Genomic DNA, 72,089 nt, shown 5'->3' on the forward strand with positions numbered 1-72,089 from the left:
TTAATAATAATAAAAAAATGCATTGCTTCTTGTTTACGAATGGTATAAGAGTTTATGATTTTCTAATGGATATGATTCAAATATAGCTAAGTTGGTGAATTTAGGGAAATACAATTTATATAGAATGAAGAGTCATCATTGTCATGTGTTTATATAAACACTCATTCCAATTACTTATAGAGATTTATTGCCAAAAGGGATATGAGATGCATTCATGGAGATTTGTTACATTTTTAGATGTACTTTTCAAACAAATTTATACCTAACACATGAAGCAACTTGAAAGAAACATCATTGAGACAATTTGAAAACTTGAAATGACTTTCTCTCCCTTTTTCTTCAACTCAATAGAGCATCTCCCCATTCATTTAGTGTATGAGACAAAAGCTAAAGGTCTTGTACAACATAGATTGATGTATATATTCAAGAGGTTAGGGATTATATGCATCCTTAGTAATTGTCCATTGCCTTTTTTAAAACATTTAGTTATTTATCTGCAATTACTTGCATGTAAATACTTGTTTAACCTTAAAAAAAGATTAAAAACAAAGCATATGTTAAGGCTTGTATTGTTGAAGAAATTTCAACATTTACCTTATATTATTTTGAGTTTCACTTGAGAACAATAATCAACTGCATTCCAGGAAATGATGGTGGTGGTGAACTTCCTTCTAGTGAGAATTTATCAATATTTTGTTATCCTAGACAACCATTATTGAAAAATGTTGTGAGGAGTAGATATTTGACAGACATTAAATTTAAATAAGCATATAATTATGTGTTATTTAACTATGATGAATTGATACTTTTTGTTTAGTACGTAAATTATAAAATTATATATTTTGTAAATAATTCTCTTATATTATCGTACAAAATAAATTCAATTAACTTCTTTATAATTAATATTATCAATTATTGTTATCTCAAAATCTAAATGACAGTGAATCTCAAATCTACCAATTAGAAGATGATCAATTTACCATATGGTTTAAAACACTTGTAAGTATTAAATCATTATGAATTATTTAATTCATAACTACCAAGTTTAAATTTAGTTATGTTTTTTCTTTGACCATTAATGGTTGTTAACTTTAACCAGATGTTTAACATGGGAGCCCGTGCTAGTAGATTTAAATTCCTATCTTTGGCTCCTGAAAGAAAGGTCAAGTGTTATAATTAGTATTTCATCAATGAATATATTTGTCATACTAAATAGTATGGTGAGGGTAGAAAGACCTTTAATAGCAAGGTTTGTGTAAAGGGTCTAACGTTCAATGAGTTTGAAGTTGATTATTATGACAAGTTATAAGAGTTATTGAATTGTGATAGCACAGGTCGAGAGATACAATATTTTTATTCAAATCGATTGGTATGATACTGATAGAGAAATTAGAGTAGATCATCACCATAGTTTGGTCAAAATAAATAAAAGATGTAGACTTTGCAATATCAATGATGTTTTTATTTTTTTATTTAAAACAATGTTAGCAAGTGTATTATACGTACACTTGTTTCTTTAGAAATGATCATAATAGAGTTGCTTGATTATCCATTGTAAAAATCAAACCTAAGAGTCATATCCAAGTTGTTGAAAATGATAATTATGAAGTTTGCTTCATCTACCAAATTAGAAAGTCGTAATTTTTATATCATTAAGAATACTTATGTTAATGTTGGTGCTAATGAGTTAAATGTAATATTGAGTCTCTATATATATAAAGAAATAGATGACGATGATGAGAGCGACCTTGAATTCAATAAAGAAGATGATGTTGGACATGACAATGAAGAAAATAAAAAAACGGTTCTAATTGAAATGTGTTGAATTGATTTAAATTAAAATTGAAATGGAAATTTGTTGGTACTTTATAATGCATTATATTTACATTTGTTGTATGATTTTGGAGATGTGTTCATTGTTTCAATAATTACATAAGTTTTTTTTTGTGGTTATGGATTTAATGTGAGCAATTATTGGATTGAATATGCTTGATGTGTTGTTGTTGTATGTTTAGGTTGGCTAGGGAATTGTAATAATTGATCAAAAAAATAGTGAAATAGTTGATGAATTCAGTAATGGAATATCCGTTGATAATTGGAATCTTAATTTCTGATAAAATCAACGATGAACCACATATTTTCATTAGAGAGGGATTCCAACAGACTCTACATCGAAATAGTCCATCGGCAATAAAAATCTTAATTTTTGATGGAGTTGGCGACAAAATAAAAAATATTAAAAAAAACACCAAGTCTAACAAAGGAGAAAAAGTTTTCAAGTCCAACAAGCGTATTGTTGCTTCTTCAAGTAGTAGTGTCGACGATCGTGATCTTGTTAATTTAGATGTCGATTATGAAAATGCACCCACTTAACACATTATTGACCAATGCTAATCCAATGTGAGTAGTAGAGCTAGGATCCTTTCTTCTAGAGACTTCATGTCAGGAAAATTTATTGTAAAATAGAAGGTCGACCACACTATATAAGTCATGTTGTTTTCTCACTATTAAAGTTATTTATTTGTATTAGGTTATTTTAAGTTTTACATTAAATAAAAATGATTTCTATGAATTGATTTTTAGGTTTAACAATATTCAAGTTGCCCGTTTGATCAAATATATGATGTTATCATTGTTTGAAGAGACATTGTTTCAGTAAAGTCAACTTCAAGATCATCCTGAATGGATGAATATGGTAGATTTTTTATGGGGAAAGCTTAAGGTTAAATAAATAATATATACTTTGAGTTAATATAAAGTTTTTAGAATTTTGAAAACTGATTAATATATGAATTGACTATATGAAAAAATTGGTTAGGATTGGGAAAATGAAGGGATGGTCAGACAAGTGTGGAAAAACCACAGTGTAATTAGGTAGGTATCAAGCAAAACAAAGTTATTATTATAAAATTATAATCTTATATTTCCTTAACTTATTTCTATTTAACAAATTTCATGTACTGGGTTGCATGATTTTAGAATGATGCCTATAAATATGCAATGAATAGAGCCAACTCTAATGATGTAGCATTGTGGAAAACTTTTAGACCGAGGCATGTTACATAGGGTACTTGGGCTAAGTTTTAAGAATTTATGGTATTAGATAGTTTTAGAATGTGTTTACGATTAGGGTCTCAAACATAGAAACAAAGAAACTCATAGTTTAATGAGTAAGCATACTAGGAGAGTGCTTTCCTTTGTTATCCATGCAGGGCTCCAGGTAAAATCTTATTGTTACATATTTAATTATTTTTCTTTAATTTTTTATTTAGTTCTTATTTGTGAGACTTTTTTTACATACTATTTATTTTGCAAGAAAAAATAGCTTGGGCACGAACCAACTCCAATAGAGTTATATAAGGAAGCTCATATAAGAAAGGGGAATAGAATGGGAGGGGTGAAAATATTTGTTGATAGTAGAGCAAAAACATTCATTGTAAGTTTTTTTATGGTTATAATTGTCTTACTAATGTTTATTTGTATCATTAATAAGAATCTTGGGTTATGACTTTTTTGTTTTGTTTTGTTTTGTATGATGCATATAACATCGTTATGGTTATGAAATATAGAGAAGACAATTTCACTCATCCTCCTCATGATTCTCAATTATGGCTGGAGCAACTGATAAACCCAATAAAAATCAGGTTTATGGTATGCCTATGTCATCACGATATATAAGAGTAGGCTATGGTGTTTTAATATTAGGCACATAACGTTTCGACCCAGGCTAGACATCACCAGTTGTTGAGGAGATGATTTGGGATAGAGTTCGAGAACAACTCGTTGTTGAGTTGCCCAATATAAGAAAAGAAATGAGGGCAGAATGAAGAGCAAAAATCAAACAAGAAAGTAATAGACAATGGGAGCAAGTACATACATATTTGGCGTTATGTTTTCCTCCCCTTTTAGGAGCTTCTAGTTCAAGATTGTTTCCTCCCCTCCATTTTTTAGGAATTTTAACTTGTTTAAAAAATTTATTTATAGAATCCAGTTTAGTATAATTATTGTTTATGTATGGAATTCAGTTTATAATGCTTTAATTGTTTTTTATTGTTGTTGTTCTAAGTTTAAGGTTAATAAAAAAAATGCATTTGGGATTATAACAACTTAAAAACACACAAAAGAAAATTTGAAACATCGATGAAGCCATTGAAGAAATCAAATGTCCATCGACATTGTTCGCTCACATTCATCATAAAGTTATAGAAGGTTTGGGCATTTATGATAAAATCAGCAACAAAATAGTTCATTAGGAATTAAGGTACTTTTCCGTCGGCGATTCCTTTAAAATGTTCACTCACACCTCATTAGAAAGTTACAAAAGGTTTTAGCATTTTCAATGAAATCAGCTATGGGATAGTTCATATGAAGTTAATATTGCCGATGGACTTCTTGACCGAATATGGATAGTAAAATCTGGTTTTTTTAGCCTAAATATTCCATCGGCCATTCTATCAAAAAAATAAATTATTGAAGGAAAGAAAATCCCTGACGAGAAACTTGCCGATGACATGGTTCAGTCGACAATTTTGTTGGTATATTGATTATTGATGAAAGTTTTTCCTAAACACCGGCAAAATATTCTTTTGGCATTCTCTAATTTTCTAGTGGTAAACCACATCTATCTCTTAACTTTTCAATTTAGTTTTTGTTTAAATATCATTTATTTTTCTATTTGGTTTTCACATAAAATTATAACATTTTTTTTTTAATATGTGCAACTTTGCATAATATTTTTTTTCTTTGATTTTATTCGATCACTTTCATGTGTGTGTCTGTTTCTATTATCATTTGATTAAATAAAAAAAACTATTCTAAAAAACAAAGTTATTAAACACAATTATATATATGACCCGTGTTGCAAGATCAAATATCTTGATCTATATCTATCTTTTTTTTTTTCAATTTAATCTTTATTTATTTTAATGAATTTTTTATGTTTTATTAGAACAAATAATTGTTTGATTAAATAAAAATTTTATTCTAAGAAACAAAGTTATTGAACATAACTTGGTACATGGTCCGTGTTGCAAGATGATATATTTTGATCTACATTTATTCTCGATTTTTCTAGTGGAATATTTAGTTATTGTTAATGCTTGTTTATATATATATAATTCTTGATTTATTTAATTACATACATGTATAAGCTCGATTTATAATTTTGAATTTTATCTTTAAAAACAGATTGGAAAAACCTGCATATTTATTTTTTTAGCTGAAACAAATTATTTGACTCATGGCAAAGCTTGGGTAGCTAATAGCTAGTCAATACTAGAAATGATTACTTTAATTCTAGTATTTTTTTTTTGTTTTTTGTTTTTTCATTAACTCTACTAAAATATTATTTTCCACGTCATTGTTTAACCAAAGATAGATCATTATGGATTGGCACAATAATTTATTTTGTTGTTAGTCCCTTTTTTTTCCGTAGCTGGACCTTTCTAGGCCCAAATTAAAAGCCAATTAAAGCACATTTATTAATGGATGGAAAGATTCAAAGATAGGAGACCAAACTGGAAAAGGCAGCAAAAAGAAGTGTTTTTTTTTAACTTGGGGATAAACGTTCATTTTGGTCTTCCAACTTTTCAAATTATAAACTTTTAGTCCCTATAAATTTGAGCAATTCAATTTTGGTCTCATACTTTATTTTTCTTGTTTTCTAGTCCCTAGTTTGACAGAGTAGAGAGAAAGTGGCAAAATTCTAGTGGTAAAATGAAGAAGTCTTGGTTGAGACTCATTCCAACCACAAAAAAGGGTGATTTCGATGTCAATAGGTTCCTTTTTATGGGGAGAGTTTGTCCTAGGTGTTATTTTTCACTAAACTTGCTTGAAATAGTAGATCTGAGCTAAAAAAGAATTTTGGTTTTGGATTGAGTATGGGTGTTCAGGTCTTTTTTGGGTTGTTCGAGACCATGAATATGTTTTATAAGGTATTTAGAGTTTTTTTTTTTTTTTTTGTGTTTTTGGGTTGAAATATGGTTGAAATGAGTTTTTCATGGTCTGAAATAGCGCAACTTGATTTTTCGACAACTAGAGGCCACTAGAATTTGGGTAGGGCAAACGACATGTCGTCTACTATTTTTTTTCCAAAAAATTGAGTAGATAACAAGTCATCTGCCCCATTAAAAAAAATTAAACAAAATGAGTCCCATGCATGTGGGCTGCTCCAGGCCCGCACGCCTAGGCCTTTTTCTTTTTTTTTTTCTTGTTTTTCCCTCCATTTTTATCCATTATAATTGGATTTTTTTTTCTCTTGTTTTTTTTTTCAATTTCATCGTTTAATATTTATTTGATTATTATTTGGGCAATGTAATTTTTTTATTTGATTTTTTTCCAATCGCCATAATATTTGGTTGGTTCTCAATTTTATATGTGTCTATTTTAGATAAAAAAAGAATTATAAGAAAACTTTATTGAACCCAATTGAGTCCATGACCCGGGTCATGAGTTTGACTGATTAACTTCGGTTGCATAAAGACTGGACTTCATAATATTTTTTTGTTGCATAAATAATTCTTGATTTATTTAATTAAATGTATATATATATGAGCTTTTTTTATTTTTACTTGGAATTTTTTTATGAACAAAAATATGTTAGAAAAACTTGTATATATAATTCCTTTTTAAAAAAATAATAATCCAACTCATGACAAAAACACATGTAAACTACCTAGTATGTCCTATGCTGTGTATCCTGTATTTATTATTAGTATTTGACCAGTAAAATCAAATTATCATCTTTGCTCATACAATCCCTTAAAAAATCAATATAAATCACATCGATCATATTATATAAATTGTCAAATGGATAAGTACAAAGCTTGGGAACGGAATCGTAGAAGTGATAAGCAACCTATGATTAATCTAAAAAAAGGTTTCTCTTTTTAACAAGCAGCATACTATATAATTCGGAACATAACATATTATATATATAGATTTCAATAGAATTGTGTATACAAATTAGAAGTTTCTACATAATATATATATATATATATATATATATGAATTTTTGTAAGTTTTTAAACAAATTTGATTAGAAATCACTAGGTTTGGAGTAGCCAGACTATTTTTTTGTTGCATGAAAAATTATGTTTAGGTGTTGAAAATACATATAGAAAAAGAAAGAAAAATATGTGATTATAGATCTAACTAAATCAAATAAGTTAATTTTATTTATTAAATTTGATAATAAAAAAAAAAGATAACGACGGACTATTATCTTTGCGTCATTTGTAATATTTTTTTACCCTAAAAAAAATGTTTTTTTTGATATCTTTACGTCATTTGCAATATTGTTTTCTACAAGTTCAATTGTTAATACGTTTTTTAAGTCAATATTAAAATTGCTTTTTTACAAAATAAAATACAAAAAAATCAAAATTTATAAAGAAACCAAATATAAAAAAAAAAAAAAAACCAAATTATTTTTAGATTACTTGGTCACCAAGTAAGTTTACCTGGAGACCAAATTAACAGTTAAAAATAATAAACTCTTTTACCTGTATATTTATAAAGGAGAAAGGAGAAAGGAGAAGGGAAATTAGTTAGAGAAGCTAACAAAAAAAAAATCACAAAAGAAAGAATAGAAAAGCCAAAACTGTCTCCCACATTCTCTCTTTAAAAAATAAAAAATAAAAACCAAACCCGTGAGAGTGAAGAGGGAAACATAACTCTTCTCTCCCACACTCTTCCTCCCCATAGCATCGTGACCTCCACCAGCACTTCATCTTCTCTTTTCCAACACCGTGAGCAACAAACACCAACATCCTACACACAATAAATCAATCCCCAAGAAGAAGAAAACTAGAGAGAAACCCGGGACCCTCATTCTTGAAATAAAAAAACGTTATCTCTCCTTAATTTTCTCCATGAAAAAGATTGTTCGACCTTCTCCCCTTTAGCAACCAGCAGCTAAAAATAAGCTTCATAGCCACCAATACAATAGCATCATCAGCAGTCTCGAGCTCCTCCATTAAAGATCAGTGTTGGTTCTTCAGCAAGGGTGGCAGCTCCTCATCAGCACTATAGGCACCAGCGACGACCACACCTGCACTTCCAGCAGCAACTTCTTCTTCTCCAGCACCACAATCTCTCCTGCATTCAGATCCAGCACTTCATCCTCCTGCACCAGCTCCAGCAACCGTGAGCAAGCTCCAGCCAGCAGCAGCAGCATAGGGGTTTCCTCCATCTCAGCCATAGGTCACACCTCTTTTCCTCCTCATCGAGAGCACCAACTGCCTGCACCAGCTACACCCTTGCACTTCCAGCAGCAACCTTCTCTTCTCAACAGTGGCAACACTGATTTCAGCAACTTGAGCAGCAACCACCGTGACCAACAGCAACAACACCAGCAGGGATCCCCTTCTCAGCCACGCCAACCTCCACCTCAAGCCACCAAGAACACCACTAGTAGCGTCACTCCCCTGGCCAGGCAAGTCCTCTTCTCCTTCCTTCCTGCTTTATTTTTTTTCACATGCAAGACGTGAATTCTTGCTACCGTGGAGTAAAGTGGGCTGTATCCTCAGCCCAGCTCATCCTAAAAAAAATTGTTGAACTCCACCAAACCACGCAAGTCTTGGTCTCGAGCCCAATCAGCCCACACCTCTTTAGACCAAGATTATGTTTGATAAACATATTCTTATGCCTTAGTTTTTTACTTATTTTTATTTTAATATCTAGCCAAACATGTCATGTCTTGTAAAAATATAAAAATGTGTTTTTTATTATATACGTGTATATAGTCAAGTTTCTAAAAATAATAGATTATATCTGCATATATATTTCCTTATATTAAAAAATCACAAAAAATAGTTTTTTTTTTAATTTTCATGTATATTTTGGATTTAATAACTAGTTTATTAAAGTCATGAGAATTTGGTCAATATTTAAAAAAAAAATTATTTTGTTTCTTTTTAATTTGTGAAATTACGAACTTATACGTAAGACATATTCTCGATATTAATTAAAACGATAGTTTTTTTTGTTTTTGTTTTTGTTTTTGTTTTTGTTTTGACATTAAAATAGTTAGATTGTTAACCTGATAAGATAAGTATCTCTTTACTGAAGAGGATTTTTCTTCAACCTTAGACAGACCAATGATTAGAAATCACAACAATACCATAGTTTATATAAGACAAATAAATAATGTAGTTTACCGTAGGTAAAGTGTATTAGGGGTGCTAATACATTTCATTTACGCAATCAGTCCTCGTATCTAGACTCGAAGACAAGTTAAGGTTCGTAATGACTAAAATACTAGGTGGCGAATCTTATTCTTTTTTTACTGATAAAAGGATAAGAATTCCTTGTCTTTTTCACTTATATCATTCCCGACAATCCTGATCTGGAAGGACAATCACCGTGATTTTTCACACGTGCGACAGAATGACGACTCCATTAGGGAGTTCCCATGGACTAAGCTTTGTTCTTTTTGTCTGATTATTGTGTTTTATTGTTTGGTATGTGTGTTTATTTTAACATGCATTTTTTTTTATTTGCTTATATGCTTTAATTTTTTTACATATTGTTCATGCATTGTATAATATTGCCTTATGCATCACATGTCTTAATTTTTCAAGCACACACAAAGTTCTAGGTTAGGTGGGGGATTAGCGATCTTCTCTATGACTATCGGTTAAGGTTCAGATGCGTGAAACACCCAACTCATATCTGAGTGTCTGCTTGGTAATGGTGGGCATACATGCTTTAACCATTCCTCACAATGTCTCCATATTGTTTTTATGAGGATTATCACTAGGCAGATCTGAGACCCTTTTGAGACTAAGTATAAAACCTACCCATGCTCACTTAATGAATAGAACATGTTCTTAGATTGTATGTGCTACCTTTATTTTGCATCAAGGCAAGCCCTTCTTGAAGCATCTTGAGCTTAGAACTTACGGGTGATATAATGGCCATCACTCAAAAAAATTTCATTGTAGAGTTTAGGCAAGAATCAAAATTCTTGTTCATTATATAAGAGTTACGACCATGTGTCACTCGTTGAAGGGCAAGTTCATTGTATAAAAACATACTCATACATTTAACATGCATGCTCATAGGTTGAAACATAGGTGGAATCTCTCCCTTGTTTCTTCTTCGATCCTAGGCCATATATCCTCTCTTGGAATATTACATAAATGAAGAAGGTGAAAAGAAATGGAATCAAATGCAACTGAAGAGTTGAATTACTTTGAACATTACATCTAGAAAACTTTCTTTGTAGTCGTAGTAATAAAGAAAACGATGTCCAATGTTTGTGGTGGTTTCAAATTCTTTTTTATAGAGATGTTGAATTATTTGTCAACTGACTAACATACTAATTGGTGGATGCAAATGGTGGTGATAGAGCATGAGTCCCCAATAATTTTACAACATGGGCGGTAAAATATTGGTTTTTCAAGTTGATATTAAAGATGAGCATTTGAAAGAGGGGTCAGAATAATATCCAAAATATTCCAACAAAATAAAGATATAAAGAAGAGTGATCTTAGCCATGGACTTAAAGAGTTAGAGAAGAAGTTGAGAAGAGTATATGAGATAGAATTTACGAGTATAATAGGAGGCTCAATTAATGAGTAAGCAATCATCCTTTTATATTTATATATCTAGGGTTGTCTATAATAACTAACATGCAATGCACTACACAAAACGACACCTGACTAAGAGAAAAGATGAAAAACGAAGAAAGGGCTTAGATATAGACTTATTAAAAGCATTAAAGGTGAAATAGCTAGACTCATAATTCTGCTCGAACAAGCGTTGAGTTTCAAGAATGGAAAGGGATTGTCTGTGCAATAGCCTTTCATAGAAGCACCATCAACCCACGTCCTTCACACATCTCAGAAATTTAGGGCAGACTCAGTAATTGAGCGAGATTTTGTCCTCTTCCCCCCCCCATCCAGCCAATTCAAGCTCAAGTCATCACGAAAAGACCTTCTGACAATAGATGTACCGGTCTTATGAACCATGACAAGTTGTTTGCTCTAGAAAATAAATTGAGAGTGGTTGAGGAAAATGATTGGTATAACCCCATACGAGCACCTGAGATATATTTGGTGCCAAAGGACTTTAAAGTGACCGACTTCGTCAAGTACACCGGGTTATATCCAACCTAGTGTAAAAAAACGAGTGGGCTAGGTCTGGGCCTTAGGCTCATCGGCCCAAATTGTGTTTGTTAAGGGTGTGTTTGGAAAAACACACCCTTATGTCTTTTCCACGTATTTTATTCCCCTTCTATTTTGATATCTGGTCAAATAAGCCCCTTTTCCATATCAGAAAATTCCATAAATATTTAGGGATCTTTGTTGATTTATTTATGGCCTTTTGCGCCTTGTTTTTGTTTTTTCCTTTGCGTTTTGTTTTTTTCTACTTTATGTTCAATCTGTGGATCATTACTGTTAAATGCAAATTTGTTGTGCATGCTTTTTTTTCATTCTTGTCTAAAAATAGTAATAATAAAAAGGGTAAACAAAAAGGAAAAAGCATAGAAAAATTATTTCTTCTTCATTAAAAATTCAAAATTTTGCAAACTTATTAACTGGTGCTAGAATCAGGAATATCACATTTTTTTGGGTTTGTGCAATATTTACCAACGCCAAGGTTGGAAATATTCGTAGGTATTGTTCACTAACGTCAAAGTCAAGAACATGATAGGAAAAAAAAGAAGAACAAATTCTTAGCAATTTTAGGCAAAACCAGTAATGCAGCCCGCCTCAGGTTAGATGCTTAAAGGGTGATAACATCTTTCCTTTCACATAATTAGTCTCATACCATAGAATCTTTGTTGACTAGTTAGAGTTCCTAGTGATCATAATACTAGATGGAGACTCCTTGAACTAGACATTTTCCCCAAAGAACAAGATGTCAGATATCTATTTTTTTCCCATGAAAATTTTTAATTGGTCGTCGTGATGTCTGAGTGTAACAATTATGATGGAGTTTCCTGTCTAGTTTTGAAAAATAAGATTTATTGATGAAATATATGGCATTGTTATATGTTATTTCTCCTATAAAAAACAGTAAGAGAAAGAGAGTTAATGAATAGTTGATATTGATCATAGGTCTTTGAAACCCTCAAACAACTTTTGAGCCTGTGAATTTCCCTTTCTTTCATAGTCATGAATCATAGCCTGTATTACGTGCTTTTAAAAGCCCTTTTTAATCAAGTATGCGATTTGAACCGATAAATGGATCTCAAAACTTGAAGAGCTTTTCCATAAGGGTCGTGGCTTCATAAACTAAAGCTATTGGTTATTATACATATTAATAAAGTAAGTGCTGAAAATGAGATAAATTTTTAATGGATCCTAGAGTCTTTGCTCAAATCTCCTGTTGTTGAAATCCACAGAAGATCACCCCATCATATACTATCAAATAACATGCCCAAAATAAAAAATTAAAATTAACACAAAGAACTATAAAAGAGTCAAACAAACTATTTTAATCTTACAACAAGTTAATTTCTATTTTCAAAATACAAAATAAGCAAAGGATTACATGTATTGAATGGTGTGTGTTGGGTCTTTGACCAAAGAAACTTAATTTTCAAAAATACTTTGAAAAAACTAACATATCTCTAATTTTATTTCAACAATTACACTTGAATAGACATGATCTTTGAAATGTGCAAGTTAATTCCAAAACAAGAAAATTCTCAAACAAAAGACCATGGACCGAGTTTGCAAAATCTTTAACAAAAATGACATTGAAACTTTTTAATCATCCTTTAAAAGTTGAACAGTCGGGGGCAATACAGTGGACCTTAGGAAGGAACAATATTCAGATTAGTTGGAAAACATAATCAAATGATGATTTAGTGAAATCCATCAAAGTTATGGCAATGACAAATGCCTCTTGATGATAAACAGAAGAACAAGCACATTCAGATAAACTGAGAGCAATGTTGTTCAAAGACATCCTATGATTTAATGAACTCCATCAGTAGTTGAGAGTAATTATGCACTTGAGGGGCATCTTCATGTCTGAAATCTCGGTTTACCCTATGAAATATGGTTGTCTCACATGGACACGCGACGTCGGGGGATTTGAAAGAGTCATCACCTAGTTGTTTGGTTTAGAGTCGCTAGGAAACCTAGGTCAACTGGTTTTATCTGAGATTCGAGGGTAAAGGACTAGTTGTGGCTAGGGAAGGTATTAGCACCCCTAGCGCACCGTACATGAGGTAAGTTGCTTTATGTGGTTTTGAATGTGGTTTAAAGGTTTTGATAGGTTTCTAATCGGTAGTTTGTCTATGGCTTAGGATTGAGATTTATTTGTGTTAATAAATCTGGTGTTAAGAATCACCAAGTTCAAACCCCACTATCAAGAAGTATTAGGTCAACCCTACAATTAGGAAGCACTATGTTCAAGTCTTGCAATCGAGAAATATCAATTAAACCCTACAATCAGGAAAAAAGTGAGAAGAACCCTATTATTAGGAAATTCTCAAAAAAAGAAAAAGATCAACTCTGTCATCAGGAAGAATCTTTAGGTTAACCTTGCAATAAAAAAGCATCAAGTTTTCAAACCCCGCAATCGAGAAATTTCAAATCAATCCTGCAATTAGGAAGCACCAAATTCAAACCCCACAATCAGGAAGTATCAAGTCAACCCTGCAATCAGAAAGCACCAAGTTCAAACCCCGTTATCAGAAAGTATCAGGTTAATCCCGCAATCAAGAAGCACCAAGTTCAAACCCCGCTACTGGAAGTCTCAAGTCAACCCTGCAATTAGAAAGCACTAAGTTCAAGTCCTCCAATCAAGAAAAATCAATTAAACCCTGCAATTAAGAAGAAAAGTGAGAAGAACCCTATTATTATGAAATTCTCCAAAAAAGAAGAAGATCAACCATGTTATCATAAAGAATCTTTAGGTCAACCCTGCAATCAAGAAGCACCAAGTTTTCAAACCCCGCGATTGAAAAATTTCAGATCAACCCTGCAAATCAGGAAACACTAAGAAATTCAACCCTGCAATCAAAAAGAAAAGTGAGAAGAACTCTAATATTAGGAAATTCTCAAGAAAAGAAAAAAATCAACCTTGTCACCAGGAAGAATCTTCAGGAAGCACCAAATTTTCAAAACCTCGTGATCGGGAAGTAACAAACATTTTGTCTAATTTAAAATCACTTTGTAAAATTATGTATTTCATGTCTAATTTACTTAATATCAATATCTTTTATTTCTATTATTTGTAGATTGATGTATTGTATTATGTGTTTTTAGAAGTTTACATAAGGGATCTTGTTATAATTAAAGGTTTCAAAATGATGAATCTGCAGGTGAAGTGATTTCTAAAGCATATGAACTAGAATATGGAACTGTTTGTCTAAAAATACATGTTGGTGTTGTTCGGCCCCAAAAGCCCAAAAAAATAAAAACAGGTTTTGTCGGTTTGATAAAAAAAATCGAACCAAACGAAACCAAAATTGATTTGTATGGACTGGTTTCCGGTTCATTTTGCTTTTAAATCTTGAAATAAAATCTCAGTTTGGTTGTTATTAAATGATCACCCTTATTTTCAACGATAGGCGTAAAGAATGTTTTGGCTATCCAAAAGCGCCACACGCACTACCTAAATATTAAAGGTGCCAGCCACATTTTATTTTTTTATTTCTTATATTTATTGAAATGATAAATTGCTCAAAAAGCATTATGAAAAATACAAAAACAAAAAAAAAAAAAACCCTTAGGCGCAAGTTTTAAGTTTTTTGCTTCCAATGGTATTTTGGTCTTTTCATTGTAGTTTTTGTTTCTTTTATTATTTTTTATATTTACTCAAATATCAATTTTTTTTCTTAGATGACTTGATAAAAAAAATCATGGTGAAAATATAAAATATCTCTTGGACGCTAGTTTTAAATTTTTTTACTTTCAAGGGCATTTTAGTCGTTGCACTATGCTTTTGAAATGTTAAAAAATTTATTTGTTCCCGATCAATTTAATAATGACTAATATGCCTTAAGAAAGATTTTAGCACCCTAATAGTCTGTTCAATATCTTTTAGTGTGAAATGCGAAGATATCATTACACTATTATAGTAAACAGTGCGCTTGTGTCTACAGTGTTTTTTTCCATGACTAATTAACTTTAGCTAATGTTTATAAATTATAAGTTGAGCATATTTCTATATGCTAATTATTGGAGTGCTTGTATTATTGCTAGGCTGCTCACATGTAAGTCTGCAGCAAAAGCACTGTGTTTGAACATCTTGGTTTGGTTTTTTCTTTTCTTTTTTGCACTGTTCTGTAATTGCCCCAATTTGAGTCGAGATACATAAATAGCTTTAGACCCAGTCTTTGTCCTCGATCCAATGAAACAAAACATGAAAGAGAAGAAAAGATAAAGGGCATAAAAAGCCTAAGTAGAGGACCTCTTTTGATTTTTACTTTGATGGCAATGGAGGCCATATGTTTTTGTTCCTTCCTTCTTTTACTTGTATGCTCTTTAGTGTCTTGATTGCCACGAGACTAGAAGAATCTCATGCAGTTTAACAAGTTCGAATAGACCAAAGACCAAAACAGTACATCAACCCCACCAAAAGAATCCATAGAAAAGGACCAACACAAGATGCGAGAGCAGTGCCTTTCACTTTATTTATTTATATATTGTCATGGACTGAATAGCTTTAATTGATGGATTCACTTTAGTGCTTCTTTTACTTGTATTTTTGCTAGTAGTTTTGGCAATTCATGCCGCCTTTTGTTATAATTATAAAAAGAACTCAAGAACATAATTAGAACATGAATATATATTAACAAAAAAGTTGGAATAAATAAGAGCCCAAGGTGGATTGATTGATAGAGATCGGTGCATGTCCTCTCTCCATGCATGGCTGCTCGAAAAGATATGTTTGGTTTTGGAATTATGTTCCATGTTCCATATGCTTTCTTCTTTGCTCTAGCAAGCTAGCAAATCATGATTGATATACATCCCTGTCTTCTCTCTCACACTTTAATTAGACATTTTTTTTTAACAAAAACATGTAAAATTAACACTTGAGTATAGTTTTTGTAGAGGCTGCCTAATCTATGTTTCCCTAGATTCTTTCGAGCATAGTTTGTGTGACAAGCTTCTTTTCCTTTAACCCCCAAAACGTCTCTCCCATAAACAATTTGTGGAAGTAAAAAAAATAAATAAAAAGACTTGATGCTGGGATTGTCAAACAAATTCATCACGACCAGGAGCATTTTATAGTCCCATTTATAAAGAATACATACAAGACGCACAGCAGACATCTTGTCTCATCGTTTTGCTTGCAGAAGCTTCTCAAACTAAGATGCCTAAGCTCGTCCGGGTGGTCGTTTGGAGTTCCCAGCTCTCCTGAAAAAAAGAATATAATGATAAAAAAAACAGAACAGAACAGAAGCAAGTAATAATGGTCATAATCATCATGATCACATGGCTAATTGTTTTAAAATGTCCATTAATTAATTCTGTCGTATATATCTAGTTAACAAAATGGAAGTGCTAATTACTAACGAGCTTGCTTTTAGTGCAAACAATTCCGGAACAAGATTGCTTACTCTGAAGACAGCAGAAGAATTTCCATTTCTATAATGTTATAAAATGATGCCCTGGTAGTGTAGTTTAGGCTAGCACAATGTGTTTTTAGTATTTTGATAGTTTTTGAAGTTGCAGTTTAAAAAAAAAAACTATAAATTATAATTTTTTTAATTACTGTTTCAAAATAGAGTTTTTAGTAGAATTTATATAAAATTATAATGTTTATTGATTAATTAAACGCGTGCAGATCTATAATTGGGGTGTTTAAAACACAAACCTCACCTCACCTCTGCCTAATTTAAAGCAATTTTCCATGCATGCTTTTCAAGTAACCATTATTTGTTTGTAATTATAATCCTTTGATGCATGTAATTGGACAAAGTTTAATGAAAAGGGAAGCATAAAAAGAGTTAAAGAAAAGAGACCATGAAAAGGTTAATTTAAAGGCCTCGTAAATGTGGAGAACAAAGTAAAATGTCTCTTAGCTTTGAATAAACAAGTCTGTGGGTGACGGATGGAATAAAGTGAAGACACAAACTTTATTTGCCTTTAATTTGTAATTCAAACTTGTATAATATATGCTTCTATTATCCTTTCTAATCGCTGGAGATCAATGTAACAGTTTCTTTTTATATATATATATATATATAGTGAGAGATATGACATCAACTTAGACTTATGTCCTGTTTCTTTCTCCATGCGGCTTGTACGTTTTTGCCTCTTGCAGGAGCACATAGTGATATAATATCTCATGGAGCATCAATAATTATGAAAATATATAAATAAAATGGACTCTCTCCCTAAACCTAATTTAGGGTTCGCTTGTTCACGTTGTGCACTGTATTAAAAGTATGAATTTCATGTTTTTAACATGGTACATATTATTTTTCTCTAATTTTATAAAATATTTTATATAAAGTAACGAATAAGAAGGCAAATAATGAAATAATTTTCACACAATATAATAAATTCTGGTTATCAACAAATTATAGCTTAATTGATATATCAGTGTCTCCTCTATTTAAAAAAATTCAAATTCAAACTCCTCTATTATATATATAGTATACAAGCTAGATTTGAAAAGTGAAAAATAAATGAACAAACACATAGATAAATGAAAAACGTAGAATATCCATGCACATATAGATGAGGCTATAAACAGGTTTCCTTCAGCGAAAGAGTTACGTTGTTGCTGTATATGGTGGACGTACGTACCTGTTGTGAATAGGATCTGGACCGTTAGGAACTCTTCTCTTGCTCATCATGTAGTTGAGATCCAACTCCGAATTGTAAACAAGCTTCTCTCTTCCTATCACATCCTTTTCATGATCATCTTTCAGGTCATTTTGAGTAGCCTGAACACTATTTAGCCTGCTGGTTGTCATTTTGGACGTTGCTCCACTTTCCAAGGCTCCAACCAACAAAAGCATTACAAACACCACCGTTGCAATCCCCCCGAGCAACACCTTGAAAGACAAAGAGCAACTGCTACCGCTGCAACCCATATATATCTTCTCTTAATTTGTCCCTGTATAATCTCTTCTTCCTACCTAGCTTGTAGGTACTTATTGGGGTACAGGTGAAGGACAAATCACACGAAGATTACTAATTTTGCTTGATTTCTTTGATGCGTATACATGGGACTAGCGAGAAGAGAAGAGAGGGTGAGAGGCAAGAGAGCACTGGGCTAAGGCAAGAATTCTCCTTCTTCTTCTTCTTCTTCTTCTTCTTCTTCTTTAGAGGGGTTCTTACTTTGAGGATTAGGGTGGGTTGGTGTTCTTTATAGGTTGGAGCGATTCTGTTGCACTTTCTCGAACCTTGGGAGGCAGAGCGAGAGAGAGAGAGCGCTAGGTATCTAGTTGGGTTTCGAACATTACAAGGAGGGAGCGTACGCCTTCACTTTATAGTTTACACTGATATATACTGACGATAAGGTCCCAATACTCTTTAATTTCCTTTTGCTTTGACATTGTGTATTTTCATGCAGCTATATATATATATATATATACCTTACCGTACCCAATAATTTAGTGGTGATAATGATATTAACAAGTAGCTAGCTAGCTAGCTTATAACCCTTCCTTTGCTAGCATCCCTTACGTACGATTGGAAGAAAGGAGAAATGAGTTTGAAGCATATGCGAGTGTTCATGAGAATCCTTACATGCCATTATTGATCCTAGACAACGGATCGACACATGCTGCATGGTGGCAGGAATCACCCTTCATTACGTAAGGGACCAATTAATTAGTAGAGGTTTAATTTTGCATTAAAAAATAAATTATAGCTTAATTATTCACCAATATTCTTAGGCAAGCAAAATATATACCACCTAATTACAACATGTTATGCTCTAGCATGTATAATTATTAGTTAGACTATTCGACCTCGGAGGAGACACCACCGCCCGCTGCTTGGCCTGTAGGATTGAAGAGTAATTAGCTTTGGTAATATAAATATATTTGGGCGATTCCATGCAAGCATGGTGTCCACATCTCCTATTTACTTTACAAATCGGCCCGGCATGGTCCCCGTATATATGCCTTGGTCACTTGAACCACTCTTAGTTGGAACTGCTATGAATTTAATACATCCCATTATTATGATGTTAGGGAATAAATAAATAAATAAGATTTTATCAATATGTGTATTTTTTTATTTCACGGGATTCATTTATACATTATAAGATAATCTTAATAATAAATGACGGCCTTAAAGATTGAAGTCAAAACCATCACATGCACCAAAAAGAGTAATTGTTTTTATAAATAGTAAGAAATCTTTGCATAATCGAATCTGGGCTGGGAACATTGTTATTCATACTTGAACTTTCCTTCCTCCTTACAATCTCTTCTTACATCTCAGAGGTTATGGGGGAATATATTGCAAGCTAAAGCATATAGCACATCTTGTCTTATCCATTCCATTTGAATCTCACAGTAGAGACCTAAAAGTTGTGTGTTTCGAAGAATCCAATGCTTCACTGTAGGCTGTAGCATATAGCTTCTTATTGAAGGTACGGACTCTATCTATTTAAGAATTCAGTCTTTATGGGCTAAGATACGGATGCTGCTCGAACCGCAGATGCTACTATTGTTCCATTATATACAAGTTACTGTTGTTCTTGACATCCCATGGAAAGCTAGCTGTGAGGAGGAATTATGGAACTACGCCGCCTTTCGCCATTTTTCTTTTCCAAGGACAATACCCTTTGCAATATTTCATTACCATTACAAGTAAATTGTCTCCTATGCCGTCATGATATAGATAATTCAACTAGTTAGATTCTAAATTTATTCTGTAAAGATTATAAGTTCATATTTTACAGACCTCGAATCACTGGAGACTTACATGGTCACTAACTTTAAAGTCTATGGGATTAGTTGAAGTACACACAAGCTAACCCGGACACCCACGTTAATAAAAAAATATATATATATATCTCAACCATGTTGCAAGAGCATTTTGAGTAATTTGAGAGTGGTTTCTTGCACTACTTTTGTTTCAATTTTCAAGGGTTTTGTTATATACTTCTCTTGTTAAATGTAGACATGGTGTACGAGTTTTATGTACTTCATTAAAAATACGTTGTATAATCTTTTTCTTCTTGAAAAATCGTTGTATACCATCAATGTTTTCAATTGTGGTTAATTTGGTTATTTATTTCATAGAGATAGTTTTGAAATATATTTGATGCAATACATTATTTATTGACAAAATTTATTATGTTTGAGTTTGAGCAATTTCTAGACACGTTTTTGAGTTTGCTTATAATAATAAGACTATATATATAAGCCATCCTTCCAATAAGATTTACTATAAGCTGAATTAATACATTATATACAAGATTATCATGTAAGATTTAAAAAAATTTTATTTTGATTATGTGCAAAATAGCAGAAGATCCACTATAACAAGCTCTAGGACTCAAGATCCATTATATATGTGCATTCTGACACAATAAATATCGAAATTCATACATTAAATGCTGAAAAATCACTTATTTGTTTTCTCCATGATTATATATAAACTTATTTTTCACAATTGAAAATAAAGTGCGCTGATGTTATTACATTACTTAAGAGGGAACCTTGGTATTGGAGCTAAGATTACACATGAATATGTAAACTATTGATTTCTTTACAATGTGATCCTCTGCTTACAGCCGTGCAATCATGACTTCAAAAGGTTTTATATATATATATATCCATCATGAGCAAAGTTCTGGGATCGGGGTTATACCAATAAGTATCATCACGTTACAATATTTTATATTTTTATTGGTGGATAGATTTTATCGGTATAACATTCAGAATTTATCAGTAAATTTTTTACTAATTAAATCATTGATAGAAAATATTAGTCGGTTTATCATTCCTCGGTAATATTAAATTTCATCACTAAATTTGTTGGTAAAAAAAATATATTACCAATAGTTTTACAGACCGAAATTGTGCTTTAAAAAAAAATTCTCGCTTGAAATATACCGGCAAATTTATTATATTATTGATAATGGTATATCCAGTAAATATTTTTCAGCTCCAAGTTAAATGCTGATGAATAGTATCCCTCTGTAAATATACTGCCAATAAGTATAATCTCATGAGCATGGCATACAATCTTAATGACTTGAAGCTCCCATGAAATTTTTAATATATGATCAGTTAATCCTAAAAAATCAAGAGAGAAAAAAAAATGTTGGGAATAAAATCCAATTATTCTTGAGCCATCTGCTGTACAAAACAATCGAGTTGGCATCCAGACAGGCAGCGCAATTGGGGTGAAATTGTCCATGTCATTAGATTTCTCTTTATCTTTCAAGATATGTTTTGGAAAAGCTACCATCTTGATGGAGCAAGAATCACTACTATACTATGTGGTATAAAAACAACTATTTACTCACCGGTGCTTCTTAAGTTTGGAGACAATAATTGCAACAAAAATACAGACTTTATTTTTAACAAATTCTCTGTCTGGCATCGACTCGATCACCTCTCTTCAATAATTCTTAGTTCATGATTCCTCGTGTAAGGACTTTGTTATTCGGCACTTATCTTCCCTCTTTCTCTCAATGAGAAAATCTAAGAAAAAATTAGGATATGTTTAGTCGTAGAAATTAATCAATTTTCATTTTTATTTCAAATGGGAAATTTGAAAATGTATTTGTTCGTCTTGAAAATGAAAAAAAAAAATTTACTTTTTATAATCTAACTAAAGAATGTTGCTATTTCTTTCAAGAGAATAGTTATCATGAAGGTTATTAACTCCAAGAATAAATTATATTATATTTATAATGAAAATAAATAAATTTATGAAATAAAACAACAATGAAAATTTCAAAGAAAATAATTTTAATGTTTATGTTCCATATAAAATAAGAATAGTGCATTATTTGATAATTTAACCCTACTTAAGTTGTTTTGTTGATTTTGTTTTCTATCAGATTACATCGATACAATGACCCAAGTCATGAGTTTAGCAAATTAACCCTACTTAGGTTGTTTTTTTATTTATTTTTTCTATGAGATTATATCGGTATCATGACCCAAGTCATGGGTTTGTCGGGTTAAGTTTTTCTTTTTCTTTTTCTTTTTCTTTTTCTTTTTAATTTCATCCTAAGTTGATTTGGAATTAAGCTTTATAGTTTTTTTATTTACTTTCTATAAAGTTATCCTGGTTTCATGACTCAAGTTGTGCGTTTGGTAAATTAACTCAAATCCTTTTTGTTTTGTTTTTTTTAATTGATTTTTTGTTCAATTCATCTTTGAATTAATTGGGAATTAGGTTTCGTAATTTGTTTTTATTTGCTTTATATAGGGTTGTTATTATGGTTTCATGATCCAAGCCATGAATTTAGTAAATTAATCTAGGTTGACCTGAGTTGATCCAACTCATTATCGTCTCAATATTTTTTCTAAAAAAGATGTATTGAATTTTTGTGAGTTGGATTATATTTTTATCGGTCATCTTAATTGCTTTTAGATTCACCAAGTTAATTAAGTCAATGATTTAATTTTTTTTTACTAAAAAAACATTAATAATACCAAAAAAAATTATATTTAATAAAAAATTTGATCATCCGTAGTGTAAAGAGACAACAATCTCTAATTATAGACATGACAGCTTAAATATTAACATGCTTTCACTAAATTCTTTCATCCAGTACATCAAAATAAAACCTCAATTTTGGGATAATTTGTGTTAAATCATATTAAAATATTTACACACTTTCACCCATCCCCTTATACAAGCTAGCTAGAGTGGAAGAAAATTCCATATAATCTCACATGGAAGTTACCTGTCAAGATAAGCGCAAGCTGACCCGGACATCCACGTTAAATTAAAAAAAAAAAAATAGCATTGAAACACCAATTAAATTTGAGGCAGGATTAACAAAAATCTATTAATAATAGGATAATACTCAGTTGGGAATTCCTCGAAAGCAATCTATCCGACTGGAATAACTCTGTGAAGTTAGAAAACAAAATGAACTCGCACGGCCAAAATTGTCATTGTAGTTAAATTTGTACCAATCAGCTGTACATTAGTTGTGACCAGAAAACACCTATGAAGTTCCTCAAGGAACGTATTTAAGGTAGATCCAAAAAAAAATGATGAGAACATAACACGGCTCTAAATAGAAATGACAGATCTAAATTTACAGATTTTACTAAGATTGACCCCTAAGATGGAACCTAAAATAAAATTTTGTACAACAACAATATTTGTTCATTTAGTTCCTTTTGGGCATCTTTGGTTTCGACTTCATGCTGGCTCTCCGAGCTACATCCCACGCCTTCTGCGGAGCATATACACCTAGCTGTGCGGCAAAAAATGACTCGTATCCAGGTGAATCAAAAGCAAAGCCAGTGTGTTTTGATATTTCTCGTGGTAATTGTGATATGGCATAGCTCCTTTCTTCCTGTGGTGTGAGCTGGCTCGCAACCTCCAGTAATCCTGCCCTAGTGTTGTCATCAGGCTCATGCCTGTGAATTTCCTGAACAATCTGATAATCGTAAGGGAAGAAACATCTTTGAATCCTGTAGACAAACAAACCAACAAACAGCTGAAACAACAGGGAAATGCCCAACAAAGAAAGAACTACTTGAAAATGCAATTGGTTCATAAAAAATATATGAAGCTCTTCAAGCTACTCCTGAATCTTACCCTTGGTAAATGAAGTCGCCAAGAAGCGCAACAATAGGAACGAGAAGAACCGTGAGGTAGAAATAGATTGTACTCATCAACACATATATGACGAAAAAAACATTTTCCTATGATGAATGTGAAGAGGGTTAGCATGTATATAATTCCATAATTCTAGAGACAGAATATAATTCAAGTAAAGAGAAGCAATGAAAATGACTAACCCGTAAAACTGAATATATGAAAATGAACATGAACCATGCCAAAATGCTCCCTCCAACACTAATATAATGCCACCTTGTAATTGAATTACATATCATCAGGAGACGCAAGTTGACAGTGATTACAACACAAGTGAAGGCCATCGTGCTGATATCCCATAGTCCAAAAATCTTGCCTGATGAATTTTTACCACTGGCACTGGAGATGGTCACAAAGTGATAGAAGACAAGCGATTGATACACAGAAAAGCAAGCCCATGTGATCACAACTCTCCACTTGAAAAAGACATTTCTTATTCCCTCCTTGTACAGTTCAGGGTACTTCTTAGAAAGGGATGCACTGACATCCTGGGAAAACAAATGGAGTTTCAACTATAAAAAAGAAATGGAGTGTAACAAAATAAATTAAGCATCGTGCACATATCCCTCAATCTGAATTACCAAAAGAAAATCAGAAGTCCCAACTAGCTATGTTCATTATTCAGTTAGCACTGAATTTCGAACTGGTGTTTTAGTTACTAAAGTTTGGTTATTTTAAAAATTCAGCTTAAAATAATTTAAAAAATTGAACTTTTTTTGTTCTGTTTTGGACACAAAAACCAAATAAGGAGATAAATTAACATGCATACAATAGGATGCTTTTCATTTGGACCTTTACTCAAACCAGAAGCCAAATCTAGAATGCCAAAAAAACAAATGAACTGAACAGACTAAACCAGTAGTTATTATCAGTTCGAGTAAGTATTTTTACTTCAGTTTGGATTGTTTCCAAATTTTGGAAATGCCACCAAATGATTAATTTCATACACTTGATCCAAAATAACCACATCTGGTTGAACAGCTGAAGCAAGAAATTCTAGTCAAATAAGATTTGAAAAGAAGAAGCACCTTATCAAAAAGCCCAACAATGATCACCGGCAGGGCTGTGAATATGACATTATACAATGACTGGAACCAATCATCGTAGAATCTTTGACCAGAAAAACCAGTTTGAAAAGTGAACCAAAATTGTGTCAAAGTGAATGTAAGATTCTTGTAAAAGAAGTATGTGATGACCTGCAATAAAGAAATATCAGGAATGTTATCGCCTAGTTAGTTTTCACAAAATCTAAAATTTGGTAGAACCACAGACCTTGCATATTCTAAGATATGACCACCGTCCATGCACAAGAAGTAAATCTGTAAGAAAGCGAAACTGAGCAATTGCAAAATCACTGGCCATCACTGCTTGCATCCCTTCCAACCCACTTATTCCAATACCAATATGTGCAGCTTGAATCATGCTTACATCATTGGCACCATCACCTATACTGAGTGTTATTTTACGTGCACCCTTCTTGACCAAACTAGTCACCTGCAAAATAAGTTCAAAGTTGTAAAAACCAAACACCAGGAAATGATCCATATTTCATATTAATAATAATAAGTTGTGTATTAAAGGGGCATTGTTAAAAGGCTTGGGTTCACAAACCAAGAACTTAGTTCTAATGTTGCCAATCACGTTAATTTTTCAATTGTAAGGATGCCATAGCCATTGCAATATTTATTCCCAAGGACAGAAAAAACATAATACTTTCTTATGATGCAACATTCTAGGACTTGACATTGGTATCAGGCATAGCATGAACAGCAAAATAAAAAAGAGAACAAAACCCAGTACATGCATCACATAGAAATATCTTCCATGACGAAGATCACCTGTGCTTTCTGTAAAGGAGAAACGCGGCAGCAAACAACTGAGTGACAATTCAAGCTCAAATTCAGCAACATTACTCGTAAAGTTGGGTCCAATGCATACATCAAACACTTCCCATCTATAACAAGTGCCAATTTTGGTCCAGATACAGTGCGTAAATAGTGCTGCGCTTCCTCAAGGCACTTCTTTAGTTCTTTTTTTACTTCTTCCTTTATAAAGCGTGCAATTTCCACTTGGTCACCCTGATAAAGAATTCAGTTACCATGATGAATGATTTAAGGTATGCACTGACAATAAGGTGACTAGGAAATGCTGCTTACCCTGTTTTCAACTTCTCTAATTGCGTCAGTTTCCGAACTGATAATGAACTGTTTCATATCATTGTTAATCAAGTTGCATGCTGCAGGAATGATATAGACACAGAGAATTCAAGAAACTGAAAATGAAAAATAAGGAAATGGCACATATCTCAATACAAAAATAGAGGAAGTTGGTCCAATAGAATAAGCACACACCATAAGCTATATTTATTGCTGTTTCCATCTTGTCCCCAGTTAACACCCAAACCTTAATCCCAGCTCTAGAAAGAGTTTCAATGCAAGCTGGTACTCCTTCTTGAAGCTTGTCTTCTATAGCAGTGCTTCCAATCAAAATAAGATCCTTTTCCACAAGTTCTGCCACCTAAGCAAGTTTCAGAATCTATGTGAGGATGAATTAAAATGCATCTAAATAAAATGTGATATTAAGTTTAACAATCCAATGACTCCAGGGGGAAAGGACTTGCTCATTGTGAAAAAAAAATTGATTTGTTCAGGATTATGCCATTCAAAAATCATTTAGCAAGAGTTTGTAATGACATACTCTAAGCTCATTCCATTTTTATGCTGCAATAGTTGAAACCTATCGATTAACAAATTTCAAATATTCATTACATAATAAAAAAACTGCACATGCATCTGGCAGCCTAACATTATCCCACAATTCACTAAAACACAAATAATAAACAAAAAATTATTTCTTGAAATACTACGTAAACATTTTCACATGAAAGATAAAACATGCAGCTTTTGGTGGCCAAAAAAAAAAGCAGGTATACCAATGAAGATACTTCTTTAGATGTGAGAAATTATATTGTGAAAGATGATGAAAATAATGATCATTCATTAACTTTCACCATCATTGATAAAACACAACCCACCCAACAACAACAGACAAAAATCTGCAAACATTATATACCTCATCTAATTTCTTCTCGCGATCTCTGAGAGAAGATTTAGCTTGGATAAACTTCTCATTCCAGCTTTCATATGTTTCAGGACTCAAGTCCCGATACGCAAGGCAAAGGGTACGTAATCCAGCAGACCCAAACTGTTCCAAATGTGCCCTAGTTACTTTCTTTAGATCATCATTTCCGGCAGCCAATCTCTCATAAATTACAGTATCAGCACCCTGCAAGTAGCATGTTATTTTCATGTCAAATTCCAAAAGCAATGTTCATCTTATATGACAAATCTTCAGAATATATTACCTTGCAGTATAGTACAAGTCTACCGTTAGGATATCGACAAACAACGGACTGGCGCTTCCTTGTGCTATATTAACAACAATTATTACAATTGATGTTAAGGTTGTCAAACACAGCTCGTAAATGGAATATCAGTTGGCGGGAAGGATGTGCATTTACCTATTGAACTCAAGAACATTCAGAATTTCATAAGCCACATCTTGGATTTTACCCATCTTCTCCACATGAGATTCACGAACATGTATCATAGTAGGTGTGCGCCTAAGGAAAAACTAATTATTAGCCTCAACAATTATTCAGAGATTTCATAAGTGATTGATGCGAACAAATTTTTCGTGCTTGGCTTCCTTTTTAAGCACAAAATAAAAATCACAATCGCAAAACATAAGTCAACATCTGACAGTACTCCAATCGCAAACCTGTAGAAGAAAAAACCAAAGTTCTTTGCAGCAGTAACTAAAGCAGCCTCATCAGGAGATGCAGCCTGATATGTGATTTTCTCTGGGGACTCATCTCCTTCAGGAAGAACAGTGTGACATATAGCAAGGCATCTGAAAAATTCCTACAAAAGAAGAAAGATAAATGATTTGAACAACCACGCATTATGGATCAAGGTACATCCTCCATAGCATGCTTACAAGCCAGCGTTCAAGTACCATGGATAAACAATTCAAAGAATCAGGAGTTTTGACAATCCTAAAAAATAATCCTTCATAAGATGTCAATAGCACTTTAATATTCACATCTTCAAGATTGCACTCATAATTTGTATAACAATGATGGAAGAATACCAAAAAAAAACAAAAACCATGATTTCGATCAATTTACTGGCAGTGCTTCAAAGCACCAAAAGCTATACACAAGAAATCAAGAGTAAAAAAAGGCAAAAGTCAGTGAATCATGTTTCTTCAATCCAAGCAAGAGGAAAAAAATTGTAACTCTCCTTTTCAAGAACATAAAATTTTCCCAGTTACATTCTTATATGCATAAAAGTAGAACTATCATTATGTCAAACCATCAATAATGGTTTCTTATAATAAGTAGGTTAAACAATCAGATATATAGAGCATCTGAGGCACTGCCATACCCATGCAGCAACAAACAAAAATTCTTATTAGAAATACACAAATAACCAGAAAAGGAGAGAACAATATGGTGAGAGTGACAACAACCAGAACCAAGATTACTGTTCTCAACAAATAGTTCCTATTGAAAATACACAACAAAAGGCTCTATGCTGATAAGAAATACATACACATAGAGAAACAGAAAATGTATTGAAATCTTGCTGATTAAAAAGCTACCTTGCATGTATCAGAGTTGGGTTCATTCCTCCAGGCTCCTCGCATAAGCCTATGATCATCAAAATTAAACCCCTTCTCCTGAATTGCAGTAGATGATTTCCGCACCTGTAAGAAATTCAAAAAAATATTGAGATGTTCCTGATTTCCACACCTGGAAAAAAGAATAAAAAGCTGATAGGAAGTAAAACATCTTTGCCCAAATATAAGTACTTGTGTTTTTTCAGAAATTGAAAAGGAACACATACTTCTTGAAATTTAATCCCAGTCCGTTGTGCTCCTCCCAGCTCTATTTCAGTGACACCAGAACCATAAACCTCTCCTCCGATTGAACACTTAAAGAACTCCATTAAATTTCTTGTTAAAGTTCCAGTTTTATCAGAAAAGATATATTCAACCTGACAAGAGCATCAATTCAAAAATTTCACTAGGCATAAAGTGAAAAATAACAAATTACAGAGTTCACAACAGCAGTCCTCTGTCACGATATGATGTGCATAGAAATTTGCATATTGATGACAGTGACAACAATAAATAAGCTAGCTGAATGCATAAACCATCAGTTTACCTGTCCAAGTTCCTCATTCAAATTGGAAGTCCTAGCCGATGCAGGGGTGTTAGTTTCAGCATGGTACATATGTAGGTCTTTATTGATAAATTGAGTGGACTGAATAAATTTAATCATCTGACAAAGAATTTCAGACATTATCAAAAAAGGCACATTCAGCAAGAATATATGTAGACAATACTATAGCAAATGAAAATGGTCATAGCCAAGATACCTACCTCAATAGAAACATATAAAGAGATGGGAATTATTGTCGAGTATAAAGTGATTAGGGTAAACAAAGTTAGAGCTGCAACCTATAGATCCGACAAAGGGAGAAAAAAATGAGAGGAAAATGTCAAGGAAAAGCAAAAAAAAAGAGCATAACTGAAGCAAGATCTATTACCACAAATCGGTTGCCAGGGTTAAACTCTGCAGCCACGGCTTTATCCAGACGTAGATAGTAATACTTGCGGTTTATGAATATGCCACTGCAGAATTTCAAAAAGGCAGGAAACATTATCTAATGGCACAATTCAAAAGGGAGAGGAACAAAAATTTAATAAAAACTCTTAAAGACTACCGACTATCATACCTCCCAATAGCTCCGATGAGGCACATAATGAAAAGCGTTGCAAAAAGAGCAAGTATAAGTTTGTCAAGTTTCCTCTCCAAAGTACTCCTCTTGGAAGGAACATTCATGGAATTCATCATGACCTGTGATTGAATCAAATCATCATAAAGCAGTATGAGTAGAGTGAATCGGTAAAGGACACAAAATGGAAGATACCAACAGGTTTAAAGTGAGTATGACAAGATTTTGTAGAATTCTAACATATGACATTTGCATAATTTGATAATAAAAGTTGTTTCTATTCCTCAAAGAAAAATTGTTCCAGAAAGAAAAGAACACAGTGATTCGGCCAAAGGGAATATGGGACCTTTTCGTACTTCCAATCATTGAATCTTTACAGTTCTAACTTTTCATTGAGGATAGAAGTGAGGAAGTCTTGGACAGGTCTATTTTTCTTATAGACTTTTACCCATCTTCAGTATTCCCATTTGCTTCATTCCCTTTGGACAAAGTTGTCTGAATCCCCAGGTTCCATCCAAGAATAAGGCATTCATTAGGAAGATTGTTTTCAAAATAAATCAATATAACATGTTACAAATGAGAAGACCCTATAAAGCGTTGTTGCGAAACATTTATGTTGTGTTAAAATTAGTAGGGACTTGCATATCTAACTTCATTTTTCATTGTGTTGCCATTTTGTTGTTGGTGATAAGCATTGGGTTATTTACTGACAGATAGAAGAACTACTACTCCACCCAAGAGGTTCTGGGAGAGGGAGAACAGCAAAATGTTATGGAAGTATGACACTTTTGCAGTGTTCAATGTGTGAATGATTGGTCTCTTATTGAGAATTCTCAAGTATAATTCTCTTTCCAAATGCAAGCTTTATTTGACATGTTTTCTTAGCTTCTTAAAGAGTCCATGCTCCTCCATGTAGATTTCCAAGTGTTTCTTTCTCTAACATTCAACAGGAAAGGTACTTTCTGATATAATTTCTGTACCTTTTCTTTTGAAAGATTTTTTCCTTTTTCCTCTGTGTTGTCTGATCATAATAAAATTTCCCTTATTAAGAACAATGAATCTACTACCCTCCCCGCCCATTGTAGAAAAAAATGACAACTTAAGTCAGGGCTTGCAGTCACAATAATATAGAATTACTTTTCTGAAATCTATTGGAGTTAAATCATGGGCCACAAACAAGGAAATCCACATGCATTTGTTACAAAAGTAGAGATGCAATGTGGGTAAGCAAGGATTAACAGAACTGCAAAGCAGTTTATAAACAACAAACCTTTGTTTCATGACCTGTAAAAATAACAGCACCAACAATGTACTCTGTGTTCCTAAGACTACATCCCTGTAAACACAAAACGTGTGGTTAATATGTAAATTCAAGATTAGTTACATCACTGAAGAGTACAGGAAGTCACTGATCAAAGAGATTTAAGAAAATGGATATTTTCCATTTGTTTTCTTTTAGATTGAGGATCATGCAGCAGTTATGTGAAACATTCAATAAATATATTCTGTCTGAATTCATAATAGAGAGAATAGGAACATGAATATTAAGATAATGTCCAAGGAAGAAAAAATTGAACATACTCTTAAAAGAATTTGGTTTGGAGTGAGAGGCAACGTTTGCTTTTGGAATATGAGATTCCCAGTGAAAGTGTATAATGAATTGTTTGGTTGCTCACACTGCATCTCACCTGCAGTAACAAAGGGAAGACTTGTAAGGTAATTCACATGATCATGCTCAAAAAGTGGAATTTAAAGCACAGGGGTAAGAGAAGAAAAAATATTGCTTAAATGAGAATAATTAATGGCAGTTTTAAGCGATATAAATTAGCATAAGGAAACATCATGTAAAAATATGTTATACCAGCCACTATAAGTAATCAAAATAAAGAAGAGCTACTGTAAGCCATCCACTTCACATTAAGTCAGGATTGTTGTACAGCCACAGCACGAAATGTGAGGTATAGAGCTAGCAATTTCAGACAAGACACATCACAACATGAATATCATGCATTGTGCTCTAGAATGTAATACCTAGGAGAGCAAGGAGAAGTCTATGTTTGAAAAAACAAAATTAATAATCTACCAAAAATAAGATTATTGATGAGCTTAAACTGATGGGGAGGAGTTTAATTTCCAACATATAGCATTTGGAAACAGTATCTATAGCAGATGACCACACTGACACCTGCTAGGAAGCTGTCATGGACATTGAAGGACACCCTATCTACTCACTACTTGCATCCTCTTCAGTAAATAATAACAGCAATGAAAATGTTCCTTGCATCAGGTGATTAGATAATTGTGATTATATCTGTTCAAGACTTCTTGACATCATTAACAGAAGTTTCCCAAGCATGTAATTCTAAACCTTGAGCATGTACAAAAACCAGATACGTATATTTGTGGCCTCCAAACAGAAAATAACCTTTAAATTCAGCAGCTTTATCAGGAGTCAAGTAATCCCACGTCCTTTCCAGTGCCTTTCTGATCTTCAAATTTGTTTCCCCGTCCAAATTTGCAGTCTGAAAACAGAAGGCAAAATTAAAGACAACAAATAAAAATATAAATGGCACCAGCTGATCAGTTCACACTTTAAAGTTTCAGGGCAATAGTAATGAAATAAAGAGACCAACAGAAACAGCAATTATTATTATTATAATAATAACTATATTATGAGTACAGTAAAAGAAAACCTCGGTGTAGCAGACACCATCTGCATTTGTACTTGCTAGGAAAAGCAGATCCGCAGGAAAGAATCCATCCTTCTTAACCTGTTATCAATGCAAAATAAAGCTTTAAAAACACACACAGAGAGAGAGAGAGGCTTCACAGAAACTTTTACAGATGGTGATTATAATGACACTGGTTATTTTCCATATAAAACACATGTTAGTCGAGTCAATGTTGAATCCAAAATCCTATTGAGCAGTCAACATAAAAAGTCATATTTAGAAATAAAACTGAATTGTGCTTCCATAGAATGTATTTCCATACATCTCTTACAGTCCCAACACAATCAGCATAACAGCAACATGGTGGCTGACAATATGTATAACAGTCAGAACTAGGCAACAATTATACTTTGTGAGGGAACAAAATAACTAATGATCCAAGTTCTGTATAGCTTTATCTAGTCACCTTTGACTGCAGCATCATTATAATGTCACTTAAACCACCTACTACCACCACAAGAACAGCAGCAGCAGCAGTAAATCAAAAAAGAAATGAACGGGAAAAAGCCAAGAACAATAACAACATATCCATAAAACAATCTCCAGCTGTATGGATTTTTCTGTATAGCCTTATCTTGTCACCTTTGACTTGCACAGCATCATTATAATGTCATTTAAACCAACTACTACCACCAAAATAACAGAAGCAGCAGTAAATCAAAAAAGAAATGAACGGGAAAAAGCCAAGAACAATAACAAAATATCCATAAAACAATCTCCAGCTGTATGGATTTTGCCTAGAATGCTCCCAAATAGCAGAATTATTTCCTCCCAAAGTAGCAACTCCCTAACGCTCAACAACTGTATTTTTCATCACATTTCCAAATTCAATCTTCCCAATAAAACTTAAATCCGAAAATATTTAAAGCCTACCAAGCAAAAGGTAACGAACAATATAACAGGATGTGTTAACCAAAAGCACAAAGAAAGTTTCTTTTTAAAATACTTTCCTTTAATAGTCACAAACTTACAATAACAAATAGCAGTAAAATTGGAATTGAAAAAAGCTGCTATAAGGTGGCATAGCAACATTAGAAAATATGTTAGAAAGTTGGGGCCAATAACAAGGAGGTGACAGCAAGCACCCCTACAGAAACTCTGTAAATACCATAAAGAAGATTGCATCAACTACTGGAATAGTCTTCAAAACTTAATCTAGTCCTTAAGCACTATGAGCACATCAATTGGAAAGCATAAAATTGCAGCACGCTTGACAGAAGCCTTTAAGCTCAAGCGACCCGTACCCTTACACAAAGGGGAGGTTATGGAGGGATAATGGCATTGTATAAAGTTATTTTATTTTTACAGTGAAATAACAACAAACTCAAGCACACTCACCCTGACAATATCTCCAACCTGCAACTTCTTCCATGGTACAGCCACCCACTTATCATCTTGCAACACGTCTATAAGACTGTTGTTAATTACCATATCATTCTGAAAACGCTTCTGTTGAACATAATTAAGAAACAAAAGAATAGAAAATTAGCATTTCTCCCAAAAAAGATGTTAAAAGTGAAGAAGATACTACAGTAATTCATTCTTCAAACAAACCATTGTAAAAGAGGAATCAAAAGACAAAGCTTGCAAAACACAACAACCATGAATAACACTCACCCAGTCCTCAAATGCCTCCTTAATGAGAGAGACAAGCAGCACCAAGCTCAGAGGAACGACATTTGTCACTGGATTAACAGGACTGCACCATCAAAAGAGCTATATTAAGTACAATGTGTATACATTTTGGATGATAGAAAATGAAATAGCAAGGATTAAAAAAAATCTTGAGGATAGTTTTCAAGATGCCCAACCTTGATGGTATACAATAGCACATGCAGAATCTTAAGAGAAAAGAAAAGAAAAGAAAGAAAGAAAGAAATCTTTCAATCACATTAACATAACTCAAAAAATAGGCAATCAAAACTTGTACAAAGAAAAGTGAAAAGTCCCACTTCTGAATTGAAATTAGCTAACTGCTTCAGAAGCTTGGTTACGCAGGAGCTTATTTGTAGTTGTTTTATTATTTTAGTTATTATGTTTTATTCCATTAGTTAGTAGTCATGTGCCTAGCATGTGACTTTATAATACTGCACAACTAGGATTAGAAAGTTTCTGTAGGAGTTTAATAAAGGCCTGAAATTAAAAGTTCTAACTGTAAACCTAGTACAAATATGCTTTAAATCAGATCAGTGTTGTCAAGCAGCGCTGAGGTGCTCCAGGTGACGTGAGGCGAGGCGAGGCCCCAGCACCTTTATTAGCCGCAGGCGTTGGATTTCAATGAGGCGCTGCCTAGGTGAGCGCCTTGTGATTGGGTGCAAGGCACTAAGGCTAGCGCCTGCTTGAAGTTCTTCCTTTTTTGTTGGATTTTCCTTTATTTTTAATTTACCACAAGAAACAACTTTGGGGTATTTTTGTAAAAAACAAAGATTAGGGTAAAAACTTTTAAAAAAAAATTATTAAAGTGGGAGACAAACAGACAATGAAGGACACTTAGAAAAGAAACACCAACCACACTTTCTTTTTCAACAATGGAAGTCGAAGAACAACACATTTGTATAGTTAATACTTTAATTTTTCTAAACAAATGCAATGTAGTTTGAGAGATGAGAATTTCGATTATAATCATGAAATGGAGGATATGGAGGATTCAAGTGAAGGAAAGGAAAGCATGGATAGACATGTTTTCGAAGATTAAAGAATAATGATGATGATATTTAATTTTTCTTTTTAATCTATGTGGCTACTTACTACTTTAAATTATCTTATTTTGTTTTAAGGGTGAAAATATAACTTTATATGACTACGTTATGGTATTTTATATTTTCCTTTGATTTTCTAATGATCTAATCTTAATTGGGAAGATATATATTTTAGATTTATATAATATAATATAATATTTTTTTAATTTATAGCATATCGCCTTGGTTCATTTGGGCTTGCGCCTAGTGCCTCGGGCATTTTACAGGTTTGGTGCCTTTTAGCGCCTTTCACCTTCGATAACATTGAATCAGATATACAGCCATTTTTATCATCAATAACTTGACGAACTTGGGATTTCTTAAACCCTAAGTTCAGTACTCAGTTAAAACTTCTTTCCTACTTGTTTCTACCCTTAACTCTGCTGATCTATTGTTGTTTTTCTCCCTAAACCATACCACTTGGAGCATATCAATTAGAAGGCCTAGTTTCCTCCATTCACAAGTCCAGATAAGTAATAACAGAGTGTAAAAGTTTGCAAACTCGTACAACAGAACTATCTAGAAAATGCTAAGAGAGAATCTTTTTTGTATCTGTTTACACATGCATTTATGTGCATGATCCCAGACAAACTAAAAGTTGAGATCGTGTCCAAGACATTCGCCTAGGGCATTTGCAGGGCAGACTTTGCTCAAGCTACTGACAATGCAGGTCTATCAAGAAAAATATCGATGGTTACAAAACCCGCAAGTTTGAAATAACAAGCATACCTGATTGGTGTCATTGATAAGATCGAGATCAATAGAAAATAACAATTCGCCACCCGCCTGAACTGCCAGTGTTAAAACACGGAATTTTCATGAATGGAGGTCACCAAAAAAGGATTAAAAGAACCAACCTCATGAATTTTACACTTAAGCCTAACCAATTAAACTAAATTAAATTAAATTAACTCAAATCTTCTAAACCCTAAATAATTAAACTTGAAACTAAAAAACAATGCATTAACCAACAGAAATTATAACTTCTAACCTGTTCAAACAATCCTTTGGGTACAAATGTAAAGAAGTTGTACTTGGTAGTTGATATTGAATTTCCCTGAAAACCATATCATATATTGAAAATTAATTAATTAAATTAAATGGAACCGAACTGAATAAAAAAGAAACGACACAAACCTTGAATCTGACAGGGAGATTGGCGTCGCGATCATTGCAGTAGATGGTGCGGTGACCAGGGGCCTGAGGCTGGACTCGGCCGAGTGTTACAGTCCGAGACGGCGCCGGAGTGTGAAAGCTGGAGTCGCGAGTCGTTCTCGATCTGGATCCCCTAAGCCTTTCCCATCCACCACTCATCTTTCTCACCAGTCCAAAATTCTTTCTTCGATTTTTTTCTCAACAAAAAAATATGGAATCTAGAAGTTTCTTTCCGTTCATAAAGAAGCAAGTGTAAGTACGGTCGATGAAGCAGAGAGAAAAACGAATTAAAATCCCTTCCCCTGCCACTCCCTCTTCTCCTCCTTCGATTATTTTTCCTTTTTGCCTTTTCTTTTCTCTTTTACTATTTATTTTTGCAGTTACAGCATAGCCTTTCTTGGTTATTATTGATTTATAATTGATTATTAGTAAATAACTATTTAGTCTAGATATTTGAATATAGCTATAATTTAGTCCTCCTTGTTTGAAGATTTATACATTAGCCTCTAAACTCTTGTTAACAACTAAATTTATAAATTAGTAGGTTCCAACTTCCACTCTTTAACACAATATCATAATGTAACACTTCTGAGTTTAATCTCGAGTTAGATTGTATTTTTTTTTATTAATATAGGTATTTGAGTCAGTTTGTACGTATCTCGACTAATCTCATGGATCTTGAAATTAACAATCATGTAAGTCTCTAATAGCCCTGAGATTTGTGAGATTCGAACTGGTGATTTTTATAGAACAAATTCGAGTTAGATTGTATTTGGTTAATATATAATTGGTTAGAAAGATAAAGATATGAATATAAAATAAATTTATTTATAAAATAATTTTGAAATAATTTTTTACCTTTTCAAAACAAAAAATATAAGAAAATATTTTCATTATCTTCATCTCTTTTATTTATAAACAATAACTTCAAGGTTTGCTTGTTTTTTTCTTTGTTTAGTTATTGATTAATCTTTATTTTTACAATTTCATTTCATTTAAATATTTTTTTTCTTAGTTTATAATACAGATTTTTGGTTTTCAAATAAAAACGAGGACTAAGTTATAATTGAATGCAAAATCTAGAGACCGAAGTATAATTTAATCTTTGATTGGATTAATTCCCAAAACTATTTGTATTCTCAGTCTTTTCCGTGGGTTCTTCTAGTTAGTTTCTAACCAAAAAGAAATCCAATAAACAGTGTGATCTCATGGAACTTTAAGATTGCTTAATGGTGTCAATATTAAAAATCGAACTTTACGCGCAATTGGGGCGCGTTGACTGTCGCGCGCAGCCAGCCCTGGTGGGATAGGCATTGGTTTGGTTGATAGCTACAGACACGACCAGTTGGACGGAGTATTTTATAATAGAAGTTTCCAAAAAAAAACCCAGAGGAGGGGAAGGACTTCTATATTCGGGGGAGTGGAAGTTATTGAACGGCGCCGTTTATGTGACCTCTCGTTGAATTTTCAGTTGGTGGCCGTGGGTGGGACACGTCCCTAAATTATGGAGATTAAGGGTTGGTTGGGTTAGTTTATCATGTTGTTAGAGCTTTGGACAGCTGGCCCACGATTCTTACCGGAGTTTTTGGATTATTATTTTTTTTTTGGGAGTTGCTAATGGCACAGCGTTTGTCTATTTGCACAATATTCGAATTATCCTCGTAAACATCTCAAAAGTTAAACAATTTTTGGGTTTTTAATTATTATTATTATTATTATGATTAATTTTTTATTAGAAAAAATATCTTTAATTATTACTAGTCAAATTCAGTAAAAAAACCGGAAAAATTCATTTTTTTTTACCGTGCACGTGCATGGTGTAAAAAATTATGGACTTTAATAGTTTTTTTTTAGTTTTTGATTTTTTCTTTTATTGAGTCTGTTTTTTTCCAGGCAAATTAAACATTAATTGTTTCTAATTTGTTAATAAAGAAAAACATTAAAAGACAAGGGACCTAAGTAAAAAAGATGAAGAAAATAGAAGGAGGCTTTAAAATCTGCATGAAAAATATCATTTTGGTCCTAATACTTTCCAAGTGATAGATGTTTAGTCGCACATGTTTTCACAAATCCAATTTTGGTCTAAAATATCATTTTTCTCTTATTCAGGTCCCTCGTTTGAAAAAAGAGAGAGTGATGTGAATCAACCCACAAACACCAAGGACTCATTACATGTTCCAAATAGGCACATCACAAGGTTGAAAACGAAGGCATTGAAAAAAAAATTGAATGGACTAGTTGTGCAAGTTTCAGCCAAGGCTAAACTTGGGGATCCTTTGGAACATTAAAAGGAGGCCTTAATACATTTAATTCATGTGCAAGAGGGACCCAGTTCACTCTTATTTGGACCATGAAGTTTTGACAACAAGGCTGCTAATTTTGTATCAATTTCAGTCGGCCTTGTTCTATGATGTTTCCATACATTTTGTAGATTCCTAACTAGTTTTGGATTTTCTATTATGTGTGAGAACATTAATTATTTTCTTTAAATATTAGGATTTATTATTTTTATTTTATTTTCCTTGTCAAGTGAGCAGAAAACACAACAAATAAAACAAAGGAATTCAATCTAACTTAGGAAACATATGTGGCGGCAAAAAAAAGCATTAATAACAACATCATTTTTCTTTCAAAAGAATGATAAATAAAATGTTGAGATCAAAATCCTATTCTAACTTGGAAACTAAAAGAGTGGCAACTTCTCTTTTAGTTCCTAAGATTATTGAGCAGTGTTATAGGCTATAAATAAGTCTTATATCAGATCTAAAATGTTTTTTCTTTTCTTCTTCTTTTCTCATAACAGAACAAGACTTTGACTTATGAGCTTTATTTTTATTTTGTTAGCTACAACTCAAAACTTGTTTGGGCTTAATTAATACTTTTTTTAGCTAGGATCCAAGGGTTATTTGGATTAAGGTTTGAGCTTACTAGTAAAGGTTTTGAGTTAGTTTTTGTAAGTGGATTAATCTAGCCCACAAAGGTAAACTCATCAGGGATAATTTCTCAGAACTATTTAAACAAATCTAAAGCCTAAATTTCAACACCTTTAATGAATAATACTTCTGAACTTTTCAGTTTTACATGTGAGAGAGATTATTACATTCTTTGGTTTTTAAATGAATTGAATCTGATTTATCAAAGATTAACTAGCTTCGTGGCATCATTTGACTTCATTCAAATAGTGTTGGTGCCTTGGGATAGATTTTTATTGTGTTTTACTCCTATCAGATCTTTTTTAGCTTTTCGAGATCATATCTCAATCTTGATTGTGGGTTGTGTAGGTTCGCATCAATTAGCATCAGAGCAAGGCTCCAAGAACAAGTCATATCCTTTTGCAATTTTTGTTTTCCTAGTGTTCGTTAAGTTCTTTTCAATGTTTGCGTCAATCTTCTTCTTTGTGTCTTTTGCATACTAGTAAAAAAAAATTAATATTTCATTTTGTTATTGTCTCTAAACATATCATTAGCATAAAAGTCAAAAAAAGATTAAAAAAAAATATAAGAGAAAAGACGTTATTCAAAGCTTGTTACAATTCTGCCGCAGAAACACAACTCATAGAAAATCACCTCAAAATTAACTGAAATTTCATACACTACTCATTGGGGGTGAAATTGCACTGTATGTTAAATTTTGAATTATTTATATTTTTTTTTCTTGAGGTTTCAATTTGGGGTTTAATTCAACCGCAAAATGATCATACATTTCGATAACTAGGCATAAGAGAACAACCTATAAACTAAGATCTATAGTTTTTTGGGTATCAAGATACTACATATTGAATTTTAGGTCATTCCAATATCGTTAGGTTTGGGTTCAATTCTAGTGCTTTAAAATTTCATAACAATCACATTTGCGTCAAGTTCTAAAATGTATTTGTCTATTATTTTTTTGAATAAATTAGTTTTTTTCTATTATATTTGGGTTATTTAGGAGTCAAATAAGTGTCTTCATTAATTTTCACTTCTGTTTTATTTCGTGTCTTTTTTTTTTCATAATTCGTATGAATTTGCATTGCTACTCGCGAAATCATAATCATAGTTTTGTTTTGCAATATATTTATTGATTCTTGAGTCTATATTCAAATTGCATTGCATTGCATTGTGAAAGTCTCTAACTTTGATTGGTTGGATTTTTAGTTTTAAAATAACCAAAAGAAAGCAAGTTGTCAGGTAAAAGGCATAATGAGTTTATTAGAGTGAAAATCCTTGATTTTGTGTGAAACACAAGATTTGTGAGGATATATTTTGTGTTACTCACCAAATTTTTACAAATTTCAAAGGATGTTTGAAAACAACGAATCAGTGACACTAAACACCGAATTCTCTTTCCAAATATGAGTTAAGGGCCAGCAAATTAAACTTTTAACTAAGGTGACCAAAGAGTTGAAAAATACCATGGACTCAATAAAGCAACGAAATAGTGGGGCTGATCACCGAAGAAGTAATGTCTGAAGGGCTGTACGAAATGATAGAACAGATTTTTATAAGTTTGTTGATGATAACGCAAATTTGGATAGTGATGACTATGAATTTGCATCTATAGGCCAGGGGAATAGGTTTGGGCCAAATAGAGCAAGAAGAAATGTAAGCTTCGGACATGGTGGAGTTTTCGGTCAGAGAGAGAATTCTCGAGATTTTAAGCATCGTGACGATACAGGTGAAGAGTTAGGTACCATTAAGTTGAAAATACCTTATTTCTAAGAAAAGAATGATCTAGAAGCATATCTAGAGTGAGAAAAGAAAGTTTATTGGATCTTTGACTGTCATCACAACACAGAACATAAAAAGGTAAAACCCGTTGTCATTAAGTTTATGAATTATGCACTAATATGGTGGGATCAGCTTGTTTTGAGCAGGAGAAAGATTGGTGAAAGGCCTATTGAGTCATGGGATAACATGAAGTTCATAATGAGAAAACGATTTATTCCTAACTTTTATTACACAAAGCTCTTTCAGAAATTACAGAGTTTATATCAAGGTAAGGTATGAAAGATTACCACAAGGAGATGAAGATTGCAATTATCAAGGTTAATATGGTTGAAGATAGGAAAACTATTACGGCTAGGTTTCTTGATAAGCTGAATAAAGAGATAATTAATGTTATTGAGTTACAACACTATATGGAGGTAAAAAAAACATGGTTCATATGGTTACGAAAGTGGAGAGACAACTTAGAAGGAAAGGAAATGTTCAACCAGCGTTCAATTTGGGCTTTTCATCATCTTGGAAACCAAATTTAAGAAAAGAAGGGGTAGCCCAACCAAAACCTTTTGTCCCTACCAAAGTCGAGCCACCTAAAGCTAAGGTTAAAGCCTTTATGGATTTTAAAGGTAAATCTAACACTCAACCTAAACATACTCATATGTTAAATGTAGAATAAAAGGGTTCTTTTGGTAAGAATACTATGAAAAAATTCTCATATAAAGGTGGAGACCTGGAAAATAGAATTAGAAATAAAAAAGAAGTATTCTGACTTGTTTCCATAAATAGGTATGAATTTAAATTTCAATGATGAAATTTTATAAAGAGGGTAGAATGTAAACCCCTGGACTAAGATCTTAAGAAATTATTGAAAAGATTTTAAATGAATTTAAATAGGTATTAATCGAAAAAAATAATTACAAACCCTTCAGCAAAAAAAAAATATGAGTTCATAAACTTTAATTGTACGAAATAAATAAAAATAAAATAAATATGATATTAATTAAAATGGAGTTTTTTTTTAGAGGTAAATATGGATGAAAGTATCCAATGAATTAGTTTGAAAATTTTGATGATTTAAGTAAATAAAATAGTAAGCAAATTTGAATTTTTGCATAAAAATATTTTCTATTGTCTAGTTTTAAGCTATTAGTCATAAATCTCAATCTAACCATTGGATCATGTTGAAAGTTTTTGAGTAATCTCCTGACATGTTGTTCTACCTTGATTTAAAATTTTAGATCAATCAGATATCTAGAAGGTTATGTGAAATTACCAATGTCCAAGAGGAAATATAAAACATAATATATGGACTCATTAATGGCAAAATTTTAAATAAATTGAAAAATTCATTTCCCCCCTTCTATAACCAACAGCTAGCCACAAGGAAAAAAAATGAAAGATCCTTTTTTTCTTGCATTTTCTACTGTAATTCTTCCAAAATTAAGGGTCTTTGGCTGGTTTAAGATAGATAAAAAGAGGGAAAATACTAAAAAAAAAAACCTAAGATTTAGAAGGATTTGAAGAGAGGAAAGGTTGAGTTTCATGAGAGAAAAAAAATGGATTAAAGAGGAGAAAGAAGAATAGAAGAGAAAGTTGCAATGAAGGAGATTTTTCGTTTCAAAGCCTTTGGGTAAAGTATTCAACACTATGTAACTTATGTTATTTGAAGTTTGATTATGTAAGGGGGAGAAATCCCTAATTTTTCTTCTAGGTTTTTCTAGAAGAATTGGGGAAAATATGAAATTGTTTGTGATTTTGTTCAATTAGTACATGATGCTTGTTTATTAGTACAAATCATGAATTTTTTTTTTGTAAATCATAGGTAAATGAAGGGCTGAAATTGTTTGTGACTTTGTTTAATTAGTATATAATGATTGTTTATTACTGCAGATCATGAAACAATATGAGTAAATTATAGGTAAATAAAGGGCCATTAAGACCGACCATAGGAGAGTTTTAAGGGATGGTTTATTTGATTAAAGTGATGTGAAGTAAGAGTTACTAGTTGATAAAATTGCATGAGGAAATTGTGTTTAGTAAGGGTTATTAGTTGATAATTTGCATGTGTTACTAAAATTAAATGTTTTAAAGTCTAAGTAAAAGTTGTAAGCTTGTGAATTTGGCACGATTTAGAATTTCATATAAATACTTGTGATGGTATATGAAATTTGATAAATGAAAAAGTTTTAAATGCAATAGATTAAGTAATTCTATGGCTGAACTCATGTTGGTTTAATGAAAGATTTAATGTAAATAATGTGTGGAAATACTAAAGAATTAGGTAAGAGTATAAATTGTTATTTTTTTGTGATATGATGTTGATTTTTGTATATTAGAAGCTTGGAGTTTTATTAGTGTTGTTCATAATAATCAAATTGTTAGTATGTAAGATGATGAAACTTGAAAAGGGGTCAAAATGTTAAATGCATAAATGGTTAAAATGTATTTTATATAAAAGTATGATTTGGTAAGGTTAAAGTTAAAAAGAATAGGAAAATTTTATATACAATTGGTAAATTTTTAACTTAAATTGTGGAATTAATTAGTATGATTAAATTATAAACCAACAAAGATTTAAATGTAATTATGTAAAATATTTGAATTAATAAGAAATGAGTTACTTAGAAATTTAGTGAGGTTTGATAATATAGAATTGTATTAACACAAATATTGATTCATGTGGTGAGTTGTTAAAAATACTAATATGGATCCCTCCTTTAAAAAATCCTGAGAGGTATTAGAAGCTGTATTTTCAGTTATAGGAATAGGTAGATGACTAACATCTTAACTTTTTCTTTCAAATTAGTGAATCTTTTATTAAAATTTTAACTTTGCAGTTGTTGTATTATGTTAATGAATGTGGTTAGACCGAGAAAAAAAATACAGTTAAGAATGCAAATGGAAAGGGGTATAATATGATTAAATGGGAATATAAAGAAACTAACCTCTGGGAATGGTATATATGTTACATTTGAAAAGATTGGGTATTAGGATTTGAATTACATAGTCAGCCCATGAATTGGGAACTATGAACTTAGTTAGCCTAGAATGACAACTAAGAGATTTGAATTACATAGTCAACCTGTGAATTAGAGACTATGAACTTAGTTAGCCAAGAATGACAACTAAAAGATTTAAATTACATAGTCGACCTATGAATTAGGGACCATGAGCTTAGGCGGCCTAGAATGACAACTAAAAGATTTGAATTATATAGGTGAATCATGATATGGGGATTTTGGATATAGATATATAAGAATGGTAATTAAATGATTGTGATTTCATGGTATAAATTGTCATTCAATTGATTTGAGAGTACTCTATAAGTTTGTTTTAAGGAAAGTCATTTGGTAGGTGACTCATTTTATGATTATAGATGGAACAAGTAATAATATTACATGAAATTCTAAACTGTCGATTAACTAGAGTTTTTCATGATGGAAAGTTTGATAAAGGTGATTAAAAAAAATTAAATTTTAGTTTTGAGAAAAGATATGCATAAATGTCTTAAGACTAACTAATATCTTTAAATTATTATATTTCATGCAGTGCCATCACATACTTCAGAACAACACTGAATTAATTGTTACTGTTATATAACTTTTGTTAGGTATATATTAATTATCTTTTGTAAACTCTATAGTCATATATATTTGATGATTTCATTTTGTTATGTATTAAATGTTGTAATTTAGCTTAATATGTACTTAGTAACTATCTTTTTAATGTGTGTGTGTTGTAAGGAATTGATATATAAAAGTGTTATATAATGGTTATGAATTATGAAGTGAAAGGATATATGTAGTTAAATAAATGAATTAAAGGTATACTTGAGGCATCTATGTGGTAATTTTTAGAATGTATTTTATATAGAACATAGAAGGATAAATTTTGGACAGAGCTCTGTATAATGGAGACTCTGTTGAAACTTCATTAAATTCATTAAACCATATAATTAGTTTGATTTAAAATTATTATCAAATATGACATATATAGTATCCAAGAAAATAAATTATAGAATGAAAAGTCTAATAGCATTATGGATGCAATCAAGTAATGTAATCGTATGATAAAACTATGCTATATATAATTTATTTTTATATATTCTAATTTATTTTATCATGTTATAATTTTAGATCTTGATTTCCAGGTTTTGATGTCAATGGTAATATTAATCAAAGTGCAATGTTCTTGTCATCTTGATGTGCTTTTTTATTGGAATGATGTGTACAATGAAGATTTAAATTTTTTGCATGAAGTGTTTTATTTTTTATGGCAATGTTATTTGTTGTTTCTTTTTAAGCCCTTTTGAAGGCAATGCTTTGTAATTTAAATTTTAATTTGGTGTGTGTGTTATTTAAACTTTGATGCAGAAGGAGTCCAAAACACAAATATTAGAAAGACTTGTAACATATTAAACACAATATTAGCACTAATAATTTAATACAAATGAATATTTAGTGACAAAAAATATTAAATATATTATAGAATTTTGTAACAAAATTAGATAATATTTACATTAATTACAAGCTCATTAGAAAGCCCATCAGAAAACCCATTAGAAAGTCCAAAAAAGCCCAAAAAAACAATACTACAGGTTTTCTGGTTTTTCTGTTAAAAAAACCGAACCGAACCGAAACCGGTCGGTTTGAACCGGTCCCGGTTTGAATTTTTCAGTTTTTTAAATTTTGATTTTGGTTAGTTTTTTAGATAAAAACTAAACTGAATCGAAAATGCTCACCCCTACTTAACCATTGCCAATCTTGAGTGGCTTAGATGCCTTCAGTGTTAAAAATGCACCAGGACCAGGAGCATGCATAATATGTGCAGGTAGGTAAGGAGTCATCTTAAGATTACCACTCCTACTTGTATCTTTTTTTTTTCTTTTTTTTCTTTTTGAGAAGGTGTTCCTCAATCTGTTTGGGAATGAAAAGATCTCCTATTTAACAACACTTTCTGTTAGGACCAATATATAAGATAATATAAGGACAATCAAATATCATATTTCCCATGTTTCTGTGGGAGAAATGTCTCTCGAGGAACCTATCAACAGACAAGTGAACCTAAAGTATTTTACTAGGTGGTGTGGTTTCTGTGGTCGATATTATCTCGGAGAAATGAGCTGATAACTTAGTGATGGTAACTGTTTATTACAGGTGGTTTGCACTTGCTAGTTTATTATTACATAGCTCTACCTGGCTTCGATATTTACCTTGCTTGTGAGGTGAGCTTATACCAAGGCTATTGCCTGGTTATTTGTAAACAATATTGTTGGTTGAATCTTACTGATAGGGGCTGCATATGGGCTTGAGGTTGAAGCATCCGAACACAGGATCTATCAGTCAGAGTTGTGTTAGGCCGAATCATCACTGGCCAGCTGAGTGAAATTGGGTTGAGGTTGATTATAACAATAAATAAATCAACTCTAGCTGACTTAAGTTTAACATTAAGCTAAAAAATGATGATAAAGCAATACCAAGCTCGAATTGCTATCAACGGAACGAAACATCAAACCATGGTCTCTGTCTCTTCCTCACCCAGAAACATGCTCATTTATTGGTAGAATTCACCAGAAGGTTTTTTTTTATTGTTATTTTTTGATAATCATAGCAGGTAACGAAAATATAGGACAAACAACTTTCTTTTACAAGATTAATACTCATTTTAGGAGGTTCTGTCTGTTCACGTATTAGCACAGACATGAACACGATGCCTGCTAAGAGATGTTGGAGTAAAAGAATCATTTTCCAACACAAACAAATGGAGATGTTCAGACTTCAGATAGTAACTTAGAGCAGCCTGAAGTTGAATTGGAAATCTGGTCTTCGTTTTAACCAAGTGGAGTATATATATTTTGACAGCCAGTGAAGGATGAAGCATTTGCCACTTAGAGTTCTTATTGGTAATTGATGAGGATTTTCTACATTATGACGTTCTTTCGAAACCACCACCAACCTGCATATGCAACCATTCTGGTGATGTACCACGACTGTATTCCCTCGTGGCTTGAGAACCAAATGCCATGCCAGCAGTGTCAAAAGTTTGTCCAAACTGCAATAAAAACTGATTTGTGGTGAGATTTATGCTTTCACAATACAAAGGAAATCGCAACATCTTTGCTCACTTTTTATTTATTAACATAAGCTCAGACCTATATCAGGCTCTTGACTCTTTTCCCTTATCGGTCCGTGAAAAGAATCAAACTACACATATCTAGAAATAATCACCATGAAAAGACCATTAAGAGGAGGTTAACTCACAAAAGGCAACCTGTCATTTTAAGCATGTCTACCACTTGCAAGGTTCATCTACAAGAGAATTTAATTTTGTGCTATAGTGATTCCTACGCAGAAACAGGCATCAGCAAAAGCAAAAGCAGGATTGCATAACCAAGCGTATCATGCAAAATTTGGTGAGTGAAGAAGCTTTATTTCCTTCAAATATAATTAATAAACCTAACAAAAAAAAAATCAAAGGAAATATGGAGGGAGAAATCTAAAAGAAGCGGAGCTGGGTTAACTATCCTCAAATAACCTACTGCGATAACACATCTCTGCTTTGTTTGAACTGCCAACCATCTCACCTATATGGTAAAGTAAGACCGGGGGACCTTTGGACGCCCTCTTCCTCTTAGTAATGATTGATCACCCATCAATCAGACAAGTTTGATGAACACCTTAAGGTTTATGATATGCTGCCCACAAAAGGCAGTTAAATGTTGAATTAACCCACCAATTGTAACAATTGAACATAAAACAACCATGAAAAATGCTGAGTACACTAAAATTCAAGTATGCTTAACTAAACACAACACCGGGACAAAGTGTTGGGACTTACATCTTTAGAAGCAAAGACTTCAATTCCAGGGTTCATTCTCGTATTCACTGCTTCAAGCTTCATTGATAGAAACTGCAATTTCCAGTAACTTGTCGACTTAATATTAATGTCAACAGAAATAAAAAGAGAACAAAAAATCTACAACTTGTTTCTGCACTGAATCCAATATAAGAAATAAGAATTCATACCTCAACCTGACGTTGTAATGATTGGATGTAATTGATAATCTCGTCAAGGACCAGGGCCTTGCCAATAACCTGCATTCAAGCATACGACTTTAGTCTAACTTATACATAATCTGGAAACTCAAGATCAATCTCAAAACAATTCTTTTATAATATAACTTTTACAGAAGCGAGCTCCAAACATCTGCCATATCAAACTTTATTCCAATAAATGTTAGTGTATTGGAACTTAAAACAAATCTCAAAAGTGTTCTTTTAAAATACTCCATAACTTTTACAGTGGTGAACTTAGGCTTGTTGCTACCTAAATCCCTGTCCTTAATTATTCTATCCTAACATGTCCATTGATAAACTGAACTAAATTTATTTCACAATATTTTCCTGCAAAACTAAATGAATAATGGAACAGAACTGCAAGTGTTTTGGGACTAAATAAATATGAATTTTAAGGTAATTCCAGTACCATACCTTGTTACAGCCTGGGACTAGATCCTGAAGAATTTTCATCCTTTCGCTTATCTTTTCTCTCCTAGCCTGTCCACAAGAAAGTTCTCGTAAGCAGAAGTCATAGGTTGTTGGATAAGGCATCTTCATTATTGCTAAATTGTAGGGTTTTCATTTTTTTAAAAAAAGGACAAGTATAGGAGAATATATAAATAAAGAAAATTACTCTTTCAGCTAGACTGTGGCTATCAGTAGCTTGACCCCTTCTTGCTCGTACGTGGATATAATCTTGTTTTGATGGCTCTGGTGGTTGAGTTTTGTGTTCCACATGCTTGCCTGAACTGGGTTCTGCTTCATCTTTAGAATCATGATGACGATGGTGATCCTCATCTTTACTCCCTGATGTTTTAAGCCGCTTACCATCACAATGCTCCCAATTCAGTTCAAAGGTAAAAAATAGGAACAGCTAAGTCCTAAATCTCAAAAAAAAACATTACGGATTCAAACAGATCAATAGAACATTATTATAAAAACAAATAAATTAGATCAAAAATAAAAAGTACCAGAAGTCCGTTGGTAGTGGGTTTTGAAGAAGAATCATCATCAACATCCAAATCAACATCGCGACGTTTCCTGACAGAAGCAGCTGCTCTCTGCTCCAAATTAAGTAAATCAAAGTGCCCTCTTCCGCTCCCGTTAATGGGAAATTGCCAGATCTCCTCCAAACTGTAAGGCCCTCCTTCATTCATCCTTGCAGGCGGATCCATTTTAATATTATTAAAATCCCAATACCAGTAGACGGGGAAAGAGAACGAGAGAGAGACAAAGTGATGATTTGGTCTGTGATCTCCTTAGACAGTGGAGGGTGGTGCGCAGTGTGCTACCTCTCTCACTTCCTCGGGAGTTGTAACTAAATAGTCTTCACTTCCTTACAGTGGACGGAGTGAGCGTGTCACTTCAGTAGTCATGAGCTATTCTCGAAGCCTCCAGCCTTTTAGAGTATAACCTTTCCTTTCTTTATACTCACTCTCTCTCTCTCTCTCTCCAGCCTATCTACCTTCGCTTCTTCTTCTTTTTTCTCACACCGTCACACTTTCTTTTTTCCAATCGATGCTCATCTATTTATTGCATTCTGTTGTTTATAGCATTCAATGTGTGCTTGGAGACTTGATGTATAATTTTTTAAAAAAATATTTTTTAATTAAAAATATATTAAAATAATTTTTTATATTTTTAATATCATTACATTAAAATAATTTTAAAATATTTTAAAATATTAATTTGATATTTTGAAAGTTAAAATTGTTTAAGACTCGAGTAGATCGGGTTAGATATATTAAAAGTGGTTAATTAGAACAATATAATTTTTAAGACTCGAGTAGATCGGGTTAGATATATTAAAAGTGATCAATTAGAACAATATAATTTTTAATTTTAAAAGTTAAAATTGTTTCATTAAATAATTTAAATAAGATTTTGATTAAGTCAATTGAATTGGTGTAACCCATTAAGTAACTTGAGTTTAACTAAATCAATTTTTATATAATATTTTTTTAAATTCTACTATAGATCAAGTTTTGGATCTATATGCCGAGTCGGAAGACAATTAATAACAACAGTGCACACCTCTTTTTTTTCCAGTTTTATTGCACATATTTTGATCTTTTGTTGTTTTAGTTACTGAATTTTAAGAAATTTAACCATTAAGTGTTTTTATTAAGATTTGTTATTAAATGTTGATGTTATTATAAAGTGTATCTTTATCCGACCGTAAATGAAGAAGAAAAATCATATGGATGTTGTCTGAATAATCACTGTAAATTTGAATATAATAAAGGTTTTGTTGGATTTAATCATTCTTATTTGCTCTTTGCACAAGAGGTGGCCTTGATAAAGTGGTAAAGTAATTGAATTGGCTGAGTTTTTATAGACTAAGCCTAGCACAAATTTGAATTTAAGATTGTTATTTTGTAAAAATAATTAAATTAGATATTTTTTAAATTAGATGCGTAGTTTTACCTGGATTGTGAGGTAGTGAAGGAAATTGAATGAGCTAGGTTTTTTTTTTTTTTTTCTAGACAAGTGTATTTTATTCTTCTTCTTTGTTTTTTTAAACAATTTGTGTAATTTATTATTTACTATCTTGTTGTTTTATTTTTTTTAGTTGATAAAAATAAAAGTACATATACTTAAATAAAAAAAACAAAAAATTGATATGCTAAATAAATAATGTAATTAACTTTTTTCCAATTATATTGAACATTTTCGACCAACCCACCACTAGCCGCTAGCCTAAGTAGGGAGTGAAAAGAAAAAAATAGTTAATATAGAGTTGACTCAACTGACCTAATGGATCAATCTTTAATCCGATCAAAACTCAATTAAAAATTCAGTTGATTTTTTAAAAAATAATTTTTAATTTGATATCAATTTAATTTATTAAAAAAATAATTATCTCGAGTTAATTTATATTACCTGGAGTAGCTAGCACAATGTCCACATACCATTTGACCAAACAAAAAACATGATCTAACCTAGTTTGCTTAAGACCGTGTTTGGTTGTGTGGTTGCGGGTGCTTTTCAAATAATTTTTCGTGCCAGAATGCATGCCAATGATGTTTTTTTATTTTTAAAAAATCATTTTTGACATTAGCATATCAAAACGATCAAAAACGTACAAACCATATTAAATTTTAACAAAAAAAAATTCAAATTTTTTGAAATGCGAATTAAACCGCGTTCTCAAACGCTTTCTAAGTCTTAACGACATGGGGTTTTGAATGATAGGTTGTATGTGCTATGATATACTTATCATCTTAGGTATTTGTTTGAATAACATATCACTTTCATAATAACGTCTAATGATTGTTATTATTACGTGTATCATTGTCACGTTAAAGTTCCCCATAATTATGGTTCTTGATCTCCGATAATCATGGATTAGGAATGGACTGGGGACCACCCTTCACCGGCCCCTTATTAAAGTTTTAACCATATCTGACTCTCTTTTTTTTTTTTTTTTCTTTTTGGTTTTATTAAGTATTTTTCATGTATTTTAGATTATTTTTTTTTAATAATAAGAAAGAACTAGCATACACGCTGTATGAGTGTAGGATAGATGACAAGAATAAAACAAGGGTTTTCTTTTACCATAATCCTGAATATACAAAAAATATTTTTATCAAGTTCAAAAAATATTTTATCTTTCCTGTTTGATTTCCCATGATTTTAGTTCCTTTTTTTTTTGTATTTTATGATTGTTTCTAGCCACACAAAAATTAAATAAAAATCATAAAAAATAACAAAATAATTAAAATTGACTAGTTTTATTGAAATGATACATCTTTTTATATTTTTTGTTTTTATTTGAAATATATAAAAGGGGGGTCAAATTTTAGGTTATGATATCTATAAAATAACCCTTACATTTAAGAGTATATTAAGAAAAACTAAAAATCTAAGATTAAAATGAAAAAACTTTAAATATGCGCAATTGATCCAATTAACGATCAACGAGGATGAGTAAAGATTAAAAAAAATAATTCTAGTAGGTGAGATTTGAATTATACTTTAACAAATTTTCATTTTATTCCTTAAATTTAATAAACCATTCTTTCGAGGTTTTTTTTATTTTTAAAAAGCTTTTATTGTTAACATTTTTTTTAAAAAAAGAATCTTATTGTCTTATAATTTTTTGGTTATATTTGAGAGTCATTTTTTTCATATTTTTATTTAATAAAACATGCACAAAATATATTTATGTCTTAGCATATTAAAATATAAATAGATAAACATATTAAAATTCTTACTGTACAATTGAAACTCCAACTCTATTTACCATATTTCCATACACTTTTTTTTTATTCTCTCTTTTTTCTCTCCTATATTATTATTATTTTTTCTTATTCTTTCTTATACATATAGATACCTAGTTAATAAGAAATTCTATGATACTCAAGTTATAATTATCAATATTTATAGCACTAGGAGAGATATACACATAGAAAGAAGAGAGAAATACGAGAGATGAATTATTATCATATTTTTTAGGATCAAATTTGAGTACTTGAAAATTAAATAAGCATACTTGTATAAATATTTGATTTTATTAAAATATATAATTACTTATAATTTTTATTTAAATTTTATTTTTTAAAAATAAAATAATCATATGATTCTTCCCTTGAATCTGATTTATGGTGACTTGATTTATTTATGAAATCAAGCCAAGATTTCTGTCTTGCAAGAACATGAATTTAGACGAGTATTTACAGAGTAAGATTTTATGATTTGATAATTTGATGCTTTGAAGAGTACTCTTGATTTGTTTACAGAGTATTGTTGAAGAACTCTTATGAGATGCTTAGAATTGATCCAACAGAGATTCGTTCATTATAGACTTTAAGCGCGTAGATGAAGGGAGATTTGATGTTTTGAAGAGTACTTTTGATTTGTCTTTAGACTCTAGAGTGTTCTTGAAGAACTCTTATAAGACATTTAGACTAGATCCAACAAAGATTTATTCCTTATAGACTTTAAACGCGTAGATGAAGGAGCTTTGAGAGCTTTTGAGAGAGTTTATTGCTTAAATTGCTTGTTTTAAATAAAATTTTGTATCTTCCAAAAAAACTCTCTCATCCATGTCTAGGGTGAGACCCTATATTTCTAGAGAATTGCAAGGGCACTCGTGCATTTTTTTTAATGTCATATGATATTATTTTATTGATTGATTTTTATTTATGAAATATGATAAAATATCTTAAATATTGCATCTCATTTGTCAATCTTTCATTGACCAAAAAATATATAAAGGGCCACTTATTTTCCATGTCATTTATATTTATTTTATTTTATATATAAAATAAAATAAAAATAACAAATTTTGATTGGCAATTTTTTTTTTGTTTCTACGTAGATGTGATTTTTTTCTCATATATTTCTCTCTTATTTTTATGTTTATCTCTCTCCTAGTGCTGTAAGTATGGGTAATTATAACTTCAACACCATATAATTATTCTAGTTATTCAATAATCAATATTAGAGATAATCTCCCTTTTTTAATATATATTTTACACCTTAACAATAACTATTAAACAATCATCCAGAAGTGGGATTTTAACTGTTTTAGGTAAAACTTCAACGATAAACTAATCACACGTGTTCAGAAATTCATAATTATAATTACTAATATTTATGATATTAAAAATAAAGATAAACACAAGAAAAAAAAAAGCATACTACTTTTTTTGGTAAAATCAAATACGTTGTTTCTATTCTTTTTTATCTATCTTTTAATATTGTAAATATAGGTAATTACAGTTTAAATACCATAGCATAGAACTAGTTATGTCATCCAAGTTCTACCGTGGGTTGAATAATTTTTTTTTGACAGAGAACAAAAGATAAATATGCCGAAAGGTGGTATATATATATATAAATAAATAACTGTCAGACACGTATCAACAGTTTATATATATATATATATATATATGGCGCGCGCGCAAAACTGAAAATGCTCCTATAACTAAACAAGAACAACAAAATAAAACCCTTATGAAATTACAATAAAACCCTTGAAATCAAGGCTAAAAAATTTGAATGGCGAGGATAATAAAATAATTCAATTGTTCATAAAATTATATATATAAAAAATATTCATAGAACTAAATAACAATAACATAAAAACAATTAGGAAATGATAATCAATCCCTTGAAGTCAAGGATATCAAATTTGCACAGTAAATATACTTGTGTAATTTAACTTTTCATGATAAAATTAAAATTATCATACTTTTTAAGGACGATATGATAATTGTACTATTATTAAATAAAAAAAAAAACAATGTTGTTCCCAAATAAATCAAGAATAACAAATTAATTGTGTGTAAAGACCATCTTACCCCTCAAATAAAGCTTTAAAAATAAAAAATAAAAAAATAATCTCACTATAACCCAGGCATATTTCATTATAGATGAATTACAATTAAAAAAAAAACTTGCACTAAATATAAAAACATCAAACACGATAGGCTTGATATCCTTTTGCATAAAGTGGCCCAGGTGAGCTCTTTGAAGTTTGAATACACCGTGTGTGTGCATCTATATGTTTGTTAAAAATATCACATACACTATACACTCAAATGCATCCATGGAAAGACCACTTGTACACGAATAAATTAATCTAGTTTTAAATTAATAATTAGAAGTATGGTAAAAATTATTTTTTAAAATTTATTTTTAACATTAATATATTAAAATGATATAAAAACACTAAAAAATCTAATCAAGATCAAAATAAAATTCTAAAACATACATAGGTATTAGTAAAATTTGAAAAAAATAAAATAAAATTGGTAGATATTTCATCTTAATTCCCAATAATATTTATATAAAAATAATTCCATGCTCATAAAAACAAGTGTGATATTGTTGAAAACAAATTAACAACATACCTATACAATTTCGTATTTTCATTAAAAAAGGATTTAACTGAAAGGCAATAAAAGTGTAAAAAATAATCCAGTTTTAATAGAAAAATAAAATTTTAAACAACTAAGGATTTTAAGATAGATCCATTTCTTTTTTTGTTTTATATCTAAAACAAATACAATATATATGTTAAATTAAAGCTTACAACAATGGGTTTTCACTGGTTCAAGCAAAAATTCTCAAATAATATATATATATATAAAAGTCCAATCATATATTTCGTTATCGCAATAGCTGTTCACTGGTTCTCTAGGAAAAGAAACTAGAGAGTTTGCTTTCTCTCTGCGAGTCCAAGTATGGTAATTTCACTTGAACAAAAAATGTGCATGAAATGGGATCACCCCACTTACTATATCCATGAAAGAAGTGGCCCTGTTGATGATATACAACTACAAAGCACAAGGTGTTAATTCCTCACGTGCTTCAAAAGTCATACCGGTTATATATATATATATATATATATATATATATATTAAAGTCAATTTAGATAATTGTAGGAAGAATATTAGTAGATACAAGTATATTAGTAAGCGCGCTATACTGCAGGTTAGATCAAATTGTTTAGAGCATGAAGAATTTTTTGATAATATTATTAAATCTAGTTAAATAGATCAATTTTGAAACCTCCCGACTCATCTCTTTGCCTAACTTAAATTTTCAATTAAATCGTGTGGGAGCTGACCCGACTTAAATCAATCAATTTCATGAGTTCAAATACAATCTTAATAGCCAGTAAAAATATGGCTTAGATTTTTTAAAAAAAAAAACTTGACAACTTTTTTTATATATATTGAGATAATAACAGATTGGATTTATCCTGGTCCCTCCTGCAACTCGAGTCATGGACTATATTGAATTTAATAACTTTTTTTATAATATATTTTTATTTAATTATATGATAAAAATAGAGATGCTAAAAAAATTAAACAACAATCTAAAAATAGACACTTATTTGAGATAGTGATGACCTTATAAAAAACAAACAAAAATAAATTATGCGGTCTATTTCCCAAACAATCCAATATTGAAAGATGAAATCCAAAAAATAAAAATAAATTAAAAACAATGAAAGGACCAAAAAAATCTGGTTGGTGGGTAAACTCATCAAACCTGTGAATTGGGTAACTTGGGCTAACACGCCAAACTCGTGAACCGAGTTACAGAATCCACTAGAATTATAATTTTTTTAAAACTATTTCTTTTAATTATATGATAGCAAAAATTGACAATTGCAAAATTGAACACCAACCCAATATTGAGAAGTTTTTTGAGACTGCGATAACCTCATAGAAAATAAAACTAATTATGAAACTGAATACAATTAATCCAATATCTAAGGATAAAATAAAAATATTAATAAAAAAAATAGTTAAACTTGTCAACCCACTAACCAAGTCAACTAGCCAAACTGTAAATAGGTCCATGAACTCTATAAAGTTTAATAACAAGACTTTTCTCTAAAATTATTTTTTTTAACTATATGAGAAAAAAATAGATGATAAAAAAACTAGGTTCAATTAAAAAAAAAAACATCACCAAACCCGTAAATCGGAGCAATCTGGGTTATCTTAAAAAACCCCGCAAATCATGCTAATCTTATAGAAATGAAAAATAAAAAGAAACAAATTAAGAAATCAAATCCTCAACCACCCCAATATTAAAAGATGAAATCAACAAAAAAAAAATTAAAAAAAATATCATAACAAATATTCAATAACAAAAGAAAAAAGCAAAACATTGTAATCTACAATGCAATGAGTGTGAGTGAACAATGATATCCTCACACCCTTTAGTTTTTGTTACTTTAAAAAGTGTAATAACATGATTTTTCGCTAAAATTATTTTTTGTAACTTTATAAGAAAAAAATATACTTTAATAAAAAGTCAAGAACAATTCAAAAAAAAAAATTAAAGACTCCCAAGCAAACCCGTAAAATCAAGAAAACTTGAATTATCTTACCAAACCCGCAAACCACGCTAATCTTATAGAAAGATAAAATAAAAAGAAACAAATTACGAAGTCAAGTTCTCAACCACCTCAAAATTAAAAGATGAGATTAATAAAAATAATTTTGATTAAAAATTATAACAAAAATTCATAAAAAAAAAACTCTATGCATTATTATTGAGAACTTTTGTATTTCATGTAATTATCCGGTGGTAAGGAGAGATGAATATCAAGTGTATTTTTGGTTGGTATTGGGTTCAGTTTAATTTTAGTTTTTTTTTTAATTTTAATTTAATTATTTTTATAAATAAAAATCAAGTCAGAACAAAAATAATCACCCCACTAATTTAATTATGCATAACCTGTCCAAGAAAGAGTCTTCCGAGAGCAAAGAGGCTACTCGAGATCATTATTACCTGGAGGCAGCAGATTTTCAACGTGCTAAAGGCAAAATCCTAATTTGCTGGATGTGTGTCCTTCAGTGCAATGTTATAAATGGCAGCCAGGAAAGCAAGAGAGAATCGTAGGGCACTGATAGCCGTGCCCTCGAGCCCAAACTCCTCTTTCGAGATGGCGAGTCCGAAAGGTATTTTATTTGATCACGAGTTAAAAACCCCCAATGTCCTTAGTCGATCGGTGTAGTTTTGGAAACTACACGAGCAAAATACACGATATATACAGAGCATGTCATGTGCCAAGTTACTTGAAAAATGGTAAAGGGTCCACCGCTTGATATGCCTTCAGCTCACAGTTCGGTCATTCACTTCAATACCAAACATAGTTTTGCAAAATCACTTATAACACGTTATCAAACACATAAATATAGCCATTGTTATAGATCTCCCTCCCTCCCTCCTCGACTGTATTGACATGTTTTCATGAAACCAAATATCTTCTATCTCAACCATTTAGGTGGTGGTCCAGTGGTAAAAACTTGGGATCAAGAGGTTTGCTCCCTCTGTGGTCTCAGGTTCGAACTCTGTGGTTGCTCATATGATGGCCACTGGAGGCTTACATGGTCGTTAACTTCAGGGCCCGTGGGATTAGTCGAGGAGCGCGCAAGTTGGCCCGGACACCCACATTAAACTAAAAAAAAAATATCTTCTATCCCATATATATATATATATAATTTCTAATAGTTTATATAGTGAAGAGTTGAAGAGTCACAATTAAATATTAATAAAATAATATGAATTTAACCCACACGTACACTCAACTTGGCAGGACCTCGGGCTTGGGTTTGAGATTGTCTCTTGATAATTTTTTTGGACTTGGATTTGAGTTTATCGTAACATAACTCTTCATCCCTAAAGAAATTAGTAAAATTAGGGCTGAAATTAGAGGTGATTTATACATTTTTGCAGCACATCTCTTGCCTTCCTCTCTCTCTCTCTCTATTGTTATCCAACCTCTTTAGCCTTCATTTTCCTTCTATTCTAGATTCTAAGATCGTATCCTTGTAGAGATTATTTGAGTTTAAAATTCATTTTGTTCGTAGAATTAAAAGGAAGTGCATTCTTTTAAGTATGTTGTTGGAATTCTAAGAGATTAATTGCATATATCTCTAGCCTTCCTCTTTGTTAATATCCAGTCTATTTTACCCTTTTTGTCCATCTATTATAGAGCCTGAGATCCTATTATTGTAGATATATTTTGAGTTCAAATTTTTTTTTGTTCGTAGACTTAAAAAAATTAAGAATTATTTGTGATAATAAATAAAACTCGTTGATGATAACTAAAAACTAAATTAAAAAATTGAGAAATAAATATGCATCAAGATATATGATCTCATAATATAGACAATTGACCCAATTATATTGAGTAACTTTGTTTCTTGTAATCAATTTTTTATTAAATCGGATAATCATAAAAAAACAAACAAAAAATACAATTTGGATTAATCTTTTTGTTAAACATAAACACAATTGTCCAAACATCATTAATGTGATTTCTAAGAGAAGAAAATTAATCATGAATTCAAAATTTAGCATATACTGGATTATATTTTTTTTATATAAAAAAGTATTGAGGCAATAACATTTTTTTTCATTAAACCTTATCCTAGAACATCAGTTTCCCCTTTTATCCCTTTCATTTGATTTTTTTTCCCACTATTTTTATATTTTTAGTTTCTAAACTAACAAATGAATATTTTATTTCAAGTTTTTAAAATCTAAAGTCATCTTTTTAATTCCAAAACTTGATTTACTCATTTAACATAATAGTTTCCTTATTAATTTTGTGAATTTTATTGAGGGGTTTACACATGTGGGCCCACCCACGCGTCTGGCCTACGAGCCAGGCCTTTTTCCTAATATTAGAGGACGTGTCATTCACCTTTTTTTTTAAAATAAAACAAAAAATATGTCATCTGCTAGTCTAGTTATAAAGCCTGAGATCCTATTCTTGTAGATATATTTTGAGTTCAAATTTTTTTTTTGTTCATAGACTTAAAAGGAAATGCATTCGTTTAAGTGTGTTGTTCAAATCCTAAGAGGTTGATTATTCACATTTGTTTGTATAAAGTGACGAGTAACAAAACCATAAAGATAAAGGATTTATTATTGACAAGAAAAGATTTCTAGTCTACTTTTCTTCTCAGTAAGTACCACAACTATACCATATGCCCCTCGTTTCATCGTATGTCGAGTAATTTTTTATTTCCATCGTAAAAAAAAAAGAATGTGCACACAATTACAACATCTTTTTTGGCAAAACAAAAAGATTATAATCGCATACCAAAAATCATATGCGCACATTTAATTAAATAAATTGAGAATCATTTGTGATAATAAATAAAACTCGTTGATGATAACTAAAAACTAAATTCAAAAATTGAGAAATAAATATGTATCAAGATATATCATCTCATAATATAATATGAACAATTGATCCAATTATATTGAGTAACTTTGTTTCTTGTAATCATTTTTTTATTAAATCGGATAATCATAAAAAATACAAAAAACAAATATAGGTTGGATTAATCTTTTTGTTAAACATAAAACAATTGTCCAAACATCATTAATGTGATTTCTAAGAGAAGAAAATTAATCATGAATTCAAAATTTAGTATATACTGGATGATAGTTTTTATATATATAAAAGTATTGAGGCAATAGTTTTTTTTTTTTCATTAAACTTTATCCTAGAATATCAGTTTCCCCTTTTATCCTTTCCATTTGGTTTTCCCCCCCACTATTTTCATACTTTTAGTTTCTAAACTAACACATGAATATTTTATTTTAAGTTTTTAAAATCCAAAGTCATCTTTTTAATTCCAAAACTTGATTTGCTCATTTAACATAATAGTTTCCTTATTAATTTTGTGGATTTTATCCAAGGGTTTCCACGTGTGGGCTCACCCACGCGTCTGGCCTGCGAGCCAGGCCTTTTTTCTAATATTAAAGAACTTTTTAAAATAAAACAAAAAACATGTCATCTGCTAGTCTAGTTTTCAGCGATATGAACTATTTAAAATTCATAAAATATAGGCATTTAACACCAAAATCAACATTTTACATGGCTCAACATGTATCAAAGTAAGTTGATAAGCCCATTGAACTTGGACTAAAAACCAAGCTTACAATACAATAGACAAGGAACAAGAATTTGGGTGTGGTCCTACTAGGGCACTAATAGCACTAAAAAAACATGCAATTTGCAACCGGTTTGCTATTGAAAATAAAGTTATTAACATTTATAATTGATTTTTTACCTTTGTAAAACTTTTTTTTAATTTTTTTTTGAACCGTTTCGTGAAAAATAAATGCACTTACAAATACCAAAAATCTTAGTTCTATCATGATGGATCAATGTATTGTGTACTAAAACTCATTTACCCAAAAGGCTTATGGATAAACGGGCTGAAAAAAAGATGATCCATCATAAAAGCTCAATAGAGGTCAAAACCCATGGAAAAGGGGTTAGCGAAATGTCAAACCCAACTTTCTTGGATTTAGTCATGTGCTAGACCCAAACGCTTGAGGACTTGGCTACGCGCTAGGCTAAAACACTTGTGGGTTTGGCAAGATGCTAGACTCAATTTTCTTGGGCTCAGCTACATGCTAGGCCCAAATGCTTGTGGGTCTGACAAGGTGTCAAACCAACTCTCTTGGGTTCGGCTACGTGCCAAGGCCAAGCTCTTGTGGGTTTGGCAAAATGCCAAACCCAATTCCCTTGAGCTTGACTACACTTTAAATCCATGTGCCTTTAAACCTAGATGGATGCTAGACTCAATATTCTTAGGTATATGATTGTTCTAGACCTTAACGTACAATAGGATAACCTAGGGTTAAGATCTCCTTACACCTTAGCTATGTAAAAATCCTCTAAGAATTGGTTATGTGTCAATCAACATTAATATTAATTATAAGGGTTCATTCTATCAACATTAATGTTATGTATGGAATTATATAGGACTGTCTTCTATAAGTACGTGGTATTCTCATCAACTTAATGTTGATGTAAGGGACTCCCTCTCAATTTGGATATGAAAAGGAAAAATACTTTCGACCACTCGAACAAAAAAAAGAAAGTTCAAGATACAAATGTTATAAATACTCTTTGAGTGACTCAGGTAAAGGGTTCATAATCTTCACTCACTTATAATATATTCTCAGCATTTATCATATACGAACTAAAAATAAACATTTTTATTTTTAGAATTTAATGCTTATTTATTAAAACTCATCACTATAAAGTTATTAACTTAATCATGAGAATTGAGAGGGTCCTAAAATCCCACCAACAAGGATTGTTTTGTAGGAATCCATGTCTTTATCACTAACCCTTTAGATTCTCAGTTATGGAGAATAGAAAATTGATATGAACTTGTGATAATCTATTATCTAAACGCTAAAACATTCAAATTCCCTAACATATTGAATTATGGATCATCATCATAACTAGTTTTTGTACATGTGATTGTCAATTTTTTTAAAAAAATTAGTTCTCTTCTGTTTTTAGATTTACAACAATCTACCTCTATTTTTCGAAAAAGAAACAAGAGCTGAAAACTTATAAAAAAGGGAAAGAAAAGGAAAAACAACGAAAGTTTTGAAAGTTTTTGTTAACTATTCATTAAGGAGCCATGTTAAAACTTTTTTAAAAACTATAAAATTAAACTTCTTGAAGATTAAATAATAAAGCGAAGGGGAATATTGGTGAATTTTGGAAATAATAGCAAATTTCAAGACTTGTTTGATATCATTGTTTTTTTTTTTTAATTTGTATTATTTTCAAATTCTGGAAACAAGAACAAAAAATTGTTTGTTTTTATTTTTGTAGTCATTACTTAATTCTTATTGATTCTCATAGCTTAACAAAAGTAGAGAATCAATTCCTGCCATTTCATAATTAATTAATTAATTCTTGATGAACTCATTGACAAATCAATTATCTCTGATACCTAAAACTTCTTTTAGTTATTTGTTGGCACGATTAAATATATCTCATTTTAGTTATTTTCAAGCTAAGGTGACAAACTAATTTTAAGATCATAATTTATTATTAAAACATGGTAACCATACTTATAAACCCTGTTCGATTTATCTAGACAACTCGTGATTGATCAGCACTGGCCTCAGGTCCAGTTTCAATTTGAAGAAGTTTTGACATTTACTCAGTAATGGTTTGGTCATATCAAGAGGCAGCTTAGGGATGTTCCAATGGATTATCAATGTGGATATATTGAGATCAACAATGAGGTGGTTGAAGTGATAAATAAAGATTAATGCCACACCAGCTTGCATAAAGATTAGCTCATTACAGAACTGAACGAGAGAGATAGATCCCAAACCAGTTCAAGATTGAGGATAGTTGAAAGATAGGAGCTCAGTTGTTTCCTATCAATGTCAACAATGTCAGTCATGATCTGAGGATCGGAGTATATTAGTTTCAGGGTATTGTTTGATTTGAATTAACATAGCTTTTCAAGATCCAGCTATAACTTGATAGAGCTAAACTCACTTTGCTTTTTGCAGAAAGGATCTGCAACTTGGAAAATGATTAAAAATGATGAGAACGAGTTCCGAAGAAAGGACAGAATCATCTCAGAGCTAGAAGAGCAGCTGGAAGTGACAAAACTTGATAACAGATGTCAAACTCATATAGAAGAGATATCCATTTAAGCATCGAGTATCTCTTTGTTCTGTTTTGATGTCGTAGACATTTAGCTGAAGATATTTCTTATGAGCTTCCTTAACGAGCATCACCTTCAGAAAACTCTATTTGCAAAAGATGCAGAAATACAGAATCTAATTTCTCAGAAAAAGGTTGAAACTGTTGGCTGCTTATTTGACTTCTACCCATTAGTGAATATTGGTTTCTGAATGCTTCATACTCAGGCATTGCATGGTGAGGTGGGGGCGTTTAGCAATAATATTACAGAAGATTCAGGAGACTGCTGTAAATATGAATGAAGAGGTTAGAGAATGATTCCATTTTCTACTTCACTTTATGATTCTCTCAAGTTAAAGCTATTTCTGTTTCAATCTATTCCTATGAACCTTTCAAGTATCACAATGAATCCTTTTAGTACTTTGTTGATGGTATAAAATATCTCATGGATCCGCATGACTTACTTTTATTATGGCATATGAGTGAAGAGCTAATCTAAAATCTTACTGTTCCCTATAATTTCTGTTTGTAGATTTAAACTGGTCAATTTGCCTGTTGGTTTGTTGACATTGTTCAGCTGTTGACTAAACTACTTCTATGTCAGGATAAAAGGGTATTCTCCCCATTACTAGAGTTCCAAGACGACTCTGATATGGTAGTGACAGAGGAAGATACTGACAGGTAATTGAACAAGCTTCTTGTCGACGCAAGTTTCCAAGTTATGGAATAAGTTTCTTTGTTGAAATTACTGTATTATCAAAAGCTAAAATGGTATACATAAAAACCCATCAAAACCATCTTTCTCCCAGTTGAAGAACCTGACAGAGTAGATTATTTGTTTGGTCCCGGAATATATCCTTTTACAGCAGTGTGTCAAAAATATGATTGTAGCCTTGGAAAACTCAGTAAGATCCATCTCCAACCAAAGCTTCCAGTATGGACACAGGAGAAAATCGAGGTTTCCTCTTCCTTCTCCGTGTTGTTTTCTGCTCCAGGGCTTGGTCATTTGGTACCTGACATGTAAATGAAAGTTCATATTGTTACCTTATTCATAGACCTGGAAGCTATAGTCTACCATGAATTTCTATACAACCTGGTATTTCTGTACTTGAAAGAAATTTGGCTGGGATCTCTGTGATAAGACAGCTTCTAAACCAGGTAACGTACGTTGATAGGTTCACCACTTAGATTCTTAGCGTTCAACAACCCAGGCGGCACCCTGCTTTGCGAAAGCCTGCAGGCTGTGCTTGTGTGTGTGTGTGTGTTTTGGTGCTTGATTGTTTATGCTTAACTGAACTACAATTAGTCCCAAAATAATCAAAATACACATTTCATCCATCTGCATGCTGAATGCTGTAATCAGATTGTTTTCCAGTTTGATGCTCGGCACAGTTGCATTTACTTTGGAGTTGGCGTTTGAGGCTGCTATCCTCTTCCGGATGATGCAGACACTGTTATTTTGTTTTCCAAGCTCCATTTTTAGTACAGCCCATGCTCATTTTTCTTAAATTCGAAATTATCCTTCAATCTCTTAGACTTTGAACCTTTTTATATATATTTTTATAAACATAAATTACTTATAAATTACTAATGAAAAATAAAATAAATTTATTTATTCTTACGATGAAAATAATTTTTACTTATTTGGAAAATAAAATAAAATAACGGATTTAAAATAGATAAAATAAACAATAATTTTATTTAAGAGGGTAATCAAATATATTAATTAATAAATAAATAAATAAATTAGTAATTAAATATAGTAATAAAAATAAATATTTAAAAGTAATTAAATTGAAAACTACATTATTTATAAAAAGGAAATAAATAAAACAATATAAAATGATTACTTATTTAACATAAATTAGTTATATGACTTGAATAAAATTAAAAAGAGTTAGATTATTATTTTTATGTTTATACACACGAGAAATTAAAGGCACTAAGCCTTGTTGTTTTATGTTGTTTCCTACCAACCGATCACAAAACAAAACAATGGTTCAATATAATCCAGCGTGCACCAAACTAAAAAGAAGATAGCTATTGCTAAGGACTGTCCAACCCAATCTTATCCTCTTACTGTATCCAGCGTACTAAATGCACTCTAACAGTCTAACTAGGACGACAAATTGGTGAATATTTTAAAATATTACAGTTGAGAATCGTGATATTTAATTAATGATACGATTCAGAATTAGAATTAGAATTATGATATATAATTTATGTTGTGATTCAAAATTGTGATATTAATTAAATATTGTGGTTCTAAACCGCAACACTAATTAAATTTTAGTAGTCATTCCACGAAGATTCCAACAATAAATCTTCCATGTATCCAAATCTAACAAAAAAAATAACTATTATAAGATTTATTATTTAATTTGTTAATCTTATATTTAATTTAGTTAACAATGTTAGAGAATAAGAAATTTTCTAATTTTAACAAAATTTGGACAAAGTTTCTCTTAATTAGAAACTATATACAAAATTTTGTCTCGCTTATGTAAAGAACCATAACAACCAAACATAATAAATTATCACGTTTCATAATCACAAGTAGCCTCGGGAATGCAAATAAATAAATATACATGTTAAAGGAATCTCAAATGCTTAATTAATATAAAATTCTAGTAATTGAAATCTTAAAATATGTCAACATAACTCATCTATTTATCAATATCTACGTTGTCTATGGATGATCTGAGCTCGTCAATAATACGACTGCATCTTGCTCTTTTTTTGCTTCTGTGATCTCGTCTTCTGTCATGACATCATCAAGAACTAAGTTCTCTCCAAAAGTATCAAGTCCATTGCGATAAACATTTAACCACTGAAATGCATAGGTGTATCCTTCATTTTCTTCATCAATATTACAAAGCACAGATAAGGCCTCTCATCCTAGGGGTGAGCAAAAAAACCGAGAAAACTGAGAAAATCGAGAAAAAAATAATCAAAAAAACCGAACCGAAAAAACAAACCGATTAAACCGATTATTTTTTTTAAAAAAATGTTCGATTCGGTTTCGGTTTAAGAAACCTGAAACCGACCAAACCCCAACTAAATCGAACCGGTTCAGTTAAGGGGTACTATAAATACAAAACTTCTTAACCTTAGCAAGCAATACTCGTCCTCCGCGTCCACCCGCCCCCTCTCAACCGTCACAAATTCACAGAATCACAATTCATTGATTTAGTGTTCACAGATCTTTCATCTTTCTCAAGTCTCAAACTCTCAATCTCAGAATCTCTCACACTCTCAGTCGTCCAGCCGCCCCCTCTCAAGCCTCACAAACCAGATAAAAAATAATCAATCTTCATCTTCATTCTCTTGAGTCCTTGACTCTACAAATCTGGACAAACCATCAATATCCCTCTCCCAGTCTCCCACACTAGCATGACACCTGACCCAACCCAACCTAACCTCCAGATCTAGCACACCAGTCACCTCCCTCTCTCACACCCGACCCGACCTTGAATCTTGTCACACTAGGTATGATTTTTTTTCTATCAATCTCTATTTAAAAAAAACATATGCTCTGTAGTGTGATCTGTGTATTTGAGATTTGTGAACACTAGAGCTCAACAGTTACAAGATCTTATCCAGTAAGTAACTCTCTTTTACGTTTTTATATGGTTTTTTTAGTGCTGGGTTTTGTTTGTTTTAGATGGTTGTGTACTGGGCGTTGATAAAGTTTAGATTTTTGGATCTTGGGTGGTGTTTTTTTGGATGATTGTGCTTTGTGTGTTGAAAAAGGTGGGATTTTTAAGGGTCATGTGCGTGTTGGTGTATTTGGGCTGTTATGAAATAATAATTTAATGTGAGTTGGACATGTTTGAAGATGAAAGGTGTTGCGTTTTTATCTGTTTAATCCTACAAACTCGGAACCATGAGGGCTTGTTTGTGTGGATCCTGCAAACAGATTAATGCTTGCAAAAATGAAGATTCTTCTAGCTTTCGCATAGATTTGCTGAGAAGTAGTTGCGGGCGGTGAGGGATGTTGAGGTACATTTCTTGACTTCAGCTAAATCTTAGAAATAATTGAACCACTGTGGCAAACTTAAGCTAAGAGTGCTAGACATTGCAGCATGCTATTCATCAAGCTATTGCTTCACCTCAACAAATAGTCATCCATAGCTCAAAAACGTTTACAGTGTATAGACTAGGCTTCTTCCAGAGTTGATTTTGTCAATCCGCAACCAAATTAATCTTGGACATGGCAAGGGTCATCTGCTTATTTTATTCTTTTGTCGATAATGTTTTGGTTTCTAGGCAGCAGTACCTAGCATTCTTGAGATAACTGACGAGCTCTTCTTCAAGAGAACTATCAACATCCTAGCTTGCATTATTGTGAAGCTAGGAATCAATTAGCTACGAATTCTGTCTAACCAAAAATCAAAACTGCGTTCATGTAGTTTCTAGTTTCTGATTAACAAAAGGCCATAAACATAATTTGTTTTCCATCTGTTGTAAGTGTAGCAACCACTTTTCTTTCATTTTCCTTTAATGGAGCACTGAAACAGATTAATCCTGCAAACTCGAAACCATGAGGTTGTGTAGTCCATTGGTTTGCTTGCAAATGTTTTGTTAATTGTTTCTTTGCACTTAACCTATTTTTGGTAGAATGGATTGGAAAGTAATTGATGTAGTGGAAGGAGGAAATGATGTTCCTGTGATGGAAAGAAGTGGGAATCATTTGAACACATCCAATGTGAAGTGTTTTATTTGATCTGAGAGTAAGATTTTTTCTTCTCGCAATTTCCAAGTGCAGTGTTATAACTTTTTGTTGTTAATGTTACCTTGAGTCAGGTAACTTATACCTTTTATGTTGTTTTTATGATTTATTAATTAAATTGTTTGCAATCATTTAACATGTGTAGTTTTTTATTTTGTAGAATTTGGTGGAAAGTTACATGTAGCATCGGATGATAATTAGTTCAGAAGTTACTTTGATGGTAAAATACTACTTTTTATTTTTACACATTCTAATTTATTTTATCATGTTATAATTTTAGATCTTGATTTTCAGGTTTTGATGTCAATGGTATTACAGAATCAAAGTGCAATGTTCTTGTCATCTTGATGTGCTTTTTGATTGGGATGATGTGCACAATGAAGATTTATATTTTTTGCATGAAGTGTTTTATTTTTGATGGCAATGTTATTTGTTGTTTCTTTTTAAGCCCTTTTAAAGGCAATGCTTTGTAATTTAAATTTAAATTTGGTGTGTGTGTGTTATATAAACTTTGATGTATGAGGAGTCCAAAACACAAATATTAGAAAGACTTGCAACATATTAAACACAATATTAGCACTAATAATTTATTATAAATGAATATATAGTGAAAAAAATATTAAATATATTATAGAATTTTGTAACAAAATTAGATAATATTTACATTAATTACAAGCCTATTAGAAAGCCCATCAGAAAACCCATTAGAAAGCCTAAAAAAGCCCAAAAAAATAATACAGGTTTTCTGATTTTTCTGTTAAAAAACCGAACCGAACCAAAACCGGTCGGTTTAAACCGATTCCGGTTTGAATTTTTTAGTTTTTTAAAATTTGATTTTGATTAGTTTTTTAGATAAAAACCAAACCGAGCCGAATTTGCTTACCCCTATCTCATCCCTCCCGTAGCAATAAGCCAACCTAATATTAATAAAACATTAATGTTAAATTAAAAGATCAATAAATAAAACTCAATGTTTAACATGTATTAATTCTAAAAAGATTTGATTCCTTATGATATTTTGAATATGTTGGGCATGATGCTCGTATTGTATGTATGTAGGTGGAGAAACCTGCTTGGGATTTGGTATAATGACTCAACATGTGATACTCATGTACCAAATCATATATTTCTCATTTGTAATCACAAGATGCATCTCTGTAAATATCTCATTCTTTCATGCATTTCACTATGATACATAAGCTCCAAGGTGGCTTAACCAATCATAATCACTATTTTTACCCCGATAATTTATGGCATGCAACGTATAACTCATATTAAAGTCGATTAGAATGTGTTGTCTATAGTTGAATTGTTGCATTACTCGATCTGGATAATGCAGCTCAGCCATCTTAAAAATTATCAACAAGAAAATTGATATCTATATGTTTATCTCGCTAGTGCAAACAGCTAGAACAATTGCTAATACAGAGTCCATATGACTTGTAGAAGACAAATATCATAAATATTAAACAACAATAACTTGTTAAAGTGAAGTTGTTGTCCTGAGCAAATGGTTTGAAAAATACATGGATAGGTTGTTGTATATCCACCTCGCTCTAATAAAATAACAACACATGTGTTGGATTATCACAAATACTCTACTACTACATCACCTAACATTACAAATATGTTTGTTTCATTGCATTTTAAAGTTACAATTAGAAAATATAAATGCATATAATTGCAAAACACACATTGTAATACTTGTTTCTTAGTGGGAGCTGAAATATAACCCTCCATAGTCTAGATAGTCATAAGTGGCAATCTAGGCATTTAGGGTCGACCCATATGAAGATGCTCTTAGGACCATAATTGTTATTAAGTAAAAAAATGAGTTGTTTATTTCGTGTTAACAACAAACATTTAAAATGTCAATTGCTATTTTGATTTATTTGATTCATACTTGTAGAAGTAGCAAACATCGCCTTACCTATTTGGCTCTCTTCATGCATGTAAGACATAGATGTGTGTACAAACATTAAAAAAAAACAGATCCTAACATTAAAATCATCCAGAAGTGTCGAATAAATTAAAACACATATCTCTCGGTGAGGTATGTGAATAATACATTACCAAATACATGTAATTTATATGCATTGGCATACATACATAACACATTAATATTATCATACTAATTTATATACTTCATAAATAGTCAATACATTCAAATCATAATTTAATAAATGCTTATACAAGACCTTGTCATTAGCATCATTTAATGATGTGGTAAATATCTCCTCAATCCATTTAAGATGTATGCTACCTTTCTTCATTTCAGAAAAAGGGGGTGCCAATTAAAATGCACGCATGTATAATATAATTTGATTACACACACAGTGGCGGAGCCAGAGTTTTTTAAATGAGGGGGCAAATTATTAACAAATATTATATTATATAGCTTTGATTGACTCTTCATCCTCAAGAGATTTATGCTTGAAATACTTGTCTAGTGACATGTTAATTTAATATGAACCTGCTGGATTTTTTTTTATCATCATTAGTGTCTGCATAATAATTAACACAACTACACAATAATTCACTGTTAAACAAAAATCAGTTAAGTTACACAATAATTCTAAATCTTTCATATGAAATTAATAGCAAAATACACGTTAATTCATCAAAATCAAAACCTATTTCAATTCATATCTATATGTATATAATAAGTATGTTGATTAAATTATACTTAATCATTTCTAGACATTTAATTAAGGAACAATGCCTAGTGTATGTGTAAGAGGAACAATGCTTGAAAAACATGCTTTCTACTTGATATTTTACTTACAAACAAATCATGTGAAAATATTAAATTTCAATAAACTACTCTATCAATGCAAGAGATGTCAAGAATAGTGGTTTTGCATGAATATTAATTTATTTTTTTATAATAAGAAAAGAAACACTTAATTAATTAAATTAGCAGATTTAAACATTTATTTTGAACACATTTGAACATATTCATATCAAAACTCCTAAATTATCATAAATCCTAATATTTTTAATAACTAATTATATAAAAAATAAAATTAAAATTAGACAATGAAACAAATAGAAAAAATAAAAAAAAATTTACTTAATGTATAAAGCTAAAGACAAAAAAAAATTTAATTGATAAGAAATTTGCATATAGGATTGGCGAGGCAGGGAACGGCAGCTGAACAAAAAACCCTCTTTATTAGACAATGAAAGATAAAGAAAAAAAGGGGGAAAGGGGAAAAATTGGGGCAGCTGTGTGTGTGTGTGTATTATATTATATTAACATATGTCAAGTCAGTTAACAATAATAAACAATAAAAACCTTCCTTCGTGTAGCAATAATTCATTAAACTAATATATTAATATTTTAATATATATAAAAAAAAAATAAGGGGGCAATTGCCCCCTTTTGACCCACTGTGGCTTCGCCACTGTACACACACTAGTAGAGATGATTACATGTCCATCAATAGAAAGTCCAAGCAAAACTACAATGTCCTGTAGTGTCGGTGTTGTCTCTCTATACCTAAGATGAAATGTGTGTGTCTCACATCCTCAATTAGTACATCCTCAATTAGTACATGGAGCAAGTCATGGTCAAGCTTGATATGCTCTAGGATGTATAAAAAATCAACCTAGAATATATATGGTTGAACTCACTCATGTAGTTTCACTTGCTAATGTCTCATCATCTCTATTGTCACTAAACTCGGAATAGTCAAATTTATGTTGATCAGTAAATGGATTGTCAATAGTATCATCAATCCTTTTTAGCAAATCACTCGACAATAAACGATTTTTCCTTCTACTAATTGACTTTGAAGGATTGTGAGGCACTTATACATATTCGACTAGAAGTTGGAACACACAAAGATTTTGGTTAACTACTCACATACAATATCATTATGTTCAATTCACTTTGGATGAAAAAATCAATCATTGTTTTAAAACTATCATCATATATAATCGATATGGGATAGTACTATTCTTCACCAATTTCCCATCTCTAAATTATTTCAACATCAATGTCATTATAATTTCACATAAGTCCATGACAAATAGTTTCTTTTAGTTTTGTATATGTCATGACTAAATTATCATTTAAAAACAAATTACTCCCACTACTATATGTGATTATTTTGTTCGCATAAGAAACAATAGTATCACAGTAATGACATAACATAAATATATTATAAGATATTCTGTAAAAAAAATAACAATGATTTCATTTCAACTAAACCAAATATAAATTTATAGCAATGTAGTATATGTTAGCTTGCTTGTAGGACTAGAAAAGGGGTTGGGGCAGAGGCATTATGGGTGGTAACAACGACATATTTTGAAGAGGAAAACATTTGAGGATGCCTAGACTAAAATGAGTTTAATTTTTTGGTGTCTCAATAGGAGAAAACAAGTGATTGGTGGGGGGTTTTAGATAGACAAGGATCGGGAACATTGGTTTTGAGAGAGAAAGTTGTTGTTTTTGTTGTA

The 72,089-nt window shown here is 31.5% G+C and overlaps 3 protein-coding genes across 11 annotated transcripts; all 3 read right to left on the reverse strand.

The window, feature by feature from the left end:
* Positions 1 to 16,126: 16,126 nt before the first annotated feature.
* LOC7492407 (CLAVATA3/ESR (CLE)-related protein 25) lies at positions 16,127 to 18,406 on the reverse strand. The gene is made up of 2 exons (XM_002314591.4): positions 17,724 to 18,406; positions 16,127 to 16,325 (listed from the first exon to the last, which is right to left on the reverse strand). The coding sequence occupies exons 1-2, from the start codon at positions 18,011 to 18,013 to the stop codon at positions 16,286 to 16,288; spliced, it is 330 nt and encodes a 109-aa protein (XP_002314627.1). The 5' UTR covers positions 18,014 to 18,406; the 3' UTR covers positions 16,127 to 16,285.
* Positions 18,407 to 22,982: 4,576 nt separating this feature from the next.
* Positions 22,983 to 36,542, reverse strand: LOC7492406 (phospholipid-transporting ATPase 3). 3 transcript variants are annotated; one of them, XM_024610583.2, is made up of 27 exons: positions 36,147 to 36,542; positions 36,001 to 36,066; positions 35,739 to 35,800; positions 33,889 to 33,970; positions 33,610 to 33,720; positions 32,233 to 32,310; positions 31,965 to 32,061; positions 31,121 to 31,227; positions 30,810 to 30,875; positions 29,540 to 29,661; positions 29,351 to 29,435; positions 29,184 to 29,261; positions 28,966 to 29,082; positions 28,646 to 28,795; positions 28,401 to 28,505; positions 27,516 to 27,658; positions 27,256 to 27,357; positions 27,100 to 27,163; positions 26,808 to 27,020; positions 26,087 to 26,252; positions 25,892 to 25,971; positions 25,574 to 25,813; positions 25,008 to 25,229; positions 24,764 to 24,931; positions 23,879 to 24,223; positions 23,676 to 23,782; positions 22,983 to 23,548 (listed from the first exon to the last, which is right to left on the reverse strand). In XM_024610583.2, the coding sequence occupies exons 1-27, from the start codon at positions 36,321 to 36,323 to the stop codon at positions 23,242 to 23,244; spliced, it is 3,660 nt and encodes a 1,219-aa protein (XP_024466351.1). In that variant the 5' UTR covers positions 36,324 to 36,542; the 3' UTR covers positions 22,983 to 23,241. The 3 variants fall into 3 exon arrangements, with proteins under 3 accessions (XP_024466351.1, XP_024466353.1, XP_024466352.1); XM_024610585.2 differs by having other exon boundaries at positions 35,739 to 35,795; positions 36,147 to 36,317; XM_024610584.2 differs by lacking the exon at positions 32,233 to 32,310.
* A 10,101-nt stretch (positions 36,543 to 46,643) lies between these two features.
* Positions 46,644 to 49,436, reverse strand: LOC7460787 (transcription factor BPE). 7 transcript variants are annotated; one of them, XR_008060194.1, is made up of 7 exons: positions 48,897 to 49,436; positions 48,560 to 48,748; positions 48,358 to 48,423; positions 47,893 to 47,961; positions 47,705 to 47,776; positions 47,451 to 47,543; positions 46,692 to 46,918 (listed from the first exon to the last, which is right to left on the reverse strand). XR_008060194.1 is itself a non-coding variant. In XM_052456024.1 (7 exons), the coding sequence occupies exons 1-6, from the start codon at positions 49,098 to 49,100 to the stop codon at positions 47,066 to 47,068; spliced, it is 615 nt and encodes a 204-aa protein (XP_052311984.1). In that variant the 5' UTR covers positions 49,101 to 49,436; the 3' UTR covers positions 46,692 to 46,918; positions 47,019 to 47,065. The 7 variants fall into 7 exon arrangements, 3 of the variants coding, with proteins under 3 accessions (XP_024465343.1, XP_052311983.1, XP_052311984.1); XR_008060195.1 differs by having other exon boundaries at positions 46,692 to 46,930; XR_008060192.1 differs by having other exon boundaries at positions 47,451 to 47,561.
* Positions 49,437 to 72,089: the final 22,653 nt, after the last annotated feature.

Source organism: Populus trichocarpa, chromosome 10 (genome assembly GCF_000002775.5).
Source record: "Populus trichocarpa isolate Nisqually-1 chromosome 10, P.trichocarpa_v4.1, whole genome shotgun sequence".
NCBI lineage: Eukaryota > Viridiplantae > Streptophyta > Magnoliopsida > Malpighiales > Salicaceae > Populus > Populus trichocarpa.

Bases quoted from the DNA above. Each gene is read 5' to 3' on its own strand.
- LOC7460787 (XM_024609575.2), bottom strand. From the start codon at position 49,100: ATGGATCCGCCTGCAAGGATGAATGAAGGAGGGCCTTACAGTTTGGAG. The intron at 48,424-48,559 runs GTAATTTTCTTT...TCTTGTGGACAG, and splicing joins GCCACAGTCTAGCTGAAAGA to GCTAGGAGAGAAAAGATAAG. The intron at 47,777-47,892 runs GTATGAATTCTT...TGGAAATTGCAG, and splicing joins CATTACAACGTCAGGTTGAG to TTTCTATCAATGAAGCTTGA.
- LOC7492406 (XM_024610583.2), bottom strand. From the start codon at position 36,323: ATGAGTGGTGGATGGGAAAGGCTTAGGGGATCCAGATCGAGAACGACT. The intron at 30,876-31,120 runs GTATGTTCAATT...TTGTGTTTACAG, and splicing joins CAAACCAAATTCTTTTAAGA to GGATGTAGTCTTAGGAACAC. The intron at 29,262-29,350 runs GTAATAGATCTT...TCGGATCTATAG, and splicing joins ACCCTGGCAACCGATTTGTG to GTTGCAGCTCTAACTTTGTT.
- LOC7492407 (XM_002314591.4), bottom strand. From the start codon at position 18,013: ATGGGTTGCAGCGGTAGCAGTTGCTCTTTGTCTTTCAAGGTGTTGCTC. The intron at 16,326-17,723 runs GTACGTACGTCC...TCTTTTTTTCAG, and splicing joins CCAGATCCTATTCACAACAG to GAGAGCTGGGAACTCCAAAC.